Genomic DNA, 72,089 nt, shown 5'->3' with positions numbered 1-72,089 from the left:
TGACCTTTTTGCTACTCCTAATTATACCTAAGTCTTTCAAAAGGCCAATAGGAGATCTAAGCTTTTTTTGTTTTTTTTGAGACAGAGTCTTGCTGTTGTCGCTCAGGCTGGGGTGCAGTGGCACAATCTTGGCTCACTGCAACCTCTGCCTCCTGGGTTCAAGCGAGTCTCCTGCCTCAGCCTCCCAAGTAGCTGGGATTACAGGCACCCACCACTACACCCAGCTAATTTTTTTTTTGTATTTTTAGCAGAGATAGGGTTTCATCATGTTGGCCAGGCTGGTCTCGAACTCCTGACCTCGTGATCCACCGACCTCGGCCTCCCAAGGTGCTGGGATTACAGGTGTGAGCCACCGTGCCTGGCCGAGATCTAAGCTTTTTAAAAAAAAATTTTTTTTTTTGCAAAGTAAACTTCAAGGACTAATCCCTTTCCTGGACCTCCAGACTCTGGCTCAGAACAGAATTAAGAAGGGCAGTTCTAGAAAAAACTAGAGCCTGATGGAATAAAATAGACTCAGACCACTCCAGTCTAGAGAAGCCACACCCTGTTCTGAGTGCTGACTGCAGCCAGGCACAAATCCGAGGTCAGCTCTCAGCAGCAGCATGCACTCTGATAGCTAGAGAAACAGAATCTCAGAGAGCTGGAGTATAACAAATCTGTCCTATAACCTGCCCCAAGTGGCTCAGCTAAAGTGGGACAGATTTCAAACCTGCCTCTCTGAAAGTAGAGCCTGGATTAACTGACCATCCAAGCTTTTCTGCTTTCTGCTTTAAAAAGACTTTGGGGCTGTCATCTCCAACCAAACACATCAGCCACAGGAGTCAAGGATGGTTGATCCATTTAAAGCACTGACCAACACTTACTGTAAACTCTGAACTGGGTGAGGCTTGTGCAGGAGTCAGAGGCAAAAGCCTGGTCTCTGGCCTAAAAGCGCTCATAGTCCATTTGAAGACAACACTAAGAAACATGAGATTACTAGAAGGGATAATATCCGAGATTGCATGGCACCTCCCCGGACACTGTCTTTGCACTGGCTTCCTCCTCCTGCTTCTCTGCTCATCACACTGCACTGCAATTATGTTTACAGTGACAATGGTCTCGTTAAGCTCAGGATCTTGCCTTATCTTTATCCACTTAACACCTGCAATGCTGCCAGGGATGGAGAAAGGGTGGGAGCGGGAAAGAAAGTGACTAGGTGTGCAGAGGAAATCACACCAATTCTCCACCTTATCTGCCTGGGCCGGGTCCTGGGAACGGATCATGTTATCATCCTATTCCTCTCTCTGCCACCACCATACCCGTTCCTGACTCCCTCCAGGTGGTCTGGGTTCCCTTGACTTCCTCCTGAGCTGTTACTTCTGACACAACCACACACACAGATGCTAAGGGCTCTGCTCCAATCTGCTCCAGCCAAAGGCCACCTTCAGGTCCCTGGCCCTGCCTGGCTGTTCTGTCCTTAGGCTACTACTTTGTCAGTGCTATGCCCTATTTTCTCCAGCCCTCAGCTTCTAGGCTCTCCAGTTTTCTCCATGGGTGATGGGGCAATGAGTTGCCAGGCCGATGGGATTCAGCCCCAAGACCCAGACAAGGGGGCAGAGAGAGCAGTAGAGGCCCCCAAATCAGGATAAAGCCTCATTTGGGGACACAGCACTGCTGCCAAGACTTTCTTGGGTCAGGCCTGCTCCCTCCACATGTCCTCTGGGCTCTGGCAGGATAAGAGCATGACAACGGCTGGGCCAATTTCTTGGTACACAAGCCCCAAAGACCTGGGTTTCCCCTGACTCTCCCTAGCAGCCAAATAACCCCTTGAAGTCCTGGTGCAACTGTTATTCTGATTGAGGGGGCAAATGAGCAAATTGAAACCTTAGAGGCAGCACCTGTTCCCAAGGAAAAACCCCCTCCCCCACCGTTGGCGCTCCTGCTGGCTGGGATTTCATTTTCAGTGTGGGCAGGCTGCTCAGTGCCACGTTTTCCTCCTTCCTCCCCAGGGATGGTGGTGAAAACGCATGATTTGCAGGCTCCCACATGGCTGCAATGACTCCATGTGTTTTTTTCACTGCATATTCTCATTGTCACCGTTTTGGTGTCCTATAACCTGCACATATTGCCAAAATCCAATCTTGCCTTCCAAAACTTTTTCAAATTTTGATCAATCAGGTCAAAATTATTAGTATCACAATCAAAAGAGTATCTGAAAAGTTAAAGCTGAAAAAATTTGAAAAGCACAAAACCTGAATTCTATCCTTTTTTTTTTTTTCTGAGACAGAGTCTCACTCTGTCGCCCAGGCTGGGAGTGCACTAGCACAATCTCTCGGCTCACTGCAAACTCTGCCTGCCAGGTTTAAGCAATTTCCCTGCCTCAGCCTCCCTCGTAGCTGTGATTACAGGCGTGCACCACCACACCTAGCTAATTTTTGTGTTTTTACTAGAGACAGGGTTTCCCTATGTTGGCCAGGCTAGTCTCAAACTCCTGGCCTCAAGTGATCTGCCTGCCTCGGACTCCCAAAGTGCTGGGATTACAGGCGTGAGCCACCACGCCCAGCCTCTGTCCTTGTTTTTAAAGCTATACTACAAATTTCTGGTCTTTTTATTTTTTGTTGTTTTTGTTGAATTTTTTTTTTTTTAAACAAAACAGGATCTCACCCTGTCATCCAGGCTGGAGTACAGTGGCACAATCACGGCTCACCACAGCCTCAACTTTCTGAGCTCAGGCAGTCCTCCCACCTCAGCCTCCCGAGTAGCTGGAACTATAGGTGTGCACCACCGTGGCCCACTAAGTTTTTAAAATTTTTTTGTAGAGATGGGGTCTCACTATGTTGCCCAGGCTGCTCTTGAACTCCTGGGCTCAAGCTATCCTCCCATCTCAGCCTCCTGAAGTGCTGGGATTATAGGCATGAGCCACTGCACCCGGCCTAAAGCTGTACTCCAACTTTCCGGAATGTGTACTTGAGTTTGAGGCTGAACAATTCTGAGGTGATACAGTTTGGATCTGTGTCCTCACCAAGTCTCATGTTGAATTCTGGTCTCCAATGTTGAAGGTGAGACCCGGTGGGAGGTGATTGGATTCATAGGAGTGTTTCTCATGAATGGGTTGGCACCATCCCCTTGGTGCTGTTCTCCTGATGGTGAGTGAGTTCTCGAAAGATCTGGTTGTTTAAAAGTGTGCGGCACCTCCCCTCTTCCTCCCCACACCCCCCTTCTCCCACACCTTCTCCTGCTCCTGCCATGTTAAGACGTCTGCTCCCCCTTTGCCTTCCACCATGATTGGAAGCCTCCTGAGGCCTCCCCAGAAGCAGAGGCTGCTATGCTTCCTGTACAGCCTGCGGAACTGTGAGCCAATTAAACCTCTTTTCTTTATAAATTACTCAGTCTCAGGTATTTCTTTTCTTTTCTTTTTTTTTTTTTTTTGAGACGGAGTCTCACTCTGTCACCAGGCTGGAGTGCAGTAGCGCAATCTTGGCTCACTACAAGCTCCACCTCTGGGGTTCAAGCGATTCTCCTGCCTCAGCCTCCTGAGTAGCTGAGACTACAGGCACGCACCACCACACCCAGCTAATTTTTGTATTTTTAGTAGAGACAGGGTTTCACCATGTTGGCCAGGTTGGTCTTGATCTCTTGCCTCGTGATCTGCCTGCCTCAGCCTCCCAAAGTGCTGGGATTACAGGCGTGAGCCACCGCACCCGGCCCCAAGTCTCAGGTATTTCTTTATAGCAATGCGAAAATGGACTAATATATGAGGTTACACATTTATATTGATCGGGGTGTAGAAAATACTACCCCAAAATATGGCACTTTGGCATACTGAGTATTTTAAACTGAAAGAAATTGACAAAATCTCAGAAGCAGAAGTCTTTCTGACCTTTTCTCTCTCTCTTTTTTTTTTTTTCTGAGACTGAGTTTTGCCCCGTTGCCCCAGGCTGGAGTGCAGTGGTGCGATCTTGGCTCACTGCAAGCTCCGCCTCCTGGGTTCAGGCCATTCTCCTGCCTCAGCCTCCCAAGTAGCTGGGACTACAGGCACCCACCACCATGCCTGGTAATTCTTTGTATTTTTAGTAGAGACGGGGTTTCACCATGTTAGCCAGGATGGTCTCGATCTCCTGACCTCATGATCTGCCCGCCTCAGCCTCCCAAAGTGCTGGGATTACAGGCATGAGCCACCTCGCCTGGCCTCTGACCTTTTCTCTTGAAGAGCCTTATTTGACAAGTGTTCTGCCCTATACCTGGAAGAAAGGACTATTACACAGAGAGGCCAAGAGAAATCTGAACAAACAGGCTAGTTTGTTACCTTTAGATCATACCCTTTTGACCTCCAATCATATTTCTGCACAACTGTCCATAAAAATACAGTTTTCAGTCAGGTGCGGTGGCTCACACCTGTAATCCCAGCACTTTGGGAGGCCAAGGCAGGTGTATCACTTGAAGTCAGGAGTTTGAGACCAGCCTGGTCTCAAAGTGAAGCCCCATCTCTATGAAAAATACAAAACTTAGCTGCGTGTGGTGGTGCATGCTGTAGCCCTGGCTACTTGGGAGGCTGAGGCAGGAGAATGGCTTCAACCCCGGAGGTGGAGGTTGCAGTGAGCCAAGATCACGCCAGACTGGGCGACAGAGAGAATCCATCTCAAAAATAAAATAAAACATAATGAAATAAAATAAAAATACAGTTTTCCCTGGGTCGGGTCTTCATTTCTTTCTTTTTTTTTTTATGAGATGGAGTTTCACTCTTGTTGCCCAGGCTAGAATGGTGCAATCTTGGCTCACTGCAACCTCCACCTCCCGGTTCAAGCGATTCTCCTGCCTCAGCCTCCTGAGTAGCTGGGACTACAGGCACCCGCCACCACGCCCGGCTAATTTTGTATTTTTAGTAGATACGGGGTTTCTCCATGTTGGTCAGGCTGGTCTCAAACTCCCAACCTCAGGTGATCTGCTTGCCTCAGCCTCCCAAAGTGCTAGGATTACAGGTGTGAGCCACTGCACCCGGCAGGGTCTTCATATTTGAATGCTCCTGCATCACGCAAAACTTTGGTTAAATACATTCGTTGTTTTTCTATTGTTAATCTGTCTTTTGTTATAGGGGTGTTGGCCATAAACCTTGAGATAGGTGAGGAATATATATCCCTTTTCTTTCCTTATCCCTTTTCTTCCCTACAATATTCATTCAAGACATTCAAACTGAGAAAGTCAGTTCAAAATAATAAACTTTCGAAGTTGTGTCTTACCCCAAGAGACAAGTACTTAATGTACCCCATTAGTTCTATTTTTTATTGTATGAATTCATACAAAACTATTCTGACAATGATCAAGGATGTTTCCAGGACCTGCTCTCACACGTTCCCTCACCCCCACCAGCTTTTGGCAAAGATAGTTGACTAAATACCACTAAATAGTGGCTTTTTTTTTTTTTAACAATGACCTTATTTTATCTTTTAACTTTAACTGAGTCTTATATATAGACCTGCCCAACTGGAAAGCTTTTACACATGCTTCAGAATGCGGCAGTATTGCACAATGGTTTGGGGCAGGTTCTGTGGTTAAACATGGGATGGAACCCCAGCTCTACCTGGCTCAGCTGTACGGCCCTGAGCAAGTGACTCAACATTCCTACACATGGGCACCCCCGCTGGAAAATGGAGATGGTAACAGGTACCAGCCTCACACCTAGGAGGCGCTCACTCCATGCTCACTGCTAAGTTTCTTCTGTTTGTCCTGACTTTACAGCTTTCCCTAATTGCAATTCCCCGCTACAAACATCACAGATGGAGAACACATGGAGGGAACAAATGTTAGGTAGCCTGCTGAACCCTAGGGCCAAGTTCACCAGTAATCCTACTAGATTTTAGCATCATAATTCCTCTATCTGGCATGGCTCCACCATCAGGGCCCAGATGACCAAAGACACCCAAGAAGGGAATGAAGACTTCCTGTTGTTTAAAACTGTCCTTCTGTCTGTACTTCACTGCCCTCAGCAAACTGCCACTCCACAGCCATATGATCCTGATTCACTTCCTCTGCTTCCACAGCCAACATCTTCTCAGCACCAGAGAGAAACCTAATTCGCCCTTACTCCTGGGTTGCTTTCCATGTTGTCCTCAAGGTGCCTCGGGCATGGGCCACCAGTAAGGATTCACCCAGTGAGGATTCAGCTGTCACCTAGAAACTCAAAGTCTTCTCCCCATTGAAAGCTGTTGAGCTCACCTAGGCGGGCTCAAACCAGCTGACATCTGCCCTTTCAGCTAAAAACCTGCTTGCCGCAATAATCAAGATATTTCCACAACATAACTTGATGGGGAGGGGAGGGGACATTACTCACAGATTATTAAATGATGGTACGGTCAGGTGATGGAACATGACTCAGCCACTTAAAACAATGTGACTAGAGACTATGAAAAAAGATGTTCAAGACAAGGGGAGTGAAACAAAAAGCAGAGTCAAAAGAGTTTGCACAGGTGCTCTGGACTGAATTGCATCCCCCCCCCCAAATTCATGTGTTGAAGCCCAGGCCCCCTCAACGTGACTGTAATTGGAGACAGGGCCTGTGAGAAGGTGATAAAGGTTAAACGAGCTGGGATCCTAATCCCATAGGGTTAGTGCCCTTATAAGGAGAGGAAGACACATCAGAGCTCTCTCTCTGCCATGTGAGAAGGCCGCCATCTGCAAGCCAGGAAGAGAGGCCTCACCAGGAGCCAAATCGGCTGGCACCTTGATCTTGGACTTCTCAGCCTCCAGAACTGTGAGAAAATAACTTTCTGTTGCTTAAGGCACCTAGTCTGTGGTATTTTGTTATGGCAGCCCAAATTGACTAATGAGACAGTGAAATGCAATTTAAAAGTTAAAAAAAAAAATTTCCCCTGCATGTGTGGTTATCTATTTTCTACCTGTATACATATGCAGGCACTGAAAACAGACTAGAAGTAGATACACCAAAATGTTCACAGGGGTAATCAGTGCATGGTGGAGTTAGGGATAATTATTTTATTCATTTTGCCTGTCAGTATTTTCAATAATGGCCATGCATTACTTTTAGAGATGGGGGGAATTAACTCTAGAAGAACATTAAAGCTTGCCTCTCCCCTCACGTCTTCTTTGGCTTGAGTCACATCTCACAGAGAGAAAGACCAAGGCACGCTGCACCAATGAGCTCCCCGAAGTCATGCTTCCCCTCCCATGTCGTGCTGGCATTCTTTCTCCGAGGAAGAGAATGAGTTTCTAGACAGCAGAGCGGGCCCTTCTCAGGGCCTGGATGGTCCTGGCAGCAGTCGTTCTCTAACACATCACGACATGTGTTTCCAGTAACTCTGTTTGTGGCCGCTTTCTTCTCTTATCACTCCTCCTGTGACCTTTGCTGGTTGCAGACTTACCGACTGGAGCCAGGTGGATTTGTTTGATTTTTGTTGATGGTTATTAGGAAGAGGAAGTGCCAGAAGGGATTACCTCAAGTTTAAACCTATTTCCAGCAGAGTCCCAGGGCCTTTAATTACACATGTTGGGTCTGTTTGGTAAAGAAGTGGTCAAAGATGTGCTTTTTATCTCCCTAGGAATCTCCTGCGACTGGCAGCATTCCATTTGTGCCTGATGTTCCTGTAAACTCCAGCCACAACTCCTGTGGGGAGGAGGGGCTGCTGTGGAGAATGGGATATGAAGTTGAAAGCTGGTGAGAGACTTTTTTTTTTTTTTTGAGACGGAGTTTCTCTCTTGTTACCCAGGCTGGAGTGCAATGGCGCAATCTTGGCTCACTGCAACCTCTGCCTCCCAGCTTCAAGCAATTCTCCTGCCTCAGCCTCCTGAGTTGATGGGATTACAGGCATGCGCCATCACACCTGGCTAATTTTGTATTTTTAGTAGAGATGGGGTTTCTCCATGTTGGTCAGGCTGGTATTGAACTCCCAACCTCAGGTGATCCACCTGCCTTGGCCTCTCAAAAGTGCTGGGATTACAGGCATGAGCCACCATGCCCGGCCACGTATCTGGGAGTTAAAAGCACCATATCTGGGAGTTCTTGGCCAGGCCGTGTCATATTGTCATTCCTGACAATAGAGGAAGATTAGAACTGCACCTGACAATAGAGGAAGATTAGAACTGCACCAGAATTTTGTTTTCTGGACCGCACTATTGCAGTCCCCAGAAGAGTGTCACGGGTCAGCCACTGCTGAACACAAGGATGAGGACAGTCGGAATGCTAAATGCCCAGCCCACCCAGCCCAGTCCAAAAGCAGCCTTTTTTTTCCTTTTTCTTTTATTTTTTTTTCTTAGTGAAATAGTAACAGACCATAGGGAGGCAATAGCTGTCTCTGGGACTATCAAGACACCAGCTCAGCTGCGCAGCAGACAAATGTCATTTTTCTGATACAGGTGGCCCTAATCAGAGAGATCCTACTACAGCTGGTGCTCAAAAATAACCTTTCCCACTCTCTGATTTACCCAGGCAAGTGAAAGAAGACAGACTCCAGGATTACATTCTCCAGAGCATGAGTATGTTGCTCTTCTTGATCTAACTTGCTGGTTAGAGGGATTGTCAAATTATAAAGTTGGTTAAGGTCCAAGATTAAAAAGTTCAATATGTAAAATGCAATTTTATTGGGGAGGATAATGAGGATGCTTCGTTACTGAGGGTCTTGGCATATTTTGGAGTAACAGTGAGGTCAATAAATTAGGAACTATTCCTCAGATGCTTTTATTAAAGACATAGCAATATAGGTCAAATGCACGTACAATTTCAGATAATAAGATTCCAAATTTTCCTTCAGCTTATGCCCCAGAGGGTATGGAATTTAGAGAGGAACATTTAGTTAAAATGGAAACATGAACAAGTGGGCTTTTCGTTGGAGGCCTTTTTCATCCTAGGCTGAGGGACCTTACTGCACAATTCTGCCCCTGGAAGGTTACTTCATCCACAACCCTCAATATCCCAGCAATATCCTTTCAGCAAGAGCACACAGAACACAGATTCTTGCCCCAGTCACTGGAATCCTTCAACCCCCTCAAGGAGAGCTAAGCAACATTCTTTTTCTTGGCATCATTGCCTCATTAGAGCAACTAAAACAGGTCCTGAAAGATATAGGGCATGGCCTCCACCATAAGAGTGCCTTCCCTGGAGTCAAACCCAGCCTCCTCTCTGATGATCTTAGCACCACTCTCCATGACCCTAGCCTGTCCCTGTGCCAGAAGGGCTGTCTGGGGTGGGTGGCATGAGGGGGTATTTTAGTTTACCCACAATTCTGCTGCAATATAGACATGTAGTCTTTAAATCACACATTAGGGTTTTTTAAAGCATGGCACCAATACACTGATGGCACTCTACATGATATTAAGTAGTATTAAAACATAGCATTTTTTTTTTTTTTTCTGAGATGAAGTCTCCCTCTGTTGCCCAGGCTGGAGTACAGCGGTGCAATCTCGGCTCACTGCAACCTCCGCCTTCCAGGTTCAAGCGATTCTTTCCCTCTGCCACCCGAGTAGCTGAGGCTACAGGCACGCACCTGGCTAATGCATTTTTCATTTTAATGGTTATGTAGTTATTTTAGTGTGGATTCAAGAAAAAAAATTAGCACATCAATGGTTTTTCCATGGCTATTATTTAGGAATTAGGGTAAGAAATAACACATTTAATTAAAAATTTTAAATGGTAGGTAACTTAATAGCATAGGTGATATATAAATAGGGCAAAATTCATGAAGGCTACACTTTGGGGAAAAGATGGCTACAGTTTAGGAAAAAGAGCCACCCATCCCACTCTGTGGCAGTTGGACAAATTAACCAATGTTTATGAAACACTTGATAAGTATATTAAAATGCCAAAGACAGCCTTCCACAGTGCTAACAGACATGGAATCAGAAAGTTGAAGTTCCGATCGTAGCTCTATCATTTACTTAGCTCTGTGATCATGGGCAAATTATAACTCTTTTAGAAATAAAAATTCCTATCTCATAAGATTTTCTGAGAATTAAATGTGATAACATTTATAAAGCATTCAGCACAGCACCTGGCATATAGCAAGTGCTTAGAAAGTAGGAGTGATTATAATTGCAAAGGCCTCATTTCTAAAGTAGGCTACCCATGTATCTGCCCTGAAGATTACCCTCAAAGAAGATGCAGCCCGAATAGTACAAGAACATTTAGTCCTTTGATTCATAGGTCAGCTCCCAGAGAAATATGCATGCAGACACATTTGCAAACCCCAAAACTGCATACAATTTTAAGACATTAACAGGCCCCCAATTGACACCTCCTTTAACCATAACCCGCACTGACTATACACCTGGTAAACTAAGATGGAAAACCAGGGTAACAAGAGGTATCTCCAACTACTTCCACCATAGGGAGGCCTGGACTCATCCCACCTTCCGGGTGCATTCCTAAGACTGACTGGTTCTCTTTGGGTGCCTCTTAGTACACAGGCTATCACAGCTTTATTCTCTATGTGGGCAGAATGCAAATAAGGTCTTGAGGGCCCCCCCGACACCCTCATCCCCAGTAACTGGCTTGTTCTCCCTGCCCTGGCTCAGCGTAGTACAGCCCAACCTTGCAATTTAACTCAGTGCTGATGGAGTTGGGTAAACTGAAGTGCCTAGCAAATGTACGTGGAAAACCACGGTCCCTGATAAGCTGCTGATACGGTGTGCTTGTGCTTCCGCCAGTTCTATTTAAACACTGATAGACCCTTGGGCAAACAAGAAGCCTTTTGTGCTCTGAGCATCCACAACTGCCATCCTGAGCCCAATCTGGACATGAGCAAGCCTCACAGTGGGTGGAAGTGAGGGTGGGGAAGAGACAAACTTTTCCTGCTTTTTATCAGATACATGCACACAGGCAAGACCAAGCTGATCTTCAAACCTGGGGGCCCCAATCTTTCCCCACACTCCCTACCCTACCTCACAGTGATCTCTTAACAATGGAGATTTAGAAAAATTTTTCTTTTTCTTTTTTTTTTTTGAGTCGGAGTCTGGCTCTGTCACCCAGGCTGGAGTGCAGTGGCGCAATCTCGGCTCACTGCAAGCTCTGCCTGCCGGGTTCAGGCCATTCTTCTGCTTCAGCATCCTGAGTAGCTGGGACTACAGGCTCCCGCCACTATGCCTGGCTAATTTTTTTTGTATTTTTAGTAGAGACGGGGTTTCACCGTGTTAGCCAGGATGGTCTTGATCTCCTGACCTCGTGATCCGCCCGTCTCGGCCTCCCAAAGTGCTGGGATTACAGGCGTGAGCCACCGCGCCCGGCCTAGAAAAAATTTTCTAGAAAATGCACTGTAGTGTTTGTAAAGTTCTACTTTTTTTTTTTTTTTGAGATGGAGTCTCACTTTGGAGTGCAGCGGTGTGATCTCTACTCACTGCGAACTCTACCTCCTGGGTTCAAGTTTCTCCTGCCTGAGCCTCCCAAGTAGCTGGGACTACAAACGCGTGCCACCATGCCCAACTAATTTTTGTATTTTTAGTAGAGATGGGGTTTCACCATGTTGGCCGGGCTGGTTTCGAACTCCTGACCTCGGGTGATCTGCCCACCTCGGCCTCCCAAAGTGCTGGGATTACAGATGTGAGCCATCAGGCCCAGTAAATTCAAAAAATTGTACTTTTGAATTTAATTTTTTTTCTTGAATATTAATGTGGATTAGAGACTTGCTCATGAAAATTTGATTCTGGCCAGGCAGTTTGGTCATCACCTGGGAAGTTTTTACAAATGCAGAATCACAAGCCCCAGCCTAGACCTCCTAAACTAGAACCTGCATTTTATTAAGCTTCCCAGGTAGTTTGTATGCATATTAAAGTGTGAGAAGGACTAGGTTCCAGCATTTATGTATAAGGCTACTAGAAAGGTATATTGATAACAGTAAATGATTATAGCTTCCTTTCAGATTTGCAACAGATTTTGATCTAAATATTGAGTATAAAAAATAAAAGTTAAATTTAAAGGATGAGACTGATAACAGTCATAACTTCTCAAATCTAAATGAATATTTCCTGCAGATAACTCAATATATATGACCTCAACTGGGCAGCTTTACTCACTCTTCTCTAACATAAAGACACACTCTTCCCATGAAGGTTCACATCTGTATACATTACAATTGCTGGCATTTTAAGAGGCTAATAAACACTCTATTTTGCGCTATTGACAGAAGGCAGATTTCTAAAAATCAGAGTTAAGATGTTCCATAATAAACATGGGTTAACTTTGTAAAATAAAAAGGGGTGGGGGCAGGGATGATGGTAGGGGGAGAAGTATTGGTTAGTGGTCAAGAATGTCTTGATTTGGATTCTTGCTCCGTCCACCGGGTGACCTGACCTCTCTGGGAGCCAGCTCCTTTAGTGTAAAATAGGGATAATAGCACTGTTGCTGTTCAATTCTGGAGGGTTAAAAGATTCTGCATGAAAAGGACTGTAGCAGCACTTGAACACAATAAATGTTGAATAAATGTAAGCTATTAATATGAAATTAGAATTGAAATCCTGTCTCGAGATACCATTTTGCTTAATTGAGAGAACTTGTCATGTCTCTGTCCAGCACTTGATCTGACTCTTAGCTAGAAAGATTCATACTATCAGCTGTGCCTATCTCACTGGCTTAGAGAAAGGATAAAAAAAACCCTGCAGTACAAGCGGGGGGTGGCGGTGGGGGCACTGAAGCCACGCTCCAGGTGAGGTGGGGAGGCACACTGATGGAGGGGTATGAGCCCACTTCATGGGGAACATGCACAAAGAAGAAAACATCTCAGGCTGCTGTGGGAGGGCAGATGTCCTGTGCCTGCAGTCCAGAATCCCCCCCCATTCCCACCTTCAATAAAGGGAATCCTGTGGGAAGAGAAAGGAATGTGTTAAAGTGTAGATCAAGAAGGGACAGGAGAATAAAAAGAAATGGAAGCAGGTGCACACACAGGAAAGATGATGAGTGTTCTATTGTTGTTAAAGTGTTCATGCTCTAACAACACAAACCAAATTAATCCCAGCCTCCCCACTTAAGGACGGTAAGGGGCAAGTCAGTTAACATGAGTCTCCATTTTTTTAAAAATATACAACAAGGATCACAGTATTCCCTACCTCAAAGGGTTGGGGAGATGATTAAATGTACCTGTGAAGAAGAAAGCAGAGTACTTCGCACATGATAAATGCTCAATAAATGGTATTCATTACTATCCATCTATGATACGCATCTGCAACACACAAATATACATGTTTACTGTAGGTTTAATCCCAGGGTCAAGGAATTTGATGTGAACTTCCAATCAACAGAGAAACCAGGTCTCTTTTGGATGCCCTATGGATGAAAGAAGACCAAGGGTATAGGACGCCTTTGTCATAATTGTTGCAACAGTCTAATTATTCCTCTTGGCAATGAAGCAATGGAAAAAAGAGGTATTAGAAGTTGGCTTTAAAAACACCATCATCGGCTGGGCGCGGTGGCTCAAGCCTGTAATCCCAGCACTTTGGGACGCCGAGGCGGGCGGATCACGAGGTCAGGAGATTGAGACCACGGTGAAACCCCGTCTCTACTAAAAATACAAAAAATTAGCCGGGTGCGGTGGCGGGCGCCTGTAGTCCCAGCTACTCAGGAGGCTGAGGCAGGAGAATGGCGTGAACCCGGGAGGCGGAGCTTGCAGTGAGCCGAGATTGCGCCACTGCACTCCAGCCTGGACGACAGAGCCAAACTCCTTCTCAAAAAAAAAAAAAAAAAAAAAAAAAAAAAAAAAAAAAAATCATCGAGGCCAGTTGTGGTGGCTCACACCTGTAATCCCAGCACTTTGGGAGGCCGAGGAGGGCGGATCGCTTAAGGTCAAGAGTTCGAGACCAACCTGGCCAAAATGGTGAAGCTCCGTCTCTACTAAGCATATAAAAATTAGCCGAATGTGGTGACGGGCGCCTATAATCCCAGCTACACGGGAGACTGAGGCAGAAGAATCACTTGAACCCGGGAAGTGGAGGTTGCAGTGAGCCGAGAAGGCACCGTTGCATTCCAGCCTGGGCAACAAGAGTGAAACTCAGTCTCAAAAAACAAAAACAAAAACATCATGGGGCATTTGTCAGAACGAGCTGAAAAGCAGAAAAAGACAAGATAATCTACAGTGCAGCAAAGACTATTTAAAAAATTTAACATCTGATATAAACAGAATGGCTTAAGAGACCTCATCTCACTGGGCTGTGCCAGTATGCTAGTACTACCTATGTAAAAATAATAAATTCACAAAAACAAGTCTGAAAAAGAACAAACAGCTGATTTTTGGAGATAGTGGCTTAGAAAGTGACTTTTTAGATGTGCTCATAAGTTTTGCAAAATCAGGGCATTTTGAAACCCCTGTAAGATTGACGGAGGAAAAAAAAAGTATAACGGTCTAACAGTTTTAGGCAAAGTAAGAGATGAGTTGAGTGTTTACTTAGGGCAGTGGTTTTCAAGCCATTTTTTTTCAGCTGCAGAACCCTTTTTGTAAAACAAAATCTGAGATCCCAAATACTCTGAGTAAATTTATTTATATATTGTTTTAGTATTTGTTCATGTCTGTAAATGAGATCACAAATAACCACACAATTGAACACATATTTGAAAATACATCTTATTACATGATTAAGGCTGTTTTTAAAAGATAAAATTCCAATTAAAAGTTTATAGAATCCTAGTGTTTTGTGGAAGGTAATTCAGAAGCATCAGAAAGATTATGAAATTTGGGACTAGCCAGGTGCTTCTCCATGGAGGCCCGAGAGTTGTCATAGATTCATGCAGATGCCATTGGAGGTGATCTATATAGTGAGAGAGAACAAAGAGCAGAGGACACCCCAATGCTTTCTGTTTAATGGCCAAGCCAAACTAGTACTGAAGGGGCATGAAGAGGTGAGCCTGTGAACACTGTGACAAATGCCACCACTGTGAAAAGCTCCCCAGATCCCCCAATAAAGGGAAAAACAGGCAGGCCCTATCTGGGCAGGCTTGGATTGGTAGGACTGGGTTGGGGGGCACAGACACAGGCTGGAACCATCTATCCAGGGGCATACAAGAACGTTCCTTGGAGAGCTTCAGGAAGAGAAAGCAGGCATGTGGTTTTCTTGTTGGATGCGGCTAGATGGAATGGGAAGATAGAAAGCAACTAGGGTTAGGCCGGGCGCGGTAGCTCATGCCTGTAATCCTAGCACTTTGGGAGGCCGAGGCGGGCAGATCACCTGAGGTTAGGAGTTCGAGACCAGCCTCACCAACATGGTGAAACCCCCATCTCTACTAAAAATACAAAAGTTAGCCGGGCACGGTGGCAGGCGCCTGTAATCCCAGCTACTCGGGAGACTGAGGCAGGAGAACCGCGTGAACCCAGGAGTCGGAGGTTGCAGTGAGTCAAGATCACGCCATTGCACTCCAGCCTGGGGACAAGAGTGAGACTTCGTCTCAAAACAAACAAACAAAAAAAACAAAAACAAAACAAAAAAAAGAAGTAACTAGGGTTCAAATGGCCCAGGGTTAAGATTTGGAGAAAGGAAAGGGAGAGTGGCCACTGAGAAAATGGCCCTATCTACAGTTGTGTAGGAATTTAGGACAGAGAAGTAACAAGAGTGATCTAAGCAGCACTGGAAACGTAGGGGAAGGGGGAGGTGTGGAGAGGGCGGCAAAGAAGACATGGAAAGGGCAGGGAAAAGAGCAGAGAATGTAAGGCCAGTGCAGAAAGAAACAAAGCAAAGGATAAGAAGTTCAAAGGCTGCTTTGAATACCTAAATCCATACAAAGATAGTACATGGCAAGTCTTGTAATGTAATACAAATGGACTAAGCAAAAAAGAGGCCAGAGTTTCAGCCTATAGAACTCAGGAAAGGAAATGAGAATCAAAGTTTATTGAATTTATAGAGTGTTTTGATGTTAGTGAGTGTTGGAAAATTATTTGCCGGGGGAGGGAGGCTTTGGTTGCTTGGTGGTAAAGAACGCAAAATAATCCCTTTTATAGTGATCTGTGAAGATCAAATGAACATGTATATAAGTTCCCACATAAACATATGATAATATTACCAGAAAAGCAATAGTAAATCATATTCTCATCTGGGCTGCAGGAATTTAGGAGGATAAGAATGATCTGATTTATCAGGGATGGCCTAATGACATTTAGGAAAGAAGGAATGAGGAAAGGCAGGGTTTATGAGAGCTATACGGTCCTGAAAAGGAAATGAATTCCCTCGGTTTGAATTATAGGTTTGGGCTTTTCATGTCCTGCCCTTAGACCCAATACTATAGCTGATCAGCTGTGAAGAGCTGTTTGCTAGATGCTGGGCACTTTACCTCCCTAAAAATGGCCCTGTGAGAAAATATTCCAGCACACAGATTAGAAAACCAAAGCTTGGATGGGACATGCAAATGACCCAAGATTACACAGCCAGTAAATGGGGAGCGAGGGCTCAAGCCCTAGGCTAACAGTCACAAGTCCCCTTGGCAGCTGGTTTTCTAGGTCCTGGCCACATAGCACCCTGAGATGTTCCCCCTCCATCCTTTTGGCCCTTTTGGGGGTGGCCTCTTCAAGTGGCAGTAATCTCTCCTTTGAGGGCATTTGGTTTTACGAACATCTTTAAAAGTGCCCTTCTGGTGAAAATTAAGTTAGCAGCAAGCTTGAAAAGTGTAAAAAGCTTCTTCCATCACTATGCAAACAAAGCAGAAAAACATTACATCTTAAGATTTCTTGGACAGGAAAGCACTTTGTCCCCTACCAATCTCCTCCCAGACTAAAATCTCCTTGTGTTCAGGGGCTGTCTTGTACAAATCTTTGTATATACTACATCCAGCATAAAGTCATGTATGGCATAACTGGCTAATAAGATAGTTTTTATCAAATAAAGGCCCAAAGCAACTATATGCAAGAAGGCAGAGCACAATTATTTATAATATATAAAAACCGTATTTTTCAAAGTAGATCATCACTTCTAACACAGGTGATTACACAAATGCCATCTGCAATTCTTTCTGAGGGGAATAAACCACTATGGATGGAGGCAAAGCCAAGGACACATAGAATTTGCCAAGATGGAGGGAACGTTTTCTTGGCTTCTCTTCAGCTGTCTGATGTCACCAAAGAAGTGGGTTGGCTTGGATAAACTTATGACCTCTGTTTGGCCCTGTGTTCCTAAAAATTTTATGGGAAGGTCACTAATAAACTAAGTGTGTAAATGCTCCACCATCTAGTTAAAAAATAATAACTGCTACTGGAGCTCACTTATACTACATATTTTCTGCAAAACACATTTACTTACCTTTCCTTCTAATAAAATACACCCAGCAATAAATAAAAGGCAGTAAAAAGTATCCATGCCTTGCTATTAAACTTGATATATTTTTAACAACAGGTTTTAGTATACTGTTTTTAGAAGGATCAGGTATTTGAAAATAAGCACCCAATGAGGACATGATTAAGATTGGCACCAAGGTACAAATATAATAATTTGTCCCAAGTACAGTGTCTGTACTCAGAGAATTTAAATGTCTACCCATGAAAGATCAGATTGCACTTTAAAATGGTCAATATACTGCTAGCAATGAGTCACTTGTATAAAAATGCCACTCTAAAGCACATTATAGTCTTTTTGGGGTTTTTTGTTTTTGTTTTTTCAAGTTTAAACTACAGTCTAGTGGATTTAGTTCTTCATGCTTTTGCCTAAGTGCTACAATGGCAGGGAAAGAGACTTTGGAATTTCAGATTTTTTTTTCTTTCTTTTTTGTAAAGAAAACCTCTCAAGAGGGTATCCAACCACTTTTTGGAGACATAAACATATGTAAAGGAAAGTGACCCAAATAAAGGAAGAATTAAAATATATATATATATTCATTCTTAAATTTATTCTTCAATTTAGGCCAATTCTCTTTTACGGGCTCCTTGCAATTAGCTGGCAATCTTGCCCTGTGGGTCTGAAGGATTAAAGCAGGAGCAAAGAACAAAAGGAGTGTCTGCTAGACTCCTCCATCGGTCCTTTCTAAACAAATCAGACTTCATCTCCTCCAGTGCCTCCTTACCACCTCATCTTCTTTCCTCTACCCATAATCCCTTAGGGGAAGGACTGTTAACATGAGAAAATGCTACATAAATGAAATTCCTTCAGAATCAACACAGATTTGAAAATGGCTCCAGAAACTAGAGGGTGGTTTTTATGGTTTTCTCATTTTGGAATTTTGGGCAAAGCACAGCTTTTTGGATCACTGGATCTTTAAAAGATACATAACAGTAGGTAATAAGCCACCCAAATTAAGTTTACCAGAAATTTAGATGTACTCCTTTCCCTCTTGCAGACAATTGAGGACAATGCTCCCAGAAGGTCACTACATTAAAGGAAGCATAGCCTGGGAGCAGCAGACATGACGTCTATTGAACTTACTGTTCCATCTGTCACTGACATGGGCCACATACAAATCTCTAAAGCTCTTGGGGTCTTTAAGGCGCCTGCTAATCCATTCCTTTTCCTTTACCCTTAAGTCATTCCAAATAGGAGGATCTATTCTGTGTTTAAAGACTTCCAAGGAAGAGTCCACAATCACTCAGCCAAATATTTAGAAATTAATTTCCCTATAGCCTTTCCCCGTTGCTCTGAATGCACATTCCTTCCCATAGTCCTGCCATTCTGAAGAGGAAAATATTGTGGCCATGAGCTTTGAGACCTATATAAAGACAAAATAATTCTTAATCTACCCAACCATCAATTTTTTTTTTTTTTTTAAAGATGGAGTTTCACTCTGTTGTCCAGGCTGGAATGGCACAATCTCGGCTCACTGCAACCTCCGCCTCTGAGTTCAAGTGATTCTCCTGCCTCGGCCTCCCAAGTAGCTGGGGATTACAGGCACGCACCACCACACCCGGCTAATTTTTGTATTTTTAGTAGAGCAGAGGTTTCACCATGTTGGCCAGGCTGGTCTCGAACTCCTGACCTCAGGTGATCTGCCCGCCTTGGCCTCCCAAAGTATTGGGATTACAGGCGAGATCCACCGCGCCTGGCATCCATGAAATTTTTTGATGAAAAACTAGTTCATAATTTATAAAGTGTAGATACAAATGTACTGCACTCAGCCTTCTTCTATGGAAGTGAAGATGAGAGGTAAGTACTTACTTACCCATTATCCTTACCCTTATTTGGAAGCTCTGTGGAACTACTGTAGGAACTAAGTCTATAATTCAATGAGGTGGATATTGGAAATATATATATATAAGTCCAATACCTAAATCTAGAGAACTGCTAAACCAGAGAAGAGCTTACGGACAAAAATAGGTTATACAGATTCAACTCACTTCACAGTCTCAGGGACAAAATATATAATTAACCAAAAAGAGAAAAAAAGATGATTTTTGTCCTACACATGACCATGCATATACAGATCTAGGGCTTGAGAGTCACTGAATCAAACCTATAAAAATATGGACTGCTAATTTTGCTTCTTCAGGTCACCAGTGCCCACTATTTTCATCAACTATATAGTACCAAAGCATACTAGTAATAAATAAATAGTAATAAATACATAAAAAGTAATAAATAGTGAAAATGTTGATCCATCTGATTTCTCTGCAATCACTGATTTATCTGCAATCTGTTAAAATATAAACTGGAAATAAATCATATACATGAAAATCCTCAGTGTTGATAATCAGAGAAAAAAGCAACATATTAAAATGACATCCAAACAGAGGAACTGCCAAATACGGCCTATGAAATGTTCTGTCAAAATAAAGATGTGGAATCAGGAAGCAGATGGCAAAATTCTTTCTAAAACCTCACTTAAGCAGCATTTTAGGCATTTCTGACAGTTCTGCAAATGAAAAGAGGGATGTTTCATCAAGAGTAACTCTAGCCCAGTTATGATGATAGGTTGCTCCAGTCCTCTCCAACTTGGCTCAGGAAGTATCTGGCTTAAATGGGGGAGGGGAAGTGGGAGGCAAAGCAGCTCTCAGCAGGGGACACGAATGCAAACCCAACTATGCAAGGTAAAAATCACTCTAGCTTTGGCATTTTGGTTGAATTTCATTAGAATCAGGCTGGGTTTCATAACCAGAAGGCAGAACTTCCTTAGTTTTATACTTTTTCTAATAATGCTTTGTCAGGGAAATCATCTTCTCTATTTTAGAGATTTCTTTTAGATTTTTGACCTGTTTTCTTGTTTCCCAGGCTGCGTATATCACTCGCGAACCTTCCAGACAACTGAAGAATAACAATGAATACTGCCATCTTCCCAGAGCTCCAGCACTAATCTTTGTTAAGGCTTAGAGGAAACCACTTTTCTCAGTTTTGATGTCTATGAATCTGCAATCACTAATGAATGGGGAAAAGTCTGTGAAACATTCATTTCCTACATCAATGATTAAAATTAGCTGTTTTTAGAGCAGAATGAACAACATACAAAGCAGGTTGGACGACATCTATTTCACACAATTGCATCTCAGTTTCCGACCTAGGTAAAATCCTGCATAAATGTAAGAGAATCCTCTATATTCATATGTTCTGTATTCAGGTTTAAGAGATGTGCATTTTACATTTACATTTTATTAATTCATCAACTGATACTTAAGAATTAAAACTCTCAAAATCAGAAGACAATGCTTTTTGGTAAAGAAAAAGAGAAACAGGCTATAAGTAAAAACAGGTATAAAAATTAACACAAAACCTTTGAGTAATGTATTTATCCTATAAGCGGAAAATTCTGAGAATAATGGAGGACTGAGGGGATTAAAATGCCACGCAGTAGATGGACTATTTCAGATTTTATAGTCAGGGAAACTGGCTTCGGGAGGACAGCTCTCAATTCATGTACTTTACGTAAGAGCAGTTCTTTCTATAGGCCATAAAGTTGCAGGTGATACAATCAACTGGGTTATAAAATAGCTTCTTTTTAGAATGGAGATGATACAAAATCAGTTTCTACAACCATCATTTCCTCCTGAACACCTCTTTCACTTTCAACCTAAACTTACTCTCCCCTTTGGGAATTCCCAGTGTATTTCTTTGAGATGTCTTCCACGTTAATAGTAGAGCCTACAAAGAACCAACATGCAGAGGCTACTTGTCAAAGGGCACTTTCTGTAGGTAGTCTAAAAGAACACAATTATACACATACACAAACGTGTACAGGTATACGCAAAAGGGAAAAGGAGATGCAAGAGTACTGTACTACTGCTTTAACAAATGCTCTCACCCAATCCACCTTATCCATCTTACAGGCTAGAAACACTATTTAGGGTTTAAAATACGCAAAAAAAAATTTTTTTAAATATATAAACCATCTATGGAAGCATATTTTGCCTTCTGTTATGACCCTCATCATTCCTCAAATCATATTCTAAAAGCCTGAGAGGTGAAAATCTTCTGAACAGCTGAACCACCCACAGAACCTGAAAATTATTATACATTTTGCACATGATTAACCTATATTCACCACTGAGGTTTAACCAAGAACCAGATTCACGTAGGTAATAGGGGTCACAACTACTTTTTCATAAAATATACCCTCCTACTGGCCAGGTGAGGTGGCTCACGCCTGTAATTCCAGCACTTCAGATTGCTTGAGCCCAGGAATTCAAGACCAGTCTGGGCAACATGGCAAAACCCTGTCTCTACTAAAAATACAAAAATTAACTGGGTGTGGTGGCACATGCCTGTAGTCCCAGCTACTTGGGGAGGCTGAGGTGGGATGGCTTGAGCCTGGAAGGTGGAGGTTGCAGTGAGCCAAGATCACGACTTTGTACTTAAGTCTGGGCGACAGAGCGAGACCCTGTCTCAAAAAAAAAAAAAAAAAAAAAAAAATCTACGCATCCATCTATCTATACAAACACACATCCTCCTACTTTACATAAATGTACAATTCCATGTCTATTCTTGGCATGTTTTCAGTTAAAATTAGATTACTGATGTTTACAAGAAGCACGGTCAAATGATTTTTTTCATTTTATGTCAATGTTTACACGCCAACCCTCCAGAAGGTTGGGACAATGGGAAGAGGGCATTGGACTGGATGTAAAGCCTGAAGCCAGGGGTCTAGTTTTGTTAGGGTCTAGATTCTCACCCCAGAATCTTACCCCCTCAGGCAATCACTCAAATTGAAATATCACTTCTATTGGTCCTGATACTCTACTTCAGTAGTTATCTTACTTCTTCCTTTGAATGTAAACCATTTATAGCTAAGTAGAGTATATTTTAGTATAAGAACACAGTGAAGGCTGGGTGCGGTGGCTCACACCTGTAATCCCAGCACTTTGGGAGGCCGAGGCGGGCGGATCACGAGGTCCAGAGCTCGAGACCAGCCTGACCAACATAGTGAAACCCCGTCTCTACTAAAAATATAAAAATTAGCTGGGCGTAGTGGCGCGCGCCTGTAATCCCAGCTACTTGGGAGGCTGGGGCAGGAGAATCGCTTGAACCTGGGAGGCGGAGGTTGCAGTGAGTGGAGATCGCAACACTGCATTCCAGCCTGGGCGACAGGGCGAGACTCCGTCTCAAAAAACAAACAAACAAAAAACACATAGTGAAGACCAAACAAAATTTCATCTGTACTAATAATGACTCACGGTGGGCCAGAGCTCAAGTCAGTATGTAATAAGAAAGCAAAGGGGAAAAAAAAATCATTTACTTCACTAAAACTTCTGTTGTTTCTTTAAAACTCTAAACAAAATTGACCCTATAAGTAAAGATATTCATTCTTATCATTTTTTAACAAGCAAATTTTAATAATGCCTTTTATTTCTATACAAAGCAATGTAACTTTCTGAAAAAAAAAATGGCTATACAGAACCCTTTAAACATAAGAGTACAGAGTTTCAAATGGCAACAAGAAGTTAAGAAACATAGGGCACTGTGTCATTATGGGTGAATCCTAGTCGTCCTGCAGCCCAAGGTCCAAGCTAGTTTACTCCATAACCTTAAGTAAATAACCGCGGTTCCTATGAATACCTTTCCAAAACCATTTATTATAAAAACTCACCCTTTATCCATTATCAGTATTAACGTATCGAAGTGAGAAAGAACATGGAAGAGAAAAATGACAATTAATGCAGCGTGAACATTTTCATCCTGAATACCAGTAAGGACTCTAGATGATATATGGTGCCCACTTCATGTGCCTCAAAAGATTTTAATTTTCAGAACATTTAAACGATTAAAGAGAAATCATCCTCTTAACTAGGTATTTTAAAGCGTATCAAACTGTAGGTTTACATTTGACAAAGTCTTATGGACCACCAAATACGTAGAAATAGGAATTCCAAATATTTCAGCTCGTTGAATATACAAAACCAAATAAGGCGCAAGGACCTGAAGAATAAACACAAAGCTAGTCTACAATGTTTGAGTTAACGTGATTTAGGACCCTTCTATTTTGTTCTGCAAGATAATTTACATAGTTCTCTCTGCTATATGTGTCCACATCTATTCAGATTGTTACAGATCTTTTCATTCTGGAACTTAGAACATTATAGGCCATACAAACTTCCAAACTCCATTGTTGCTATAATCTGATTCGAAATGGAAAAAAAAAAAAATCTTCAAAGAAACTTTCATAAAACTCCCTCCTCTATTATCAAATATAACTTCTGAAGAAGAACACACTACACTATTATTCATAATAATCCATAAACTGGTTAGAGGGATCATTGAAATGTCAATCCAGGAGGCTCCTAATTTTCCTGTTTGGCTTTCAAACAACCCACACTTCTGTGCATTATATACGACATCCTAAACGACTTCCTATGCTGATTCTGGATATACATACACAGCAGATGAATGGACATTTGCAGCTATCAGACTGTGCTGGTGCTGATTTGTGTAGTAATTTGACCATCTTGGTGTATTTTTTCTTCATATTTCTTAAATAGAAAATGAAAAAAATCAAATGGCTGATATCATAAAAACCACTGGTCTCTAAATTTAAGATTGAGACAAGAATAGAAATCAGGAGAAATGAGGAATCTTTAATTTCAACTGACTGAATGCTCACAGGACTCAAACCAGTTGGTGCATTCAACTGAGAAAAAGAACAAATGAGAACATGCAGAAAACACTGGAAATAAATTATCTAAAATTATGTCTAAAAATTGAAGCATAATTAGGAATTCCAGAATGATTTAAGATCTCTACAACTCCTCTCTACTTTTTTAGTCCATTATCTTTTACAGAACCAATGTTCAAATACATTTTTAGGAATGTATTTAGTAGGATATAAGAGGACTTCTTGTGCTGAAAATGAAGAAAAAAATTGACCCAACATTAGTTTTTTAATCGCATCTACTGAATGATTCCCTAAGATTAGAAAAAATTGCCTTAGCAATCAACAAATGCAAGCCAAGAAATTAAGCACTAATCTACAGTAAAAGGTGCTACACAAGAGATATTTATTAATGTTCTGTTGTATTTACAGTTTTAACATAGCAAACCAAGATGAATTACCACTTGGGCAGAAAGCACATCATTCTACATTATAACCCACTGGTTTCTGCTAACACGTTGTAAAAGCAAGTAGTACAGTATGTTAGGGATCATCTCAAAAGTTCCAAGCTACTTCTTTCTTTGCTCCTAAGTACCTAAGCCTCTCCTCACTCCCAGACTTTGGCCTAATCACCAGGAGACAAAAGGAAAATAAGGGGGGTGGGGGTGGGGGTGGGGGTGGGGGTGAAGAACGCTAATTATAGAAAGAGTGTCAAGAATTACATTTTAGTAATTAAGCTTCATTTGTATCCTAGTGCTTTCTGTTTTATACAGTGACAACACCTTTAGAATCCCTTAGGTACAATAAGGTACCGCAAAATTGTGAATACAGGCTATAACAAATTAATGCTTATTATTTACCAATTAAAGACTTATTTTTGACCACACCTTAAATGTATTTTTGCACTATGATTTTGCTTCCAGGTGTTCACACAGAATTGAATAAATTTCTAGATTAACTTGAACAGCAAATATGGATTATGTGCAAAAACACAGTCATAACAAAAGTTTAACTTTTGAGAAAACCCCTTTAAAATGGCCAGCATTATACATATCTTACAATAAAATATTTAATTCCAAGTTCATTTTGAGATGGAGGATGAATAAAGCAAGACTGCCCCCTACCGACTACAGGGACATGGCTCATGCTACTTAAAATGACTACAAACAATATATAAGGCATTATTAATACATCACAGACTTGATTGCAAGAGCTTTTTCAAACATTAACCACTAATGATTCAATGATTACAGAATTCTGCATTAACTATTAAAATTTTACACCTAGGAACAAATAGAGAGAAATGATCTTTTCAACAGTACTTTATTTTTTTAAAGCAGGTGATTATTCCTCTGTGTTCTGCATCTTGATTCACTTCCTGCAGGTGTTCTCTTGCTTCTTGAGAGAGAATTCATAAATGCAGGAAGGCCTTTGCCAGAAAACATCTGCCAGAGAAGGATATTGAATATTGAAACTCTAGTTAGCTTGTTATTTTGGCTAAGAGAAGGATGTAGTCACAAAAGAAGGCAGGATGTTTGGAGACACAAGTGCATTTTAACATAGTTTTAAGATTACTGTATACTGACATCACGGTATTCAATAAACATTAAAATTTCAGTTCTTAAAGTTATCAAGGCCTCTAGAACTAGAAAAAACTGGAATGCTTTTTCTAAAAACTCCTGAAGTCAGGAGTCTCTCTTTCCAAACCTCTTAACAAAAGAATACAATGGAAGCAGTGCTACTGCGCATCCCACACTGAACACTGTCAGCAATGACTGAAACTTGGGACAGAGAGCATAATCCAAGTGCGCAAGTAATTTTCCTAATATACCTGAAGATACTGTTTACCCTAACAATTCCACTAGATATTGCACAAGGAAGCTTTCCAGTAAGGATGCCAACCATGTCATGCTATACCTCAACCGAGCATGGCAAAATTAGAAAACAAGGATAAACTCACAGGTACCACAAATACTTTTAAAAAACAAGTTTTCCTAAAAAGTCATTGTATTTGGGGCATGTTTCTCTTAAAATAATACATGTAGTTTCAAACTAATTTTAAGAAAGGAATATATCTGACTGAAATAAATGCTCTCGAAATAATGCCTACGCATTTTACTAAATGCAGTTTTCATCTAATACTTTGAGGCATTTCTGTACTAGTATATTGTTTTGGTTCTCATGAAAATAACTTGGGAAAAACTACAAGTAATTCCCTATATTAACAATAAAAGAAGAACTATTAAGAATAAAAGAAGAAACACTAAAGAGATACATTTACTGCTTAATAAACATTTATTGAGAAACTATTTTGTGGTACTCAGCAAGAAGTGAGAGTTGGATGGGCTCAAATATCGGCCCATAACTTACTTTTCTATCCTCCAAATTACTATAAAAGCCACAAGAAACTCTTCTGTGTCTTTTCTTTCTTTTCCTTTTTTTTTTTTTTTTTTTTGGAGACAAGAGTCTGTCACTCAGGTTGGAGTGCAGTGGCACGAGCTCGGCTCACTGCAACCTACACCTCCAGGGCTCAAGCCAACCTTCTGCCTCAGCCCCGCAAGTGACTGGCACTAACAGGCGTGCACCACTATGCCCGGTGTCTTCTGTATCTTTTCTGATTAGATTACTGCGTAAGTATTTAAAAGGCTGCCAAAATGGAGAGAGACTACAAACACACTGGAGGAAATGAACATATTTTAATATTATCAACATTTTTCCAAACTATAAATTCACTTGTGTTGTGATTTGAAGTAAACCACTGAAACTGATACAATGACATCTTTTCTTTAGATTGAGAGACATAAGAGACTGAAAGACCTCGGAAAGCACAGAGATAGAGACACAAAAATATGAGGAACTCTAAAAGCCAAGCAGAAGCAAAAAAGAAAATTGGCAGATGAATATTAAATGAATGTTTTTGCAATGAGGCCAGACTCATTATAAACATAAATAATTTGTTTTATCAGTTTCTATATTTTTTTTTTTTTTGAGACGGAGTCCCGCTCTATCACCCAGGCTGGAGTGCAGTGGCACAATTTTGGCTCACTGCAAGCTCCGCCCCCCAGGTTCATGCTGTTCTCCTGCCTCAGCCTCCCGAGTAGCTGGGACTACAGGCGCCCGCCACCACACCCAGCTGATTTTTTGTATTTTTAGTAGAGACCGGGTTTCACTGTGTTAGCCAGGATGGTCTTGATCTCCTGACCTCGTGATCTGCCCGCCTTGGCTTCCCAAAGTGCTGGGATTACAGGCGTGAGCCACCATGCCCGGCCCAGTTTCTTTTAATAGATGAAAACTGATGAAACAGTGACTAGTAGGTCAAAACAGAGTTTGCAAGAATATACAATATGGTATGGACAATTACCTGGCCACTTCTTTAGTTTATGATGCTTTAGCATAGGTAAACAGCTTTAATAGATCCCTCAAAGTCAAAGCCTGACACCCAACAAACATTAAAAATCCCTTTGCTTGTTCAGTAAGAGAAGTAAAAATTAAATTAAAATAAAATATCTCAAGAGGACCTAGAGAGGTCACCAGTGGGTAATCTCAATCACCACACAATCTCCAAATGAAAGACTGCTAGAGGGCACTGCTGTCTGAGACTTGGAGGCTTGAGTGGCAGTGTTACAGAAATGCTGGCAGTACACAAACTGAAGAACAAACAGATCTTAGGGACTCTGGACCGTATTACTAAATTATAGATCAGATCACTTTGTAAAAAAAAAAAAAAAAGGAATCCAATAGCCTACAGATCATTTAATTCCAAGAGGAAGACAACCAGTTCTTCTTGGAGACATGTAAATTTTGTTTAGCAAAAATTCTACTGGAAACACCATTTCCCTATTATCTTGCTATCTTATAACATAGTCCAATAAGTAAACCTTTACCTTGAGATGAATTTCCTTTAATAAAATAAAAGAAGTATTAAGGAACAGGAGAAAAATTACAGAAAAGGAGAAATGAAAGTGTCTGTTATCACATAGAAAAAAATTAAAATATTTGATGCCTAATAGGTACAGCTCACTAGGTCACTTTTTTAATTATGAAGGCCCTAGCTCATTAATGCTAGGGCTCAAAAACCTCCTTTTTTCCTTCTATTTCAGACGCAGTTAAAATAAATAATTTTAAAATATATTATGCTTCATATGTACAAGTACTTTTGGTACCACACAAATAGTGTTAGATATAACCAATCAACTGTGTTACCACCTTATTACTGTAGCTAACTCCTCATTCATCTGGCAGCATCAGAGGAGGTGGTAATCCATAAAAATGTATTTTCCAGTGAACTGGTAAATAAGAAAAGTATAAACACTTTACATTTTTTACCATTTCAGGTACAGATGTTTATAACAGGTATCTGTTTCTTCTGCTTCCTCAGTCACATACTTTTTTTTTTTTTTTTCTGAGACAGAGTCTCGCTCTGTCGCCCAGGCTGGAGTGCAGTGGCGTGATCTTGGCTCACTGCAACCTCCACCTCCTGGGTTAAAGCGATTCTTCTGCCTCAGCCTCCCAAGTAGCTGGGATTACAGGCGCACACCACCACACCCAGATAATTTTTGTATTTTTAGTAGAGACGGGGTTTTGTCATGTTGCCCAGGCTGGTCTCAAACTTCTAACCTCAGGTGACCTGCCCACCTCGGCCTTCCAAAGTGCTGGGATTACAGGCGTGAGCCACTGCGCCCGGCCCAGTCACATACTTCTTGATGGCCACTGTGCACACCTTTAGCAGTTCCTTCTGGCATTTTGTTATGAAGTAGGAAAACAGATAACAGCTTATTAATACATTTTTCCCTCCCTTAAGCTTAAATGGACTCTGAAAAGGAACCTGGAGCTGCCCCTATGATAGTAGTACATGAGCTTTAATGTTTAGCTTTTGTAATATCTACTTTGACTGATTAGAAAGAGGTGTTTTGGGATCACTTCAAGATTGGTTTATTTGTACTATATTTCAGGTAGCCTGACTAGAAAAGTCACTATTCTTATGCCCTTTTCTAGTAAAATGCCAAATCCTAGTACACTATGGAAAGTATATTATTTTTCTGTTTTGGTAAAGTTATTTTAAAAATTCTGTATCTGTATCTTTCTGGCAAAGTTATTTTAAAAATTCCCTACCTGTGTCTTTCTTCAGCTACCTTTTAATTGGTGACATCTCCATCAAAGAAGTAGAAGTCCATAAAAGAAAATAAAGCTTTTAGGAACACTGACCCCATTTTCTAAAGTCTGTGTTCTCTGATTGGTCATTCCCAGCTTTCTACTTGCATAAACTCTGTATTCTGATCCTTTTGATGGCTTCAGGTTGACAATGTCAAGAGAGGCAATTTAGCAGAGTAGTCACTAGTTTACCAGTGATTTTCCTCAGCAGGAGATAGCCTAGGATTTTTAAACTACATTTTCCCTCTCCCCTATCCCTATCTCCCTAGAAGAATCACTGTACATGACAGTTAGAAATAAGATCAAAGGTATCCTTTAGTAATTTGACTGCCTGCTAGGCAAAAACTCAACAACCTTCTGACAAAATTCAGAGCTCATAATCTCTACAACATGATAATTAACAATGCTGCAACAAAGAAATAACTGGCCAGGTGTGTAAAAACAGGAAAATGTAACCCAGAGTCAAGAGAAAAATCCATCAATACAAATAGACTTATCTAACCTGATGTTGGAATTAGCAGATAATTACTTTTTAAAAACTGTGATAAGCATAATAAAGAATCGATAGGGAGGAAAAAAATAAAGCTTTCTTACTTCACATGACGGTTTTCTAGTATGTCTTCTAACAAAATTAAACTAAATGTCCTCTGAACTAGAGAAAGAAAGGATTCTACATCTGGATCTGGACAGAGTTCTTAACCTTTCAGTGGACAAAGGGAACTCAGTCCCATAGGATATTATGGCTTTTCAGGTTCCCTCTGGGGATCCCTGGAAAATTAGTGAAGTCATTAGAATTCTAAATTCTGCTGTAAGTTCCTCAAACCCTTAATTTAGAGCTCTGAATTCTCTGGGTGTGTCAGGAATGATTTCAAATAAACCAGGGTATCACAGTTAAATAGAAAAGCAAATAAACTCTATTATGCCCTCCAATGGTGTGCATTCATTTACCTCTGAGAAAGTTTCTGACAACTCTTAACGTACACTCCTGAAGCACCAGCAGGCTCATCACTTGAATCTCCCTTAGTACTTCCTACAACATTATTATTACTAAGGACTGCCTACTTCAAATCACAACCCCACATACATAGTTTTAAATTTAGAATATCAAAAAACATTTCAGAAATTTTAGAAAATCCAAACAATAACAACAAAATTTTCAGTAAAGCACCAAACAACACAGGAAAACTGAGACGTTCAGGCTTTCTGTCAACTGGGCTGCTATTTCTTATGCTTAGAACCAAGATGAAGAAGGTATGCAATCCCCTAATAAAGATTCAAATTTCTTTCTAACTGAAGAACAAAGAGAATAGACAGAAGTGTGATCTCAGTCCATTCAGAAATTCAGAGCTAACATTAGACTACACCTACAGAATTGATGACTTTTTTTAAAAAGAGAAAGAAATCTGTCCCCTCAGTATATCTTGGGTGTCAATGTATTAGAGGGAAAATATTAGGTGATTTCAGCACCCTTCATAAGGAGGACTTGTAGCAACCCAATAGTACTAGCTTTTGAATCCTTGATAGGTAAAAGTTAAACCTAAGGCTAACTATAAATTCCAATCTGATATATAGATGAAAGATGACAATGGTAACTAAATAAAACTGCAAAGAATATCTAATAAGTCTCTTATGTTCTAGACATAAACAAAGACACATTGTAGGCATTAAGGCCCAGGCCAGTGGTATGAATATCCATCTGTGTCCAGACTGTGTGACTAAATTCAAATTCATGACATGCTACACATTTTCAAACATGCAATCAAAGATTCCTGTTTTTTAATAATGAATACTAGTTTTTTTTAATAATGAAACTAACTTTAAAAGCAGTTTAAGCCTTCTTTACCTACATACATTTAATTATCCATGTAAAATGCTTAATATATTATCTGACACATGGAAAACTCCATGAGTGTTAATTTTAGTTTACTATACTATGCTTGAAAAAATGTTTGTTATATTCAAGAGGGTCTCATTATATGATTCTGTTGCCTAAAAGCTTTCAATGCTGTTCTATCACCTGGAAAATCAACTATGGTAGATGCTTTATTTTCTTGAAGCATACCTCCTGAGACCACCACAAGTCTTCAAAATTGAGAACCTCACGATTAGTATATGATTGCCTATATAAACTGACACTCTGCGGGTACAGAACAAATTCGTGCTCCACGTGGGCTTAGTCTTGCATTGACCCAACATGTCGCTGGCTCTATCAATTTCATGGTTCTACTGCAAATGGGCTTGGTGCTCAAGGTATCTGAGAAACCTGTTTCAACCTGACTTTTTAGCCTTGACCCTCAATACTCCTTTATGCCCCAATCAAGCTGCTATCCTCTGAACAAGCCCCATACTTCCCTATTTTTGCTCTTCACTCTGCCTCAGATGATTCTGAAATTCTTCCCCACACTCTCCACTATCATGTAAAGTTTATCTGAACTACACCACCTATCCTTTATAATGCTTTGCCTAAGACCTTCAACTGGACTGGCCTCTAGGTGGTGCTCAAGGTTCCACTCTATGATTAACAGTCCCCAAAGCCCCAAGGAACAAACAGCCAAGTCCAAGAAAGCCTATTAGAACTTGTTACCAGAGAGAGCTCTCTCTGGTGTACTCTTTCTCAAGATTCTCTACCTCTTCCTTCAGGCAGCCATTGATGTAAGATGGAGTGTCAGCCTCTGGGGAAAATCATGTGTGAATCAAAGAGCCTTGGCAGGGCTTAGTCCTCCTGTTCTAGGCAAGGGAAAAGGTCCTTTCTCCTCTTTTCTTGAGTTTGACCTTCCTCACATTAGAGTGGTATCGGAATGTCAACCTGAAGAAAGCCATCGGGAAAGCCTCAATGACAATTTTAAAAGATGGAAGACTTGGTGGGCTTGTCAGCAGCCCAGACAAAAGGAGTTCTTAAAGTACTATACAGTCTCTCCAGGTTCTGGGGTTTAGGGGCAGAGATGAGTGATTATGCCTGAAGGGTTCCTTCTGAATGTCATCCTCTGGAACTGGTGCAACAGTAAGCAGTGGCTTCAGGATGCTGGAATTCAGTCAAGCAGCCAAATATCCCAGCTTTCTGATGACTGCTAAGACCCCTGCCTCTTTCACACTGTCAAGGCATGAAGTAATGATTTCTCCTATGGCAGTTTTTCTAATTTGACTTTATCAATAGCTTTTTGTAAAAATCCCTGTTACTAGACAAGAAACTGCTAAAAGGCAGGGACTGTGCCTTCTTTACTTTCTCTATATGCCCCTATCACAGATACTTACTCTAAAACTGAACAGAAATCTACAATGTAGCACATGGTTACACTGGGACTAGAATAAATTTTTTCTTTAATACCTTTAATAAATAAAGAGAACTCTGGTCCTGGGGAGATTTGAGAAAGTTTCTGGCATCTTCCGAACTTTTGCATAATTGATAAATCCTCTGAGAAACAGGAGAAAGCCTAATTTAAAAAAGAAAAGTCATGAATGAATTTATAATTTCCATGTTAAGTCCCCTCCCCAGAAATCCCTCTCCTGATAGCGATACATTGTTATTTTTCTGCTAAAGGTAATCAAAACATGAGCAATTTCCTCCAGAATCTGCGGAGGATTTTCACACCAAATTATCCATCCTTCAATGAGAAGGTATAATGTAAGAGTCAATAGTGTCTTTCGCACATTCAGAATTGAATTGGTCTAAAAAGGAAATAAAAAATAAGATGGAGCCAAACATTTACATATGAAAGCCTCATTGAGAAACATCAAAATCTACCTATTGAGTTCCAAAAAAGCATTCCAAGATAATGAACTCCAAACAACAACAACAACAAAAAGAGGTTATAACTGTGTTTTTCTCAAGTAAAAAGAAAAAATGTAACCTTCCTTGTCATGGGCTGTTTTTTCTGTCGACAGTATATAATGTTGTCCACTAGATGTCAGGATCCCTTTATCTATTACAGCAATTCTCATCGTCTCAACTTGAAACTTTAGTTCTCTACTACTACTACTATTATTATTATTATTATTATTATTATTATTAACAGACAGGGTCTTGCTCTGTTGCCCAGGCTGGAGTGCAGCGGTATGATCACACCTCTGCAAACTTGAATTCCTGGGCCCAGATGATCCTCCTGCCTCTGCTTCCCAAGTAGCTAAGATAACAGGTTCATGCCCAGCTAATTTTTTAATTTTCTGTAGAGATAGGGGTCTCGCTATGTTGCTCAGGCTGGCCTTCAACTCCTAGGCTCAAGTGATTCTCCTGTCTCAGCCTCCCAAAGAGTTGGGATTATAGGTGTCAACCACTGTACCCAGCCTATTTCTCTATTCTTAGTAAGACTCTTTTTGTGTGACTACACCAGAATCCATACATTCACAAAAGTTTGTACCTCCTAAAACTGTCAGCAGAGAGGTGATATGCCCCTCCAGTGGAAACTCAGATACTCCTCCTGGCCTTCCTCTTTCAGAGATGGTCTCTGAGCCTTTAGCACATTTTTTTTTAAATACTTTTACTGGGATACTCAGTGGTAGAAAATGATACTTGAACAGTTGAACTGATTTTTAGCAGTAACCAAGAGCTGTCAGCTCTGAGCTTGGGGAACATCATTCTGTTTGGGACCCAAAGCAACAAGTGACTATTGAGCAGGGGTTACCCCTTCAAATACTAAGTTGGGGTATGGTGGTGGGATCTTACTGAACTGGAAGGCACATGACCTGTATGGAGGAGATAGCAACAACTCAGCTCCAGCCAAAGGGTGCCATGTGGAATGTAGGCTAGCTTTTCTTGATATTCCAACTTTCAAGAAAAGTAAAAACATTCAGGCGTTTTATGTGAAATAATTTTGATTTTTAAAATGTTGGCAACTAATTTAAAAAAACTTGAAAAATAACTGTGGAACAAATAAACTATAGGCTAACTATAGCTCAAGAGCAGCCAGCTTGGGAGCTCTGCACAGAGCTCTGCAAGACAAAACACCATTAAACTGGTTCTCTTCAAAAGGGAAGTTCCCAAAATGACCCGAATATTGGGCACAAATGCTCATAAGTGTATCCAAACTCTTATTTATATATATATATATATATATATATATATATATATATATATATTTTTTTTTTTTTTTTTTTTTGAGATGGAATCTTGCTCTGTTACCCAGGCTGGAGTGCAGTGGCACGATCTCAGCTCACCGCAACCTCCGTCTCTCGGGTTCAAGCCATTCTCCTCCCAAGTAGCTGGGATCATAGGCATGAGCAACCACAGCCAGCTAATTTTTGTATTTTTAGTAGAGATGGGGTTTCACCATGGTGGCCATGCTGGTCTCGAACTCCTGACCTCAAGTTATCTGCCTGCCTCGGCCTCCCAAAGTGCTGGGATTACAGGCATGAGCCACCACGCCGGGCCAAACTCTTATTTTTTGCTTACAAGCAAATGGTACATAGCAAGAATGATCAATGATGAAGGATTATAAAACCTCCTCCCATGAAACTTTAAAAGGGAATCAATCCATTAAATTTCTGTAAATTATTTATGCCATAAGCAATCAATCTGAACATATGCTTAAGGGCTCTTCTTTGGTCCATTCAGGATTTGACTTGGGGAAACACGGGTGGTCAGCCTTTCTCTTAAAGGTACAGTTTAGAAAATAAGCAAGCCAAGGAACTATTTCTTCTAAATTATTCTCCTGTTGGTCATTTTTATTACTGAAGTTCTCAATAATCAATAGAGGAAAAAAAATTACTATTTATCTTTCCTTAGAATTCTAATGACCAATCATAGAGTACATGATGCTGTTGAGGAGGTGGTAGATGGTGCGATGAATGATTTATGTTTTCTAAGTAAAATGTAGGGTCAGCAATGCAAGGCTCTGTCAGTTTTGGCAAAACAGGTCCTGAACTGTTTTGTTTTGTTTTTAGAGACACTGTCTTGCTGTCACCCGAGCTGAAGTGCAGTGACGCCATCATAGTTCACTGCAGGCTCCAACTCCTGGGCTCAAGGGGTCCTCCTGGCTCAGTCTCCCAAGTAGCTAGGACTACAGGCACAAACCACCATGCTTGGTTAATTTAAAAAAATTTTTTTATAGAGACGAGGTCTTGCTATGTTGCCCAGGCTGGTCTTAAAATCCTGGCCTCAAGGTGAAATCCTCCTGACTCAGCCTCCCAAAATGCTAGGATTACAGGCGTGAGCCACCATGCCTGGCCCAGGTCCTCAATTTATTAAACACCTGCCAGGCATGGGTGCCAGGATGTCCTAGCCAGAACCATTAGCAGCACCACCATCAAGGATCTTAATTAAGGGGGCAACAAGAAGCAAAACAGGACATAGGAGAAACTGATGTCACAGAAGCACAGTGAGGCAATCACACCATCTTTAATAGCCACAAGATGGCCCTGTTATTCTTTTGTAGAAATGACAGAAGTGATGGTGGTCTCTCTAACTGTATCATATATATTTTCTTTACATATAATCAAGAAGCCAACATTGAAATAATTTACTCCAATGTTCATCTCTTTGTTTTAATGTCTAGGAAAAAAGTATTTAAGAATAAATATTTAGAGTAAAAAATATAATCCAGGCCAGGCATGGTGGCTCAGGCCTGTAATCCCAGCACTTTGGGAGGCCGAGGCAGGCGGATCACAAAGTCAGGAGATTGAGACCATCCTGGCCAACACGGTAAAACCCCGTCTCTACTAAAAATATAAAAAAATTAGCCGGGCGTGGTGGCAGGTGCCTGTAGTCCCAGCTACTCGGGAGGCTGAGGCAGGAGAATGGCGTGAACCCGGGAGGTGGAGCTTGCAGTGAGCCGAGATCACGCCACTGCACTCCAGCCTGTGCGACAGAGCAAGACTCTGTAAAAAAAAAAAAAAAAGGCCTCTTGCCTATTGTAAAATAATTCTTATTCTCACCAACGGTAAACTAAAGCATTCTGGAAATCCAATGGTGGTTCTTTCAGAAGTTATGTCTAGCGAGGTTACATATTTTCTGTTTTCTACTGACAGACCCACCAAAGATGGGCCACCTGCACTTATGAGTTAGTTCAACTGGCTGCAGTAAGCGTATAAGCAATTCTGGTTTCAGTCTGTAAATGCTGTGTGGCAACAGCTCACAAGGGGAAAAAAACTGACAGACTACAGAGTCATCAGCATACCCCATTTATCACATGGGGGAGAAGAATATATGTATAGGTTAGGAAGAACCTACAACCACAAAGAAACTTTTTATTAACGTGCATGTTACTCTGATGGTAACGAAAGACTATTTTTAAGAAAGCAACATTTTTAAAATGTTTATTATTAATTGTTAATATATTACTATACAGTAATCAAGATGAACATTTACTACAAGTAATTTTACTTATAAAATTTAATGTAATGTTTTCTTGCCTTTTCTTACATTAAAAACACTTACCTAAAACAAGGAACACCCACCAGAGCCAGTACTGACCATCAAAATATCCAGGGAAATAGGTGGAAAACTAAAAAATAAGGCAAAACACTTTATAGCAGCTTAACAGACACAATTTCTCATTTTAACTTAGGGGTACACAAAATCACAAAATGCAAGACTTATTCTTTTTTTTTTTTTTTTGAGACGGAGTTTCGCTCTTGTTGCCCAGGCTGAAGTGCAATGGCGTGATCTCGGCTCACTGCAACCTCTGCCTCTCAGGTTCAAGCGATTCTCCTGCCTCAGCCTCCCGAGTAGCTGGGATTACAGGCATATACCACCATGCCTGGCTAACTTTATATTTTTAGTAGAGATGGGGTTTCTCCATGTTGGTCAAGCCGGTCTCAAACTCCCTACCTCAGGTGATCCACCCACATCAGCCTCCCAAAGTACTGGGATTACAGGCGTGAGCTACCGTGACCAGCAAGACTTATTTGTTCTACCAATGCCATCACTTAGCCTTTAGAATAATTTTAAAATATAAGTGAAAGTATTTTACATATTACTAGCTTGAAATGGTTACAATAAATGCAAATCTATTTCCTTTCAAGGAAAAGCAATTGTTAAATATGACAGCTTTTAGCTTTATTAACTCCTTATTTTGAAAGTATACAAAAATTGGTTTTTTTAGAAAACATCTTCCCCACATAATATTTGCTCTTCTAGAAATGTGTTTCAATAATGATCGTTTTACTTTGCCTATTCAGTGCCAAAAGCAATTATTATTATTAATTTTAAGAGACAGGATCTCACTATGTTGTCCAGGCTGCATTTGAACTCCTGGGCTCAAGCAATCCTCTCACCTCAGCCTCCTGAGTAGATGATACCATTGCCTTCTTTCTAATGAGGCCTGATTTTGTTCCTACTCCTCCAGCCTTGTCTTGACTTTGGAAGCTTTATCATGTATACCAGGGTAATCCCCTTCCCTTGCTGGTTTAGGAATGGGCACAGGATGCCATTCTGACCAGTGGAAATTGAGGGCTTCTGAGAAGCTTTCCTTGCTTCTCAAAGAAAAAACAGTTCTTTCTAAAGGTGGTAGAAAAATTTTTTTTAAATAGTTCTTTTTCTTCTCTTGAGCACCGTCGTGTTTCAATGTAATACTGATACATGAAACTGCCATCTTTTAACCCTGAGGGGAGGGGGGACCTGTGCCAATATGCTGATATGTCAGCTGTCCTTGATGATGTCAAAGAACCACTGACTTAACTAACCTCCTTGTCAGGGACTTGTTTTCAGGGGAAATAAAATTTCCCCATTTAAAAAAACAATTAAAAATTTTTTTCTAAGCCATTTTGAGCTAGGTTTTTGTTACTCACAGTCAAAAGCATCCTACCTGATACAAGTTAATTCATTTGATTAACTTTTTTTTTTTTTTTTGAGAAGGAGTCTCACTCTGTCGCCCAGGCTGGAGTGCAGTGGCACAATCTCGGCTCACTGTAAGCTCCACCTCCTGGGTTCACGCCATTCTCCTTCCTCAGCCTCCCGAGTAGCTGGGACTACAGGCCCCCGCTACCATGTCTGGCTATTTTTTTGGTATTTTTTTAGTAGAGACGGGGTTTCACCATGTTAGCTAGGATGGTCTCGATCTCCTGACTTCGTGATCTGTCCGCCTCGGCCTCCCAAAGTGCTGGGATTACAGGCGTGAGCCACCGCACCCGGCCCATTTGATTCACTTTTTAAATGCAGTTGAAAATTTAGTTTGAAAAAAAAAAAAAGACTGGAATTAATTTTATTTCTCTTTTCCTTGGAGGCTTTGGTGTCCAAGAGTTTAATGTAGTTCGAAAATTAAAATATAGTATTTTCTTTGTTAATAAAGTAACAATTAAAATTTAGGGAAGGAATGAAAACCTCTTTAGGGCTCGAGTTCTTAACCTAAAGTCCATTATTATAGATGAGTACATATTAGCTATGTGGGGGAAAAGCTTACAATTTTCATCAGATTCCCAAAGGATTCTGGAACCCTAAAAACGTTAACAAATGTTTTATAATAAATAAGGTGGCACTACGTAGAAAAACTACAGTGGTCAAGCAACACCCATCAGTTAGTTAAGTATGCCAATTTATGACGGATAAATTGGTTTTGTTTATAAGGTTGACGATAGCAATAAATTTATCTGAAATCAGAGGATACTTTAAAAGCCTAGATCTTTTACAACTTTAAATTACTTCATGCAAATTTAACTAACTGGTAACTCTGAAGTCACTAAAGACATACATCTCTATAATTTACTTGAGAGGTAGGCTCCTAATGGAGCAATACTTGTTAAACAGTTTTGGCTCCCCAAACATTTTGGCATAAGCAATCCTGGAAGGGAGAGGGGAAGAGAAGGAGAAAAGAAAAGAAGGAAGAAGAGAGCTAGATTAAAACTGTAACAGAATTAATGAGAGGAATGGCTGCTTTTGATGAGATATCAAAGGGGTAATATCCTTCCTTTTATTACAAAAACAACTAATTTCAGAACATATACATTATCATATTATAAACATTAAAAACAAAGAAAGCAGATGGTGAACAATATTAATGATAGACCAGTTTTCAATAGATTTGACAACAAAACTTGTGTGCATGAACCATTTGCAAATGATTTTGGTTCAGCTTCATCATGAAACCACAGACAAACCAAAAATCATTTAACACACTGAAATAAGTTTTAAAAAAGCAAATGAAAAATCAAATATTCAAAAATATTCTGATTATTGCCTCTCTGTAGAGCCCATCTTTTCTGTTATACAACTTACCCTGACAATCAGGATCCATTTAATTAGAGAGAGACCAAATCCTGAAATGGCCCCATACCTTCCTGCAGCTGAAGTGGTCAGGCAAAAAGACAGGAAAAACCCAATCCAGTTAAAGAGGAATGCCACTGCAAAAGCAGAGGAGGGGGAAGATGTTAGACATGTCCTGTTACCCAAGAACAAGAGTGCCTTACACCTGCCTCTGTTTAAATGACTTTCCACAGGATAAAAGACAGCCTGTCCTCCACAACCGTCACCATACCTCCTCTAAAACATCCATTCTTCTGTCTTTCCCCAAAAAGCAAACAAGAAAAACTCCTCCCTATCAGGTTTTACACTTATGTCTACTGCTAGTCACTTTCAAAAACGCCTTAATAGGCTGAGCACAGTAGCTCACATCTGTAATCCTAGCACTTTGGGAGGCCAACGTTGGAGGATCCCCTGAGCCCAGCAGTTTGAGACCAGCCTGAGCACCACAGCGAGACACATCTCTACAAAAACTGAAAAAAACAAAACAAACAAACAAACAAACAAAAGCCGGGCACAGTGGTGCACACCTGCAAGTGCCAGCTACTTGGGAGGCTGAGGTGGGGGGATCACTTGAGCCCAGGAAGTCAAGGGTACACTGAGAAGTGATCACACCACTGCACTCCAAATTCAGCCTGGGCAACAGAGCAAGACCTTGTCTCAAAAGGAAAAAGCAAAAAAACCAAAAAACAGCAAAAAGCAAACCTTAACATTCACCAAACTGTATACTTACAACCTCTGCTTTTTTTTTTTTTTGAGACTGAGTCTCACTCTGTCACCCAGGCTGCAGTGCAGTAGCACGACCTTGGCTCACTGCAATCTCTGCCTCCCAGGTTCAAGTGATTCTCCTGCCTCAGCCTCCCGAGTGGCTGGGACTATAGGCGTGCACCGCCAGGCCAGGCTAATTTTTGTTTTTAGTAGAGACGGGGTTTCTCCATGTTGGCCAGGCTGGTCTTGAACCTCTAGCCCCAGGTGATTCGCCCACCTCAGCCTTCCAAAGTGCTGGGATTACAGGCATGAGCCACTGTGCCCAGCCTTTGACCTCTTTTTTTTTTTTTTTTTTTTTGAGACGAAGTCTCACTCTTGTCCCCCAGGCTGGAGTGCAATGGTGCGATCTCACCTCACGGCAACCTCCGCCTCCCGGGTTCAATCGATTCTCCTGCCTCAGCCTCCTGAGTAGCTGGGATTACAGGTGCCTGCCACCACACCCAGCTAATTTTTGTATTTTTAGTAGAGATGGGGTTTCACCATGGTGGCCAGGCTGGTCTCGAACTCCTGACCTCAGGGCATCTGCCTGCCTCGGCCTCCCAAAGTGCTGGGATTATAGGCGTGAGCCACCATGCCGAGCCTGACCTCTGCTTTTTACTGTGTGTGTTATATATATATAGTCCAGTAAATAAAATAAATGCCTTCAACATTAAATAAGTGCCCCCAAATAATCTGATTCAAGTCACTCATCCTCCTGTTCTCTGAATTTTGACAACTTATATAACATCACCTCTAAAAGCACTGCATTTTCTTATCTTTCTAATACAACAAATAAAGGAAATGGTTGCTCACTTCTATGTGAGGCACACAAAAAGATAAATGGCAAGTAACATGAAGGGAGAAAATCAGGCTGACTTTGATCCGTCAGAAAAAAGAAGCTTTCAGAGCAAAATTCATCAAAGGCATTTAATTCCTATTCTACAGATTAAGTATGAGTAGAAGCAACGCAAAAGGGCCCCGTAGACCTGGAAGATGAGGCTTAGCTCATGTAAAAATGCAGCATCCTCATAACTGCTTTAATTATATTTTCCACAGGTATTCATGAAAATAGAAGGCAAAGAGAAGGGATATTAAAACAAAGGTATATTAAGCTTTGAACATTCCAGTAAAAGGCACCAAATAAACATAATGTATTAATATATTAGCTCAACTAGTTATTTTAATTCAGTCAGATTCACCCATAATCCAAAGCACTCTAGTTTGTAGGGGGTGGTTCTGATATGCATACATACTTACTGAAAAAAGTTAACATGAAAATCCCATCATTTCCTATCCTCAGCTGGTCAGCATCATCAAAATCATCCCGACCCACAAAATCCTCATCCTAAATGAAAAGAAAAAGAATTATTTCTAGGCAAAGGGAAGACATAAAGAAAAATGAAGGGGTAAATTTGAGTAGCAAGGAAAAAAGTTATTGCTTTGGCTCAGTTCAAAATTATGAGCATTAAAGGCTCAATGTGTGTTTAAAATTCCATTTTGCATTATTAATATATAATTAGAAAAGAAGCAAATCTTTCTTCTATCCCCAGTGTTCTAAATGAAATTTTCATCTTATAACCCAAGTTCTTTAACAATACACTTCAAAAATTTAATACACTTCAAAAACAATACACTTCAAGAATAGTTCACAAAGAACTATTTACTCTTCCTTTAAAAAAATATACCTCAAGAAAAGACAAAAGACAAAATCTACTTACACATTTGGTTTAAATTCTAGAATATCAGTAATCGAGGACCTGTTTAGGACCTAAAATATTAGTAATTAGAGATAAAATCAGCCAGGTGCAGTGGCTCATGCCTGTAATCCCAGCACTTTGGGAGGCCGAGGCAGGCAGATCACAAGGTCAGGAGATCGAGACCATCCTGGCTAACATGGTGAAACCCCTGTCTCTACTAAAAATACAAAAAAATTAGCCGGGAGTGGTGGCGGGCACCTGTAGTCCCAGCTACTTGGGACGCTAAGGCAGGAGAATGGCATGAACCCAGGAGGCAGAGCTTGCAGTGAGCCAAGATCCCACCACTGCACTCCAGCCTGGGCGACAGAGTGAGACTCCGTCTCAAAAAAAAAAAGATAAAATCAACCAGCTCAAGTGCTTTACGAGGCTGATATAGGGGGAAAAAGAATAGTACGATCATACATGAATAGTCCACAGAACTGCCCACTGCTCAACTCCATAAGCATGTATTTGTATTGGTATACAGATCTAAATCTCACTTCTAATCTTATCAGCAGATAAGATCTTTTCCATCCTAACTTGATAACATAATATTGCAGACCTAGAAATAACATGATCATGAACAATACCAACACATGTGGGCTATCTTTTTAACTGATACAGGTGTGTGTTGAGATATTTAAAAATAATTGAATATATACTTAAAAGTGATAGATTTGTACACAGTTCAATGAGGGCTCCTTAAATGAAAAATATTTTAGGGAATATCAAAACTTGTACACAGAAAAGGGTCTGGAACACCCAAATTGTTAACAGTGGTTCCCCTGGGGAGTGGGAACTAGAGAAAGGGAAGTCGGTGGCAACGGCAGCTTCCTTTTCTAACTTAACATACTTCCTCTATTGTTTGAAATTCCTATAAAAACGAATTTTTATAATTAATTTTTTAAAACATTAAATACCTAGTATTCTTACTTCATATCAGCAGAATAAGGTTTTGCCAAAATTAAAAGCGAATTGTTTTTTGCATAACTATTCAAAGATATACTCCAAAAAATATATGGAAGTAACATCTAATAATATTACAAATGCCTTCTAACTGTTCTTCCTGTCCTCTTGGTATCTCTTCTACCATGACGCATCCTAGAAATTGCTGCCAAGTTAATGTTTCCAAAACACCACACAAGTCCTCTCATACCCCTGCTCAAAAACTCTGAAGGATTCTCTAAAAGCTACATATGAAGTTTAAATACCCCCATCTAACATTCCAAAGATTCTATAAACAACAGTTGTAGTCACGACTTTCTATCTCCCTTCACAAACTCTTGCTCATACAAAGCCAATTACTACATCCACAGAACTGCCTCCACCTGGCTGAATTCACACCGGCTTTCTGTGCCTTTTTCCCTCTGGAATGTTCTTACCCATCAAAACTCCGGGCCCACATAAAATCTCATTTTCCCCTATGATCACCCAGTAAAAAGTTTCAGTTCTTGATGCCCACTGCTCTTATGTGTCTTAGTTATCAGTATTTGTGGGCCCTTTACCCTAGTTGGATTTTAGGCTTTTGAATAACAATGAGGAACACTGCCTTATACAAAGCTTTTTACCTATCCACTGTAAAATATACTGCATCTTTATTTTTTTATATTTAAAAAGTGCTTTATACATGTCTGCTGAATACTAGAGCCCTTTAAGAAGTTCCTAAATATGTACTTCTATCAAATGAAAGTATTCTGAAGAGTTATGTGATTAATCAGAGCTAATTTCCATACTGATCTATTTACCATATATTGCAACAGATCTGCAGAGTACAGTGAAACAACAAGGACTTTGGATTCTAGAATATCTGGGTTTGACTTTCACTTCTGCTACTTATCAGTCATATGACTTTGGGAAAATTACTTTTTCTCTCTGGACCTAAATTTTCACATCTGTAAAATGGAGATAATATAATCTCTACCTTTCAAGGTTACTATGAAGACTGGAAACAATATACAAAATATATAAACGCATCAAGCACAGTACCAAGCATGTGGTTTGCTTCCAATATACGGCAGTTACATTATGATGGTCTTGCTCTTAGACACTAGGGTTTTTAGTTTCTCCCTGGTACCTGTAAGAACTGAATGCACATCATCACCATTTAGGATCATCCTAGATTGGGCTCATAAACTATTTCTGCCAAGCAATGATTTTAGGAGCTTCGCTCCTCACAGTAGGTGGTGTCTGTAAACAGTCTACTATCTTAAAGCCAAGAGGGGAACATCTGGGCCTATGCCATCACACTGCCCAGACTAGGCTTCTGTACTTGCTCATCACTCACTCCAGTTACTTGCTAGAATAGAGCCTAGAGGCCTGATGGTCCCCGCATTTCTGGGGACTTATCCTGCTTCCATTCTCCCAGCATCTGGTCCAATGCCCTACCTTCATCAGCCTCAATCTGGATGAATATTTACAAAATGACAAATGCAGCACTTACATATCTGACATCAAGAACCAAGAGTGCCCAATAATCTCCACTGGCTTATATGGCATCCCAATCTCCACCTCCATGAATCAACATCAGGCTAGGTGGAATCTGAACTCACTATGTCACCACAAATGACATGATCTGGACTGCTGGAAGAACAGAGTTCATCTAAATCAATGTGAAGATCTCTCTTATGAGTTTAATTCTACAAATTTGCATATATTTATTCTCTTCCTAGACCTCCCTAGCAGCTATCCACCCAACAGCAAAATATTAAGTGTGCAGAATCAAGGAAACGTTAGTGTGCTTCTGCTTCAAGATACTTCAGCCATCCCAGGAGACTTGAAAAAGTAGTAGTAATAGGAGAGATGAAGGAAAAATGAGCAGGTTTGACTAGTAATTTACCTCATCATTTTTAAGAAGAGATGAGTTTATTATCCCAAAAGCAAATGTACCTGATTTTTAAAATTAGCTCTACTTTCACTAATCAATACAATCATAAGTAACGAATCAAAATTGGATAATGAAAATAACTTAATTCCCACAGAGCAGCCATCAAGTAACATGGCAAATTATACTCACTCTCCCAGGAACCAAAGGGATAGTAGCTTCAGCCTTGGTCCTCTCCGCTTCATCATAACTGGGCAGTGTTGTAGCTACATTGTAAGATGGGGGCTTTGGAAACCCAGACTCATCCTTGTAGTCAAAATATGCTGCAGAATTTTAACAGTCACAATTTTTTGATGATTAGCTGAATTGAAATAAAAGGAGTTCCACTAACTCTAGCAGACAAAACCCAGCCAATCCCTTAAGAGTACATATATAACAATTGAACCAAAAGACATTCTTAGATGAATGTAATAAACTGGGGGTGATTTTTAAATGTATCCACTTCCCAATTATTTAAAATCCAGACTTGCTTTGTAACCTTTCTTGCAACTGCTTCTGAGGCTTTTTTTTTTTTAAACTGTAATGTCAAAGCACAGAGTGTTTTTAAGGATTCCGTGATCACCTTGCCCTGTTACCTACCTGCGCTCTCTGCAGAAATGCTGCTGTAAGGTGGAGGAGCATCACCTGCAGCCTGTTCAGGTTCTCCAGACTCTTCTTCATTCTGCAACTAAATAAAAATTTCATATTTTAATGTAAGCATAAAGCCAATTAGAAAGATAAGAACCCAAAAACTGAAATAAATAGCCTTTCTTGAAAGCTATTTGGCAATGTATTTTGAAAGCCTTGAAATGCACAAATCCTTTAAGAAAAATATTCTACTCCCAGGAAGTTATTCTATGGAAATATTCAAAGAGGCAAAATGGGTACATATAAGTGTTGTGTCAGCAAAAATTAGAAACAACCTAAATTCCAATCATAGGAGACAAATAAATTATAGTACATCACACAAAGGACTACTAAACGGCCATTAAAAATTAAACTTTGCCATCCTGGCCAACATGGCAAAACCCAATCTCTACTAAAAATACAAAAATTAGCCAGGCATGGTGGCACACTCCTGTAGTCCCAGCTGCTCAGGCGGCTGAGGCACAAGAATCGTTTTAACCCGGGAGGCGGAGGTTGCAGTGAGCTGAGATGGTACCACTGCACTCCAGCCTGGGCAACAGAGTGAAACTCTGTGTCAAAAAATATATACACTAAATTTCAGCCAGGCATGGTGGCTCACACCTGTAATCCTAGCACTCTGGGAGGCCTAGGTGGGTGGGATCGCTTGAGATTAGGAGAGCTTAGGAGTTCAAGACTAGCCTGGGCAACATGGCAAAACAAACCCTGTCTCTACAAAAAATACAAAAATTACCCAGGAGTGGTGGCATGCACCTGTGGTTCTAGCTACTCAGGAGGCTGAGGCAGCAGGATGGCTTGAACCCAGGAGGTCGTGGCTGCAGCGAGCTAAGATTGTGCCACTGCCCTCCAGCCTGGGGCATGAGCGAGACCATGTCTTTTAAAAAAAAAAAATTAAATTTCATTACTCAAATAGATATTTATGGTGTACTATTATTACATGAAAAAAGCTAAATTTGCCAAACAATATGCATCATATAATCCTTTTTAAAAAGGCAGACATATAATGGAAAGGAGGCCTAGAATGAGACATTTACAGTTCAACACTGTTATTTCTAGGTAATAGGAGTACAGGGGAATTTTTCCCTTTTGTTGTGTATCTGCATGTTCAAATATTTTGTAGTGAATATTTATCACTTGCATACTTTTTTTTTTTTTTTTTTTTTGGAGAGACAGGATCTCACTCTTGTTGTCCAGGCAGGAGTGTGGTGGCACAATTACGGCACACTGCGACCCTGGCTAACTTTTTTTAAAATTTATTTTTTGTAGCGATGGGGTCTTCCTGTGTTGCCCAGACTGGTTTACAACTCCTGGCCTCAAGTGATGTATACTTTTTTAAAGTTAGAAAAATAATCTGTTAAGACAAAAGACAAATCACAGACAAACCATGTTACCATTATATTCCGCATGCACACCAAATTAAATCTTAAATAATTGAGACATTTATGAAAACATAAAATTCTCCCTAATTCTACATATATCTGTCAATAGATATCCCTTTTCCCTATCTCAGCAACTTTTCTGCCAGTCAAATCTTCAATTTTTAAAAATAACTTGCACTGAAAGTGTCTGCTGTTGCTAGTCTGTATAGTCTACACAAGTCATCTTCATAGAATAAAGACATTTCATTTGGTTTTTCCAGTCCAGTGTGACAATGAACTATATTAATTTAAAACATGAGTTGGCTGGGACTAGGAGCCAATCTGAAAATTAATAACAGAATATTTAGTGATATAACTGACGTAGGGGTCTGGTCCTGGCTTCAGTATCATCAGGATATACAGAGCCAACTGACATACTTGTAAAATACATACCACCTCTAAACCATACTGCTACAAAGAACTCTATCTTGAATTGAGACAGAAAAACAGAGAGGCTGAGGTGTACTAACATGAAGTAGAGCTCCATAATCCATTAAATTTTCTTTCTTTTTTTTTTTTTTTTTTGAGATGTAGTTTCGCTTTTGTTGCCCAGGCTGGAGAGCAATGGCGGGATCTTGGCTCACTGAAACCTCCACCTCCCAGGTTCAAGCAATTCTGTTGCCTCAGACTCCAAGTAGCTGGGACTACAGGTGTGTGCCACCAGACCTGGCTAATTTTTGTATTTTTAGTAGACGTGGGCCAGGCTCGTCTCAAACTCCCGACCTCAGGTGATCTGCCTGCCTTAGCCTCCCAAAGTGCTGGAATTACAGGCGTGAGCCATTGTGCCCGGCCACAATCCATTAAATTTTAACTGATCATCTCAATCTCCACTCACTATGCTGTTCAAAACCAGATGTCAATAAATTTTTCTGACTAATACTACAAAAGCTTCAATTTCAAATGAATTCTTGTGTCAAATTCTCATCAGCATCTACCATCTGGGTACATTTTTTCGAATCCTAGTAATCTAATGTTAAACTTAAGGTACTCCCAAAATAGCTGTATTATAACCTAAGATAATTTTTCCTTTTAAACGAAGACATGTGGCCAAAATAGGTGCAGTAAAGCCAAATGCTCCTGGGACACCGAACTAGGAATTACTTAAATAGAGTTCTTGGGACCATGGTTCACCTAAAATACTGGTTTTAACATTATTTGAAGCTCTTGGCAAGGTATTCTTAGCCTCCTCACACCTAACCACTCTTGTGCTGTGGGAAGGTCACCAAAAGAAGCAGAAGAGTCAGCAGCAAGAACAAAGGCAAATACAGACTTTTCGAATATGTTCCCTTAATATACTGTAGCCAGTAATGAACTTCATTTAAACCTAGCTTGGTTTATACTTAACCCGTTTTATATTTCCTGAGCTTGGTGTCAAGGTAATCACGTTACCCCTGCATAATTTAGGTCTCAGAAAGGAAGCATGACAATTCTAAGAAATACAGAAATCCAAAGAACACAGAGGTTAAGAGGTCTTCTATGACAATATTTGTAAGATAGGCTGCCTGTCTCCTGGCAACTTGGAAATGTTAAATTTGATCATCCCCCACCATAGTAAAAGATGACAGTGCAAATAAATTCCAGCCTTCTTAGAACCACCAATTTTCACTTTGGTAAGGAAAAAAACACTTCCAGGTGAAGAGTTTGCTCCATTAAAATTCACTACTTTAGAATAGTGTACTTTTTTCAATTGAAAAATAAAAACAATTTAAAACACCATTATGACTATGGTATAATCCCAAGACCTCACTGTACAGGCTTCTCACTCTGGCTTATTTCTATAATGCTGGTGATAAGATTAGGCTCCATCAAGAAAGCTGTTTAAAACAAAACACTGCAATGTAGGGGGATCGGGGGGAGAGGCAATCACCTTCAAAAAGAGTAAGCACTTAGTGCCTGCCATCTGCATGCATAATAACTTGCTGAACAATGGAATCCTTAAATATACATCTTTTCACACTTCAGGGGCAACAAGTCAGGCATTCACTAACAAGTGGAGGAACCATGTGCGCTAGAACTAGAGTGTGCTATAAAATTGATTACTTGGTTCCAATTTTTATTTTTAAGATTCCCCTTTTCCGCCCCTGGGAACCCTTTTGTGCAGCCTCCCTGCCATGTCCCTGGAGCTCAGGGATCTTCGGGCTCTTTCCTGACACTTTCTGAAAGAATACACGGCATTGTCACGTTTGGGTTAGAGTTGGAAAGATGCTCAGTCTCTTCCATCAACTGGGTCAGTGGAAGCCCGAGTCCAATTTAACTGTCACAGAATCTGGGTTGTAGGGGATACTCAGAGAGACAGATCTGAAAACTGGGACAGATCTGGGAACTTCTGCTCTCAGTGCACAGAGATGTTGGGCAAGGGTAGGGGGGATATCCTTTGAGTGACTGTGATAGATAATAAATAAATAGCTGTTGGACACTGGATTTTTTTTCCTGTCATATAATTTCTGTTAAAATTCTGATCAATTTTACTAAACTTCAAATATGATTTATTTTTTTGAGACAGAATCTCACTCTGTCACCCAGGCTGGAGTGCAGTGGTACCATCTTGGCTCACTGCAACCTCTGCCTCCTGGGTTCAAGTGATTCTTCTGCCTCAGCCTCCCAAGTAGTTGGGATTACAGGCATGCACCACCATACCTGGCTAATTTTTGTATTTTTAGTAGAGATGGGGTTGTGCCATGTTGGCCAGGTTGGTACCAAACTCCTGACCTCAAGTGATCCGCCTGCCTCAGCCTCCCAAAGCGCTGGGATTATAGGCGTGAGCCACCACACCCGGCTGAAATATGATTTAAATGGCATTTTTTCCAAATACAGCTATACAATTACCTACACAGGCCATACAAAGTAGAGTTTAATACAGAACTACCTATAACTACCTATGCCTCCATCGCTAAGAAATAAATAATCCAATCACCTGAGAATTCAGATGACCTTTCACTTTCTCACACCCAGAGTGTGCCCTTACTCTTTTCCTGATTACCTTTGCTCCCCTCTACGTGCTGAGCAGACTAGAATGGCTCCCCAGAAGAACCCTAAAACTCTTCCTACTTCAGATATGTCACAATCTGCCATGGTGCCTTTGGCCTTGATGACCTTCAATTTTAAAAAAACATTTATTTACAAATAGGTGCTACTAAGGTTTTGTTCTCAAGTCACACCTGTAATCCCAGCACTTTGGGAGGCTGAGGTGGGCGGATCACTTGAGGTCAGGAGTTTGAGACCAGCCTGGCCAACATGGTAAAACCTCGTCTCTACTAAAAATACAAAAATCAACCAGGTGTGGTGGCGTGCACCTGTAGTCCCAACTACTCGGGAGGCTTAGGCACGAGAATCGCTTGATCCTGGGAGGTGGAGGTTACAGTAAGCTGAGATCAAGCCACTGCACTTCAGCCTGGGCGACACAGCGAGATTCTGTCTCAAAAATAAATAAATAAATAAAATAAAATAGAGGGTTTTTTTCCCCTCCTTATCACCTTCCTCTGTATCTAGGTCCTATTGTTATTAAAAATAAATATGACATTTTTATGAATCTCCAACACAGAAATCATATATAGTTCTAATTCTAATAGAAACAAACTTGAATTTAACAAGTTTAAGACATTATACCCTACAGATTTAAACTATTATTTGAGTTCCCAATCAGCAAGAAAGCTTCACCACCACCCTCCTCACTAAGCAGTTCTAAAATGAGTTGTTTTTAAGCAACAGCAGAGCTGGGGCTAGGATTAGGGCTAAGCAAGGGGCAACATTTATAACTGTAGCAAATGGCAGGACCTAAAGGCACTTAAAAGTCATTCTTGGATTATCTATATTTACTAAGAATGAGAGAACAACAAAAAACCCTACACTAAACAAATCCTTATATATGAGAAAAGGTATCAACATACACCTCAGAATTCATACAAACAAACAAACAAAGCATGTGAAAAATAATGCTGAAGTATCCAGTAAGTCCATAAAGTTGCAAGTATTTTCACTACTTAATTTTTTCTTGGTTTGGTCGTACTTAAACAGCAAGAAAATTCTTGTAAGTTTCAAGTCCCTTAAGTTATTAAAAATAAATATCAGAAAATTCTGGATCAATGCTTGAACTCTAGTTTTGAATGTTATTTACTACTTCTATCTTAGAGTTAATTGCTAAAACTTTTACCTTAAAATGCAATTTTTAAAGCTCTCATTACCAACCCACTACTTCTGCATAGTCCCTAAATCCTACCAAAACAAGGCAGTATAATTACAAAAAGTAAATAAGCACATTTCCTTTGGTATACAGCTGAGTATGCTATTTTACTGCTGTTCGGAAATAATCATTAAGTTTGTGTGGCCTGTACATTTACTTTATATATTGTAAATATAAACTCTGTTATTCTAACATCACCAAATTATTTACATTCAAGAAAAATTCTCTATCTAATTGTTATTAATTAGGGGAAGATATTTTAAATAATTCTGACAAGATAAGAGAGACTAAACAATAAAAAGGCAACCCAATTATAAAATGGGCAAATGATTTGAACAGACATTTCTCCAAAGAAGATATACAAAAGGCCAGTAGACACAAAATGCTCAACATCATTAAGTCAGCAGAAAAACGCAAATCAAAACCAAGACTCAATACCACTTCATGCTTACTAGGATGGCTATAGTAAAAAAGACAGACAATAACAAGTGCTGAGTATGTGGAGAAACGGGAACTCTAATACACTGCTGGTGGGAATGTAAAATGGTGCAGCTGCTGTGGAAAAGTTTGGCAGTTCCTCAAAATAAGTTAAACATAGGCTGAAAACACAGTGGCTCAGCCTGCAATCCCAGCACTTTGGGAGGCTGAGGCAGGAGGATCACTTGAGGCCAGGAGTCTGAGACCAGCCTGGGCAACACAGCAAGATCCTGTCTCTACTAAAAATTTAAAAATTAGCCAGGCATGGCGGCACACCTGTGATCCAGCTACTCAAGACGCTGAGACAGGAGGATCACTTTAGCCAAGGAGTTCAAGGCTGCAGTGAGTCCAGTCCAGTCTGTTGCTCAGTCTAAGCAACAGAGTGAGATCCTGTCTCAAACAAAAACAACAACACAGATTTATATTAACATCAAGCAATTCCACTCCAAGGTATATACCCAAGAGAACTGAAAACAAGTTCACACAAAAACTGGTACATGAATCTTCACAGTAGCATTATCCATAATAGCCAACAATGTTCATCAACTTACGAAGGGATCGACAAAATGTGGCTTATCTGTACAATGAAATATTATTCATCCAGAAAAAATGAGATACTGACACATGCTGAAACATGGATGAACCTTAAAAACATTATAGTACAAGAGGCCGGGTTTGGGTAATCCCAGCACTTTGGGAGGCCGAGGCAGGCAGATCACGAGGTTAGGAGATTGAGACCATCCTGGCTAACAAGGTGAAACCCCATCTCTACTAAAAATACAAAAAAATTAGCCGGGCGTGATGGTGGGCACCTGTAGTCCCAGCTACTTGGGAGGCTGAGGCAGGAGAATGGTGTGAACCTGGGAGGTGGAGCTTGCAGTGAGCCGAGATTGCGCCACTGCACTCCCGCCTGGGCGACAGAGGCGAGACTCCGTCTCAAAAAAAAAAAATCTTCAAGTTGCTCATGGGGAGCCAAAAAAAAGAAAAGAAAAACCCACCAAACCAATTACCAGATTTAGACTATCCTCAATATCTCCCATGGAAAAGATAAATGAAAATCCTCTTAATAGCAAAATGAAAACACATTTAAAAATCAAAATTTGCCAAAGGAAAAGCGAAGTAATCAGAATAATGTTTTAAAAAGTCAATACAATAACAGATGAAAAGAATACCGTAATTTTGCAGTAAATCCCCTCACAAAGCTAACCGTTTGTAAAGCTTTCTATTTAAAATTTTTGTGGTTATCATCACTGTTAATATGTATCAATATAACTGATGAGTACACCTTGGTTTTGAAAGAGAAAATTATTTATGTTAGAATGAGTCCTTAGAAATGAAAGCACAAATCCTGTGACCTATGATCATCAATTTTACGGTTTTCTTCTGATCTTCCTATTCTTTACGTAGGTCCAAGTAACAAGTGAAGGCATGCCATCCAAAGAGAAAGGCAAGGAACTAGCAGAAATCAACCCTCATCCCTGAAGGCACTAATTAGCCAACCATGGCTATGGTAGTAGCACTGCAAGGTTTTGGGGTGGCACCAGAAAATTATCATCAACCTGCCAACCCCTGGGATCTGTGTCTGACATCCAAATATTTCTAGTACTGATGGCTCCACCAAGATATTGTCAAGCAAATAATCCTCTGTTTTCTGGCACCCAGCTTGAGGAAAACCTACAGCCAAGAGCCTTTGAGGTTAACGGTAGGCCCTTAATGGGTCATGATCTTACAAAGACTACGGAAATAAGAAGCGACAATTGTTCAATATTTCCAAATAGTTAATAGCAAGTCTAGCTGCTCATGAACATATAGCATTTTAAATTAAGAAGTAGCATCTACACTATTTATAACCAGTCCATATCCTCAGTAATGTTTTTTTTTTCTCCACTTCTTGGTTCCATAAGAAAATTCAGGCTTAGCTCAGAGCTCCAGGGCCCATTTGAGAAGGATTTAAAGCCCTAGAGAAAGACAAGTTGAAAAGGAGACTATGCACCTGGCTCCCTGTCTTTGACAGAATAGCAGGAACTGGTCATCTTTTGTTTACAGAGTAAACAATACTAAAAATAGTGGCTGTATCAGACTCATTTTAAAATAATTTATACAAAATCTAGTCCATAATTTAAATGCAAAGGTGGTAAATACATTCTGTTTTAACCCCTCAAGACCCTGTATATAGATTTCATCTAAGATATGTTAAAGCTCTAAAATAGAAACATGGAAGCACAAACAAGCTCCTAATTATTTGTCATTTAAAATGATACATTAAGCAGCTCCTTCCAAAGGGGAAAAAAAAGTCACAACAGACCATGGACTACAACTGGCATCTATTCAATAATTATTTTATGGCTGGACATGGTGGATCACACCTGTAATCCCAGCACTTTGGGAGGCTGAGGTGGAAGGACTGCTTGAGCCCAGGAGTTCAAGACCAGCCTGGGCAACATAGCAAGACCCTGCCTCTTAAAAAAAATAATTCTTTTAGATTTCAAGAACAATTTTAAAAATCACTTGTTTGGACCAGGCACAGTGGCTCATGCCTGTAATACCAGCACTTTGGGAGGCCAAGGTGGGAGGATCACTTGAGATCAGGAGTTTGAGACCAGCCTGGCCAACATGGTGAAACCCCATCTCTACTAAAAATAGAAAAATTAGCTGGGTGTGGTGGCATGCCCCTGTAGTCCCAGCTACTTGGGAGGCTGAGGCACGAGAATCACTGCAACCTGGGAGGTAGAGGTTGCAGTGAGCCGAGATTACCCCACTGCACTCCAGCCTGGGCAACAGAGTGAGACTCTGCCTAAAACACAAAACAAAAACAAAACACACACACAAGAACTCTACTATTCATTCAGAAGACACCATTAGGAAAGTGAAAAGAAAATCCAAAGAGCGGGAGGATATATTTTTCAGACAATGGACTTATATCCAAAATACATAAAGAACTTCTTAAAATCAATAAGGAAGCCATTCAGTAAAAAAGGGACAAGACTTGAATAGACATTTCACAAAAAAAGATATCTAAATGGCCAATAAACTTACAAAAAGGTGCTCTATTTCATTAGTCATTATAGAAATGAAAATTAAAACCACAGATGATGACCAAAATAAAAAACAGAAAATACCAAATGTTGTTGAGAATATATAATAACCAGAACTCTCCCACTACACTACTGATGGGAGTATAAACCTGTACAACTACTTTAGAAAACTGTTTGCCAATATCAACAAAAAATGAATTTACACATATCCAGCAATTCCACTCCTAGTTATATGTCCAACAGAAACATTTACATATGATACCAAAAGACACATAAGGAGGGAAAAAGCAACGGTATTCACAAAACTGGAAATTACTCAAATGCCTATCTACAGTAGAATAGGTAAATAAATTGTGGTATTTTCACATAATGAGACAGCAGTGTGCATGAATAAACTGTAACCCACATGGGTAAATTTTGCAACATCATGTTGAGCAAAAGAAGCCAGACTCAAAACAGTATTTACTGTATGATTAGATTCATATAAAGATTTTTTTAAAGAACAGGCAAACTAAACATACCAGTGAGTATGCCCTGGGAGGAGAGTGACTGGAAAGGCACTGAAGGGATCTTTTGGAGTGCTGGCAATGCTGTTTCTGGATTTAAGTACTAGTTAGCTGTGCATGTTCAGTTTGTGAAAATTCATTGAGCTGCACATTTATGATTGTACATGTTTTTATACATAAATCATACTTCACTAACAATTCAGAAATGGGAGAAGAAAAAGACTGTACGAGGAATAGTGATGCAGACTGTGAGCCCTCTGTGGACTGAGACCTTTGCATGGTTTATCACTGCATTCACCCCAGCACTTACCAGTGAGTGGCACAGCATGGATACATTAGTGAGTGTTGGCCAAAACAGGCACGGAGGTGGATTTCTAACAGAAACTTACCTGAAGAAATAGCAGCTAATCTTAATACCATTTTAACTTACCAGTTCGCATCTATGAAAAGTATTCATATTACTTTACAAATCTCCAAATAAATTCACAGGCTATGCATGTAGCCATACACAGATGACTGCTATAACTGTAGAGAGGACAGTGATGATGGTTTCAGGAGAGGAGAACAGCAGGTATGGTATCCCCATCAGTACTCAGCACAAGGAGTGCATTTTAAACATGGAAGAGTTGAGGAGAAACATGGCCTTACAAAGCAACTAAGGCAAAAGCAGCTCTCTCCTACTGACTGGTCTAAAAGAATACGTGTGAAACAAACAAACTTTCAAAAAAGATTGCTATGATTTGGATGGCAGTCACAGGTCTCTGATTTATCATTGTTATTTTGCACAAGGTATATCTATACTATGTATTCCTTTCATATGTATCCATAATTTCACCATAAAAATGAAAAGAATAGTATGGCTCTATAGTTACCAATTTTAAAAAGAAATAACAGAAAAGAAACACAAAGGAGAAACAGGCATCTCCAACCTTTATCTCTTTAGAAATGAGAAATGTTTAACATTTAGTATTCAACCTACAGCACTTAGCATTAAGTGCTCAGGTGTTCAATTAAAGTTTGTGTTATATATGAAGGAAAACTTATCTTGATCACAATGTAATTCCTACAATATTGTTTCTTCTAAAAACAACCAATTGGTATATCCCAAGAATGGAATATTCCACATTGAAAAGACAGTGAAATCAAATGTAGACACTGAAAGACAGTGACAGAGCCATGCCTAGAACCCAGGCTTGCATGTTGACTGCAGCCTGCTCAGCTCTGATAGTGAGAAGTTCCAAAAGCTATGCTTGCTCATTAGCCTGGAGTAGAGCATACTCAGGTAGACATTATGGGTGGGAAAAGGTATTCTATTCAGGAGAGTCCACCTTGATTCAGGCCTGGTCATGAGGTCCCCTCTTCCTGCAAGAACAAAGAGAGCCAAAAAGTAGGTGCATCAAGCATTTAATACCTTTCCTGTTACACTATCATCACAGAATGTTTCATTCTACAAGTATTCAACTGCTAGGTTAATTTAACAACTCTCATTAAATGTGTCAGGCCACAACTGATGTGGGGTCTGGGGACAGAACAGTGACATGGCTGGTGTTTTTGGCCTCACTAAGTCTGCAAGTTTAGCAAATGAAACACAAAGAATTACAATTACTGTATAATGTCCAATTAAAGATTAGACAGTTGCCTCTTATTCCTCCTGAAACCCTCTTAAATATAAATGTGAGTAAAATGTTGCTTGTTTAAAGGCAAAAAAACTTACAAGCAACGGGAAAGGAAGCAGCAATAAATTTCTGAAAGCTAGAAGCAGGATGACAAGTGGTAACTGACTCAGCAGACCCAAGAAAGCTAAATCCTAAACCAGAAAGCCAAAAAACAACCTGTTTTGTATCCCCCAAAAGCTCAAGAACTGGTGGCACCAGGTACTGGTAGAAGTACAAGTGAAAATGAGATTTATAAACAGACGAGATTGGGCATGTTCAGAGTGGTATGGCTGTAGACGAGATTTATAAACAGAAAGAAAGTTTGGGCCGGGTGCAGTGGCTCATGCCTGTAATCCCAGCACTTTGGGAGGCCGAGGTGGGCAGATCGCCTGAGGTCAGGAGTTTGAGACCAGCCTGACCAACATAGTGAAACCCCGTCTCTACTAAAAATACAAGAATTAGCTGGACATTGTGGTGCGTGCCTGTAATCCCAACTACTCGGGAGGCTGAGGCAGGAGAATTGCTTCAACCCGGGAGGCAGAGATTGCAGTGAGCTGAGATGGCACCACTGCACTCCAGCCTGGACAACAGAGCGAGACTCCGTCTCAAAAATAATAATAATAATAATTTGACAACAAGTAGCTAAATCAACACTGAATTCTATACAGAAAGGACTGTGATGATTAAGGGACTTGGGTTTTATCTGTAGCGCTTTCAATTTTTATAGGATTGTATTCATTGTTAATCAAAATTTAACAATAAGTCTATGATGAATTTGGTAATAGATATATGAGTGTTATGTTATACTATTCTTGCAACCTTCTCTAAGTTTAAAATTATTTCTAAATAAAATTTTCTTTAAAGGTACTTTAAAAAGAAAGCAAACATGATCATTAGCAGAAAGTTTGGAAAATAAAGAAAAATCAGTCCTAACATTTTTCTTAAAATGTGTTGTTTAAAAAGAAAAAAATAAGACACTATGCATTTGTGAAAATTTATAGAACTTGATAGCACAAAGAAAGAATCTTAAGGTATGCAAATTTTAAAAATCCACTTAGGTGGCTGGAGGATGTATGCAAAATGTGACAAAACAAGATAACTGTATTATAAATGTTTGAAACAACCTCACTCAAGTGGGTGGAGGAAAAGGTGCTGACCTAAGTAACATCTGGAAATAAGCAGAGTTTTTAAGACTAAAAACTAAAGGCAAAGGAACTGTACATATGCTTTGTCCTGTAGTGGTTATAATATTATTTCCCACAGGGGTGTGGGTTAATAATTCTGATACAACTTACACATGTATATCAGAACTGAAGAATGATGTAAATGGATGGTGGAAGTGAGCCAGGTTTCTCCATGTTGGAGTGGGAGTTTATAGATAAGGGGAGTAGGCTAGAGTGACCCATATGGTAACAAATTAGAGGTGGAGATATTAGTATGAACTTATGTTTAGCTTAATATAGATAGATGGTACATACAGAAATAGTTACAGATGTGTATACCCACAGGTTAATATACAGACATATATAGTTCCTTGCTCTGTCAGCTTAGAAGGCCTAAAAGCAATGACACCCTAGTAGCAAGGAGCACAGATCTTGGTTTGTAGTATTATTTTTCAATAAAAGGAACCTAGGCTCCTTGGAAAAATGCCTGATTCTAGGATAGCGCAGGAAATATATAAGATGAGCCTAGTGCCAAAAAGTATGGAAGTGGTTTAAAAAAAAATCCACAATGATGGAGGTATGCAATTTAAGCAATAAAATAAAGCAGTTATTGGATAATTGGAAGAATAAAATAAATATTTATGAGTCTATACAGATATAAATACTAAACAAATTATCAGAGAAGAGACAAATGCCCCATGCAGGAAATTCCAAATAATTCATGTCAATACTTGGCCCTCAGCGAGGTGTTACATAACTCCCCACTCCTTATGTGTGGACCATACATAGTGACTTCCTTCCCAAGAGTAAGTATGGAAAGTGGGGTAAAACGTATCTTTACAGAAGAGAAACCTGAGAAACACTACCTCAGCCAGGTGATCAAGGTCAATGTCAACAATGATAAGTCATGTTGACAGTGTGCATTCTTGATATGATGTGATGAGAACAGCACTTTACCTGTGGTCTTCCCCCAAATCCACAGCCCCAGTCTAATCATGAGAAAAACATCAAACAAACCCCAATTGAGGGACATTCTACAAAGACCTGACCAATACTCCTCAAAACTGTCAAGCTCATCAAAAACAAGGAAAGTTTGAGAAACTCACAGCCAAGAAGAGCCTAAGGAGACAGGACGACTAAATGTAACATTACCACATTATATCATCCTGGATCCTGGAACAGAAAAAGGACATTAGGTAAAAACTTAGAAAATCTGAACAAAGTACAGACTTTAATTGATAACAATGTACTAATATTGGTTCAATAATTGTGAAAAACGTACCATACTGATATAAGATGCTAATAGGGAAAGCTGGGCATAGGGCATATGGAAACTCTCTACTGTCTTCTCAGTGTTTCTGAAAAATTAAAAATGTTTCAGCTGGGTGTGCTGGCGTGTGCCTGTGGTCCCAGCTACTTGGGAGGCCGGTGGGGGAATGATCGCTTGAGCCAAGGAGTTTGACTCCAGCCTGGGTAGCAACATAGCAGGAACCCATCTTAGGGGGAAAAAAGTTCCAAAAAGTAAAGTCTATTTGAAAGTACAGATTTATTTAAAAAACATTTAAAGCCAAGGAAAGGTTAAGAAGAAAGCCTGAAGATGGAGGGTTGCAGTGAGCCGAGACTATGTGGCTGCACTCCAGCCTGGGTGCACAGTGAGGCCCTGTCTCAAAAAAAAAAAAAAAAAAAGCCTGTAGAACGCACAGCAAACTTGAGGAGCAGTTACAGCTCTGCAAAGAGATAGGGAGGAAAGGGAAATCAAGTTTTTCTTTAGAAAGTTACTGTTTGAATCTAGCACATGAAGAATGTATTACTATTTAATACAAAATGCTTAATTTTAAATATCACATTTAAGCATTGAATGATAAAATGAAATCGGCCAGGTGCAGTGGCTCACACCTGTAATCCCAGCACTTTGGGAGATGGAGGCGGGTGGATCACGAGGTCAAGAGATCGAGACCATCTTGGCCAACATGGTGAAACCCCCTCTACTAAAAATAGAAAAAATTAGCTGGGCGTGATAGCGGGCACCTGTAGTCCCAGCTACTCAGGAGACTGAGGCAGGAGAATCACTTGAGCCCAGGAGGCGGAGGTTGCAGTGAGCTGAGATTTCGCCACTGCACTCCAGCCTGGCGACAGAGTGAGACTCCGTCTCAAAAAAAAAAAAAAAAAGCAAAAAAAGAAAACGAAATCATTATTAAACAGGCACCACTCCCTAAACCCTTATATCTCTATTCATAAATTGTCCAGTCTCCAGATAGACCTCCAAATTGTATTCAAGCCTTTGATTATGGTAAGTACTAATTAATATTGCTGAGATAAACTAATTTAAAAGACAAAAACAGAAAAATGGTCAAAGATTATGCTAAATTGCTCGGGGAGGGGGATAAGAAATATATTATACATATGGGCCGGGCACGGTGGCTCATGCCTGTAATCCCAGCACTTTGGGAGGCAGAGATGGGCAGATCACTTAAGGCCAGGAGTTCGAGACCAGCCTGGGCAACGTGGTGAAACCCCATCTCTACTAAAAATACAAAAATTAGCCAGGCGTGGTGGCATGCACCTGTAACACCAGCTACTTGGGAAGCTGAGGCACGAGAATCTCTTGAACCCAGGAGGCGGAGATTGCAGTGAGCAGAGCTCTCACCACTGCACTACAGCCTAGGTGACAGAACCAGACCCTGTCTCAAAAATAAATAAATAAATAAATAAATAAAAAAGAAGAGGAGAGAAGAGAAAAGAAAAATACATATGAAGGTAGCCTGGGCATGGTGGCTCACACCTGTAATCTCTGTAAGCCAAGATGGGTGGATCATTTGAGGTCAGGAGTTCGAGACTAGCCTGGCCAACATGGTGAAACCCCACCTCTACTAAAAATACAAAAATTAGCCGGGCATGGTGGCGGGCACCTGTAGTCCCAGCTACTCCGGAGGCTGAGGCAGGAGAATGGCTTCAAACTGGAAGGCAGGGGTTGCAGTGTGCCAAGATTGCGCCACTGCACTCCAGCCTGGGGAACAGAGCAAGACTCTGTTGAAAGAAAGAAAGAGAGAGAGAGAGAGAGAGAAAGAAGGAAGGAAGGAAGGAAATAAACAAATAAATAAATATACATATGAAGGGAACTGCATTAATAAGAAAATATTTCACTAGGAATGCTCTTAAACTTGATCAGTGCTAGTATTTAGGACATTTAATATAAATTATGTTATTCAGAAAAATCATGAGTAAGCCTTATTGTAACAGCAGGATGTGCTAAGTGATATCAGGTTACACTTGCTTTACTACCACTCTTGGTCAAGTTAACAAGACATATCATACAGTCATCCCTCAGTATCCACTGGGAATTGGTTCCAGGACTCCCCACAGATACCAAAATGGGAGGATGCACAAGCCTCTGACATAAAATGGTATCGTATTTACACATAACCTACCTCATGTACTTTAAATCATCTTTACTTATAACACTTAATACAATGTAAATGCTATGTAAAATAGCTGTTATAGTGTATATTTTACTTGCACTATTATTTTTTATTGTATGGTTATTTTCCCCCATTTTCAATCTGCAGTTGGTTGAATCTGCGAATGTAGAACCTGTGGATACCCAGAGCCTACTCTAACTCATACCCCCACCTAGCCAACCACTAGAAGCAATTACCACTGGAAAGTATGTCAAGCCCAAAAAATTTCATACATGATGTTTGCCAGTTGCCTAGCTTATTGGCAACAATGACTTGAAAAAAAGATAAACCATCATGCCAATTTTCAGTATGAATGGAACAGAAGTATTAAAGTTGCTTTATCTAAATTGTCCATTATTGTAAGAATATAGGCCGGGCGCGGTGGCTCACACCTGTAATCCCAGCACTTTGGGAGACCGAAGCGGGCGGATCACTTGAGGTCAGGAGTTCAAGACCAGCCTGGCCAACATGGTGAAACCCCATCTCTACCAAAAATACAAAAAATTAGCTGGGCGTGGTGGTGGGCACCTGTAATCCCAGCTACTCAGGAGGCTGAGGCAGGAGAATCGCTTGAACCTGGGAGGCGGAGGTTGCAGTGAGCCGAGATCGCGCCATTGCCTTCCAGCCTGAGCAAGAAGAACGACACTCCATCTCAAAACAAACAAACAAAAAAAGAATATAATTCTTCTAAGCTGTTGTACTTGCTTAAAGGTAAAATAAGAACATTTTAAGAAACCAAAATAATTATTTTAAAGCCCTAAAAACAAATAAATCTGAGGATGTCACTTGAATCTCTTGGAGCCTTTTTTTCTTTCTTAATAAAAATATGAAGTTATTCTCATGGTAGGATTTACTTTATAATCTACCATAAAATTATGAAATATAATTAATGTCTAGGATAAAACAATTTGAAGTTATGTGCAGTTAAACTACTGGTGGCATCAGCTTAGAGCAAAATTCCCTAGAGCAGTTCAACTGGGCCTTGGTTTCTGCCCAAACCAGGAAGTACTACCCTATTTTCAGGACACAGATAGTATGATTAAGCCAAATAAATCTTGCCTAACAAGTGGTCACCCATGGGATCAGGTAAGAAAACAAGGATAGATTAACAGGAATCTATCACTGCTACAAAAACAAAGCATGAGGCTTGGCAAGAGTGAGCCCAATCAATACAAAGGACAGTTAGTTATGGATCCACAGCCCGACACTGACAAATCCTGTTTCCATACTCCTCACAGATTACAAGAGAGCTCTCATGATATATTCCTCATGTGATATCTTCTTGAAATATCATACCATTTGTTTTCTTTTAGAGTTACACATAGAAATATTTATCAATATATGATTTCTAGGATTCGTTTCAAAATAATGTGGTGAGTATAAATGAAATAATATTGGCCATTCATTCACAATTGCTGAAGCTGGGTGATGGTACATAAAGTTTCTTATACTACTTTATTATTGTATGTGTTTGAAATTTCCATAGTAAAAAGGTGAAAATGTAAACGTCATGAAGCAATTACTCCTACAACTCGACAACAAAACAAAAAACTCAATTCAAAAATGAACAAAGAACATGAATACACATTTTCTCTAAAGAAAATATCAATGGCCAATAAGCACATGAAAAGACGCTCAACATCACTAATTATTAGGGAAATAGGGATCAATACTGCAATGAGATACCACTTCACACCCATTAGATGGCTACTATCAAAAAAACAAAAACAAAAAAGAGAACATAACAAGTATGTTGAGGATATGGAGAAACTGGAATCCTTATGCATTGTTGGTGGGAAAATAAAATGGTGAAGCTGCCATGGAAAACAGTATGGGAGTTCCTCGAAAACTTAAAGATAGAATTGCCGTATGACCCAGCAATTCCATTTCTGGGTATATCCAAAAGAACTGAAAGCAGGGACTTGAAAGATATTTGTAGACTCATGTTTTTTATAGCAGCATTACTCACAATGACCAAAAGGTAGAAGCAAACCAAGCATCCGTCAACAAATGAATGCATAAACAAAATGTGGTACATATATAAAATGGACTATTATTCAGCCTTAAAGAGGCAGGAAATTCTGACACATGCTACAACATGGATGAACTCTGAAGACATTATGCTAAGTGACATATGCCAGTCACAAAAGGACAAATCCTGTCTAATTCCACTTATGAGAGGTACCTACAGTAGTCAAATAAATAGAAAGTAGAATGGTGGCTTCCAGGGGCTGGAGGAGGGGGAATGGAGAGTTATTGTTTAATGGATATGGAGTTTCAGTTCTGCAAGGTGAAAAAGTTCTGGAGATGGACTGGTTCCACAACAATGTGAATGTACTTAATGCCACTAAACTGTATACTTAAAAGTGGTTAACATGGTAAATTTTATGTGTATTTTACCACAATTAAAGTTTTCAAAGGAATAATTTACCCATCTTCCTAATATTTTTATAAATTTTCTTTGATCACTGACCATGTAGGCCACAAATACAGCATATAACTTAAGAAACTTTGACATTTAGGTTATGTTGGCATCCTGTGATATAATTATAACTTCTTTTGAAACTGAAAAATAAGCAAAAAAGCCACATAAGCACTATTCATTCCTTCCTCCAGGATCATTACTTCATCTAATAATTTAACATGAATATGGTTTGACCTATCAGAGACGAAATTCTTATGCTCATCAAAATATTCCTCCATAATCCTGAGAGAATTTATCCAAAAGTATACCATTCCAAAAGCTGCACTATAATGTCATCAAACTAGAATACAGAGTATTGGTGATGCTCACAAATGGGCAACTTCTTTAGCAGGTAATGAGGCAAGTCCAGAACTAAACATTCTGTAATCTGTTTGAACCTACATGGCAGTGTCATCATCACCCACTTACATTGAATTCAAATCCAAGTATCCCAAAATACTGGAAATGAATTGGCAAAATTCATGCACACATCTACTGCAGAAGATCTGCGTTCATCTATGGATGAACGGGAGTTAACGTCCTCAGAGAGAGAAACACGCAACAGGTTTCTCAGCACTCAGTATGGGCCTACTTAGGTCTTTCTAAAATAGTGCTTCCATACTGTCTGAGACACAGTCTCAGTTTCAAAATGCAAAAATGAAAAAAAATAAAATAATGCCAGGGGAACCTGTAAGCCTAGCCTCTTTTTTTTTTTTGGACAGAGTCTCACTCCGTCGCCCAGCCTGGAGTGCAGTGGCGCGATCTCGGCTCACTGCAATCTTCACCTCCCGGGTTTCTCCTGCCTCAGCCTCCCGAGTAGCTGGGACTACAGGCACGTGCCACCACGCCCAACTAATTTTTTGTATTTTTAGTAGAGATGGGGTTTCACCATGTTAGCCAGGATGGTCTCGATCTCCTGACCTCATGATCCAGCCACCTCGGTGCCCTTTTTTTTTTTTTTTTTTAAGACAGTCTTGCTCACCCAAGCTGGAGTACAGTGGCGCGATCTCAGCTCACTGCAACCTCTGCCTCCTAGGTTCAAGTGATTTTCCTGCCTCAGCCTCCCAAGTAGCTGGAATTACAGATGTGCACCACCACACCACGCTTTTTTTTTTAAACAGAGTCTTGCTCTGTCACCAGGCAGGAGTGCAGTGGCACGATCTCAGTTCACTGAAACATCTGCCTCCCGGGTTCAAGCGATTCTCCTGCCTCAGCCTCCTGAGTAGCTGGGACTACAGGTGCGCGCCACCACGCCCAGCTAATTTTTGTATTTTTAATAGAGATGGGGTTTCACATGTTGGCCAGGATGGTCTCAATCTCTTGACCTCGTGATCTTTGTGATCTGCCCGCCTTGGCCTCCCAAAGTGCTGGGATTACAGGCATGAGCCACCTTGCCTGGCCATTTTTTGTTTTGTTTTGGTTTGGTTTTTTTTGAGACAGTCTCGCTCTGTCACCCAGGCTGGGGTTCAGTGGCACAATCTTGGCTCACTGCAACTTCTGCCTCCCAGGTTCAAGCAATTCTCCTGCCTCAGCCTCCCAAGTAGCTGGGATTACAGGTGAGTGCCACCACACCGGGCTAATTTTTGTATTTTTAGTAGAGGCAAGGTTTTGCCATGTTGGCCAGGCTAGTCTCGAACTCCTGACCTCAAGTGATCTGCCCACCTCGGCCTCCCAAAGTGCTGTGATTACAGGTGTGAGCCACCACACCTGGTTGAGCCTACCCTTTCTGCATAGTCTGTCACTATGCTAAATTCAAGTTGTCCACATATTACACTACCAATAAAAAGACTATAAAGACAAAACTGTGTTTGCATTTATGAATGAATCATACAGTTTTCCATTACATTTACTTGGTGAGAAAACTAGCTCAATTTGATTAACCAGATCAAATAGAAGTCAGAACAGCCCTGTGTGACAACCAAAGAGTATCATGCTCCTATCAAGTTGCCTGGACAATTCACCATCATTCTATAATTCAAAAGCCTTTTAAAAATGCATATTCGCTGACCAGGCATTTCCATGGCTAGTAATTTATGCTAAGGAAACGGTTGAAGATGTATGTGAAATAAATTTCAGTCAATGAAAAAAACTGTAAACATTCTTAGTGACCAAAGATAAGCAATTAGTTAAATTATGATTCAGCCATACAATTACATGCCATGCAGACATTAAAAATATTTTATATAGAAGACATTAATAACATTGTGTGAAGAACATTACAAAATAGAATTATGAACCTATTTCATTATTTATCTAGCACGCCTTTGTAGATACATGTGCATGATACACATGTGCAAATGTATGAATGCACATGTCTGAGAACAAGATACACATGGACACGTGCAGAAGTATGTGCAAGTATGATCGGGGCTCATAAAACTGCACACGAATGTACAGAGATATGTCTGTATATGTATATATGGGTACATAAGAGAATACATATGCATGTGTATATATCTGCTAATGCATACACCTATATTTGGACTGTGAGCCTGTGTTTTAAGTAGGTGAGTGTGTGTATATCCTTATAATCACTACTTAGCAGCTTGTGACCTTGAGGCAAGTTACTGAGCCACTTTGAGTCTTTGACAATGAGAACAAACCCTGGTTCATAAGGGTTTGGTATGGATTAAAAGAAAAAAAAAAGGATGTAAATTACTTAATACTGTGATTGTTGCATAAAAAAATCAATATTAGCTTTCCTGCATTCTTTATCTGTACACACATATACTGATCTATAACTATGTATATTTACATAGCTATAAACCCACAAGAATGCACATTAAAATATTACCTTTCGTTATCTATTTGGTTTTTGTTTAGGGAGGGTTTTGCAGTTTTTTGGGCTTTCATCTTTTACAATTTTTCTAGGAAGATTTTTTTTTTAATACTTCAATTCTGCATAATTAAAAAATATTAAATGCCACACTAAGGAATACATGATTTTGATACTCCAGCAAATTTTTTGTATTCTAGCAGTAATGTCAGCATTACCTAATAGCTCAAGAAGATGGCAGTACAAAGAAAAACCACAGCTCTTTTGCTTGTTAGCCTTATCCAAGTCAGGATGAAAAGGATGAAATCAGATGACAGTATACAGTAGGGGTGATTTGCAAACACTGTGGTGACAGTTAAGTGACATCTGTTATTCCCATTTTATTAAAGCAGTAAGGAACCCGCAGGCTGCCCAAGGTCATACAAAAAAAGCATGTGCTAGATCCATGTGCTCTGAAGAGATCTAAGGATTAACTGCATTGCCACAATTTGGGCCGTGTTTATAAAACCAAGAAGTGATAAATTCTTAACTAGTCATTTTGGGAGTCCAAGCCTGAGTGGGGGCGGATTGCAACACATGGCTGATGATAGCAAAACAAACCAGTAACCGGCTGCACCAGGGTTAATCTACGTTTTCATCGTACTGGCTGGCTTTCCTTACTTCTAAAATATAAAATTGTAGATCGTCTAAGATAGGACATTTTATTTGATAAAAGCAGGATTGACATCTGTATGCACCGAAAGCATCTGAAACATGACAAACACAAGCCGTTATTTGCGGTTCCAATCAACATCAGTTTACCACCTGGCTCAATTCCCACCATTACTGTATGTTAGATTAACACTTCCAAAAACCCTGCAGAAGGTCTCTAAATTTCCTGGGGGAACTTAGCTACAGACGGGGAGTGAAACAAGCAGCTCTTTTCCCTGGGGCCTCAATGTATTAAATCAAACCCGAGAAAATGATCCAATCATTCCCTATACATTTCCTCCCCAGCTATGCCATCAAATCTCTTAAAACGTCACTTCCAAGCATTTAAAATACACCCGGCACACGCCCTGCAGACTTCATCGTAGCTCTCCCTTTTGGGGCATCACCACAGCCAAACATCGCCTCTTCCAAATCTACTGCAAACTGCGGGCTTGTCTCTTGCTTCATTTTTTACTTTTGTCTTAAAACGGAGGCGAGGGGGATGGGTTTCGACAAACTAGGCTCTGAAACCCTGAGCAATAGCATCTTGCTGTGGGGAGCTATCGGCAGCAGCAGAGATTTTAATCTTTTCTCTCCACCCAGTTTCCGTTTCATGCTTTTTTCTTTCTTTCTTTTCCAATGACATCAAACCAAAGGTGGAAAAATGAAAAACGAATGCCTCAGATCGATGCCGCCTGTGGGTCGCGGGTTCTGACTCAGGGACCCGCCCGCCCTGGGAAATGCGGGAAACGAGGCCGGGAGGAGGACTTTCCACCGCCGGAGTCCCACCTGGGGTCGCGGACGGGCAGGCCGGGCCCGTGGCAGCCTCGAATCCGAGCCCGGGGCCCGACCCGCCCCTCCAGGCCCAGCGCGGCCTGCCAAGCCCCGGCGTCGAGTTGGCCGCGGGCCGGCCAGAGAGGCCTGAGGCGGCCAGCGGGCAGGGCAGAGCCAGGGACCGGAGTTCGGGGCTGGAGTCGGGCGCCGCTTACCTGCTGGTACCGGCTGCCGCAGGCCGGCTCGACCGCCGCCAGCGCCGCCAACGCCAACGCCATGGCGCAGCCGGCAGCAGGGAAGGAGAGCGAGCGAGCGAGCTAGCTGAAGGGGCGCGGCCGCTGCGGCCTGGGAGCGCTGGGAGGCCGAGGGGGACGCGCCTTGGGTGGGTCTCGATGGCCGCCGCCGCTCCCGGGCGAGACGCTCTTCTCAGGCTGTAAGCACCGCCGCCGCCGCCGAGGCTCCGACGCGGCCCCTGGGGAAGAGGCGGGGACTACGACGACGGCGCTGCGCCGCCGCCCCACCCCCGACTCGCGCCGCCCTGCCCGGCCCGGCCCGGCCTAGCCTAGAACTGCGCCGCCGCCCCGAGGTGCACCGGCCCGGGTGTAGTTGCTCCGACGACCTGAGCCTCCGAGGCTCAAGTGTTGTATTCGATTCCACTAAAAACGAATTACTAACAGGCCAGCCCAAAGCAAGGGCGATGCTGCTGATGAGCACCTCGTGCCAAGCACAGAGCTTCACCTACGTGCCCTCATCCAGCCTTCAGCACAACCGCCCTGACGCAGGGACCACAACCCCATTCTCGACGTCGTTGGCAACCAGAGAGGTTGACAATCTTCACAGCAGCGACCTGATCCCTCGTGTCTGGCAGCAGAATCGTGGTTCTTATTCACTCCCTTCTTTTATCTGCCGTACTCATAAACCAGGGGTCAGCCAGCGACAGGGAGGGGGCCAAATCCGGTCTGCCACCATGACTGTGAAAAGTACATGAAATTCAAGTTTCAGTGTCCATAAATAAAGTTTTATTGGAACACAGCAGCACCCATTTGTTTGGTATGGCCTGCAAACCCTATAATACTTGCTATCTGACATTTTACAGAAAAAGTTTGCTAACCCTAAATCCTTGAGAACTGCTTGGATCTCAAATCCTACTTAGGGTGGATGATTATAATAGCATCCTCATGTTTATGCCATCCTTTAGTATTTTAACAGCCTCATCTGCGGAATCGGAAACAATATTTTCCAAAAAAGCTCCCTGACTCGGTGACACGAAGTCAAAACTTGAAGGGTTTGGCCATGCTAAAGGCTTTCCCGACCACAGGAACAGGTGCAAAGGGCGGTCCAGAGAGAGATTGTCTTGTGGAAGAACAGAAAGGAGGCTGGCATAGCTGCCATATAGGAGATACAATTATCAGTGTTTCACAGATGAGGAAGTTATGCCCAAAGAAATTAAATATCTCACCCAATGACACAGAGCTACTAAGGGGTGAAGCTGGAATACAACTCCATTAAGCCAGCTTTCTTACCCAGTATTGCACAACTAAATTATAAGCTTTGTGAAGACAAGAATATTTGTCTGTTAAATGTTATTACCTCCCAATGCCATGTAGCACAGTATAGCTATATAGCAGGCTTGCAAGGTCTGTTTCTTTCACACCCAGCCATCTGCAATTGCTTCTACCCACATGTCCTACAGAGAAAAACAAAATCTTCCATCTCTGAAGCTTGTTGCAATTCCCATTTCTTCTTCATTGCCTTTCCAAGTTGGCAGTGTAGAGGTTATATCAATATGATTATTGTCTTAGCTTCTAATTTTGAAGTTTAGTTAATTATGTATTTTAAAAGAGAACTGTGTTTCGAACACACCCTGAGGTTTCTGTATATATGAGAAAATTGTAATCAATAAAAACTCTAGATGTTTACCATCTTCACTTTGAGTTCTCTCTCAGCATCCAAACTCCTCTATATCTGTCGCTATTTCCAAGTATTAGTCTCACATATTAACATGCTGGGAGAGCGAACAAATGTAGCAACATTCCAAGCTCTCAAGTCTATTTAGAGCCTCCTTACTCTGTCCCTCAGTTGTTGTTTATAATCCAGAAAAACAACATTTAAATGTAATCAGGTACAGTGAATCAAACATAATGTCCTGCCATGTAGTCTTGTATAAAGGGTGCAAAAATCTAATTTGAAATTTTTTAAAATTTCAGCAGTGGAAAGTAGAAATCCAGACTTCTTTGTCCAGATTGTCTACATTTACGTGTAAGAAAGAATAAAAAAGAATTTGTCCACTGGGCACAGTGGCTCACATCTGTAATCTCAGCACTTTGAGAGCCTGAGACTCGAGGATCACGTGAGCCCAGGAGCCAGGAGTTCGAGACCAACCTGGGCAACATAGTGAGACACAATCTCTGAAAAAAAAAAGAAAAAGAAAAAAGAATTTGTCGGCCTACCACATAAGGCTATTGGAGCAACAACTGCAATCTTCATGCATGTCTGCAGTGCTGTGGCTTTTGTGGAAAAGATATTGCTACCCTTCTATTTCTTTCCTAAATTACTTTCTCCCTCAATATCTATATACTCCCTGCATGTGGACACACATATTTATCATAATATAAATAACAGGCTTTATCATAGAAATATTTTGCATTGAAAGTAAAAGAAAATTGATCTCCAACTTCTAATCTCCTTTTCCTATGTCCTCAACCAAAATGTTTTGTAGTCACGGTAAAGATTTTGGTCTTTTTTTTCTTGAGTTCCCCAAAGCCTCTAATAAGTAAATTGAGATTATTTGCCTTGATTTGATGGGTGGATAAATTGGAGAATTGAGAAATTGAGTCACTGCTATATTAGGCCTCCAGCTGGCAGGCAAATTGTACAACGAAGGGGAAAACTGAATTTCTGGCTCACAGATCCATGCCTGGTGCAAGCCAAGCAGACAGAGAAGATAATCCAAAGCCATAAAAATTGTGCTCTTTGGCTTCATCTCGAGATGTTGTCTAGAGAGTTTCCACAGAGAAAGTTATTAATTTCAGATTGCTGCACTTAGAAACTTATTTCCCCACAGAATAACAGTAATACTTTCCATGTGCAGTACTGCATATGTGAATTGCTGACTCTGAATCATCCCTCCTGAGAGAGAAAAGAAACATGGACAAGTATAAGCATAACTCATGTCCATATCCCTTTCCCCCTGCAATATAGATACAAATCTCTAGGATAAATGTGACCTTCTATCTTTCATATCCACATGAGGCTTGACCTAGGTAGTGCAGAGCTCAGTAAGTAACCAAGAAGGGTTTGTTAAATGTGTTAAATTTAGACAAAAGCCTCAGTCTAATATCTCATTTGAGGCCTTGAACTTCTCCAGCTAGTCTTCACAGGGCTCCAATTAAACCATGAAGTTTTATTTCTATGACTTACTACTTCTTTTAATTCTCACTACATTACCACAAGGTTCATTAAGAGCAAAAGGTAATATCTTCATATTACAAATAAAGAAATTATCCACTGATAATTACTACTGTTATGGAGCACTTCCAGAATCTTGGACCTGATGGTACATCATCTGCTTAATCTTCATAACAAACCCATTCTGCAGATGAAGAGACTCAGGAAATTTACATAACCTACTCAGCTTTGTGAGCAGTGGAGTTGAAACGCAAACTGGGATTTGTCTGGCTCCAAAATGTATGCACTGCTTTGGGTGTGGAGAGAAATACGGGACATAAATAGACAGGAGATAGAAAGTTCTAACCTTTGGAGTCTTCATGATGAAATAGAGATGATAGTAAACACTTATTTGAGACATTTTTAAAATATAAAACTTACAAGTTAATTACAACTGTGTTGAGCTGTATTAACTAATGCTGAGAGATAGTGAAGAGAATTATGTGGCCAGCTGGGATAATCAGGTAAGGATTGGGAAGAAAGGGTTTTGAACGAGAAAAGGGCTTTGTTGGCCAGGTGTGGTGGCTCACGCCTGTAATCCCAGCACTTTGGGAGGCCGAGGCGGGAGGATCACCTGAGGTTGGGAGTTGGAGACCAGCCTGACCAACATGGAGAAACCCCATCTCTACTAAAAATACAAAAAACTTAGCCGGGCGTGGTGGCACATGCCCGTAATCCCAGCTACTTGGGAGGCTAAGGCAGGAGAATCACTTGAACCCGAGAGGCGGAGGTTGAAGTGAGCCGAGATCGCGCCATTGCACTCCAGCCTGGGCAACAAGAGCGAAACTTCATCTAAAAAAAAAAAAAAAAAAAAAAACAGAAAGAAATAAAAGGGCTTTGCTGTCATGGGAA

The 72,089-nt window shown here is 40.7% G+C and overlaps 1 protein-coding gene across 2 annotated transcripts; it reads right to left on the bottom strand.

Moving 5' to 3' along the window:
* Positions 1-24,276: 24,276 nt before the first annotated feature.
* NDFIP1 (Nedd4 family interacting protein 1) lies at positions 24,277-68,417 on the bottom strand. Of its 2 annotated transcripts, XM_034960680.3 has the most exons (8): positions 68,006-68,417; positions 45,150-45,237; positions 44,703-44,833; positions 41,211-41,298; positions 39,183-39,307; positions 36,408-36,474; positions 32,364-32,469; positions 24,277-25,332 (listed from the first exon to the last, which is right to left on the bottom strand). In XM_034960680.3, the coding sequence occupies exons 1-7, from the start codon at positions 68,066-68,068 to the stop codon at positions 32,366-32,368; spliced, it is 666 nt and encodes a 221-aa protein (XP_034816571.1). In that variant the 5' UTR covers positions 68,069-68,417; the 3' UTR covers positions 24,277-25,332; positions 32,364-32,365. The 2 variants fall into 2 exon arrangements, with proteins under 2 accessions (XP_034816571.1, XP_063460728.1); XM_063604658.1 differs by lacking the exon at positions 24,277-25,332 and having other exon boundaries at positions 28,441-32,469; positions 68,006-68,333.
* Between the last annotated feature and the right edge of the window lie 3,672 nt (positions 68,418-72,089).

Source organism: Pan paniscus, chromosome 4, assembly GCF_029289425.2.
Source record: "Pan paniscus chromosome 4, NHGRI_mPanPan1-v2.0_pri, whole genome shotgun sequence".
In the NCBI taxonomy this organism is placed as follows: domain Eukaryota; kingdom Metazoa; phylum Chordata; class Mammalia; order Primates; family Hominidae; genus Pan; species Pan paniscus.
The sequence above is the reverse complement of the archived record's forward strand: the minus strand, read 5'-3'. Positions and strand labels throughout refer to the sequence as shown.

Bases quoted from the DNA above. Each gene is read 5' to 3' on its own strand.
- NDFIP1 (XM_034960680.3), bottom strand. From the start codon at position 68,068: ATGGCGTTGGCGTTGGCGGCGCTGGCGGCGGTCGAGCCGGCCTGCGGC. The intron at 45,238-68,005 runs GTAAGCGGCGCC...ATTTTTATTTAG, and splicing joins GCGGCAGCCGGTACCAGCAG to TTGCAGAATGAAGAAGAGTC. The intron at 36,475-39,182 runs GTAAGTTGTATA...CTTATTTTTTAG, and splicing joins AATGGATCCTGATTGTCAGG to TTTTCCACCTATTTCCCTGG.